Source organism: Cryptomeria japonica, chromosome 5 (assembly GCF_030272615.1).
Source record: "Cryptomeria japonica chromosome 5, Sugi_1.0, whole genome shotgun sequence".
Classification (NCBI taxonomy): domain Eukaryota; kingdom Viridiplantae; phylum Streptophyta; class Pinopsida; order Cupressales; family Cupressaceae; genus Cryptomeria; species Cryptomeria japonica.
This window is the reverse complement of record NC_081409.1, coordinates 87398412-87470500: the sequence shown is the minus strand read 5'-3', so window position 1 is coordinate 87470500 and position 72089 is coordinate 87398412. Positions and strand designations below refer to the sequence as shown.

At 36.0% G+C, this 72089-nt stretch overlaps 2 protein-coding genes across 6 annotated transcripts in view; both read right to left on the bottom strand.

The window, feature by feature from the left end:
- Positions 1 to 7784, bottom strand: part of LOC131054714 (chaperone protein dnaJ 6) — a 10549-nt gene extending 2765 nt beyond the window's left edge. The window contains exons 1-6 of one of the 2 annotated variants that reach the window (XM_057989283.2): positions 7346 to 7784; positions 5464 to 5562; positions 5228 to 5329; positions 5074 to 5133; positions 4541 to 4647; positions 4325 to 4407 (exon numbers count right to left, since the gene is read on the bottom strand). In XM_057989283.2, coding sequence (XP_057845266.2) covers positions 4325 to 4407; positions 4541 to 4647; positions 5074 to 5133; positions 5228 to 5329; positions 5464 to 5562; positions 7346 to 7564 — 670 coding nt within the window. In that variant the 5' untranslated portion in view covers positions 7565 to 7784. The remainder of the gene's footprint in view (positions 1 to 4324; positions 4408 to 4540; positions 4648 to 5073; positions 5134 to 5227; positions 5330 to 5463; positions 5563 to 7345) is intronic. The other variant, XM_057989284.2, reaches the window with a different exon arrangement.
- Positions 7785 to 31112: 23328 nt separating this feature from the next.
- LOC131054725 (uncharacterized) lies at positions 31113 to 65044 on the bottom strand. 4 transcript variants are annotated; one of them, XM_057989311.2, is made up of 7 exons: positions 64905 to 65044; positions 36681 to 36977; positions 35858 to 36190; positions 35653 to 35699; positions 35405 to 35470; positions 31624 to 31756; positions 31113 to 31450 (listed from the first exon to the last, which is right to left on the bottom strand). In XM_057989311.2, the coding sequence occupies exons 2-7, from the start codon at positions 36940 to 36942 to the stop codon at positions 31431 to 31433; spliced, it is 861 nt and encodes a 286-aa protein (XP_057845294.2). In that variant the 5' UTR covers positions 36943 to 36977; positions 64905 to 65044; the 3' UTR covers positions 31113 to 31430. The 4 variants fall into 4 exon arrangements, with proteins under 4 accessions (XP_057845294.2, XP_057845295.2, XP_057845291.2 ...); XM_057989312.2 differs by having other exon boundaries at positions 36681 to 36968; positions 64905 to 65037; XM_057989308.2 differs by lacking the exon at positions 64905 to 65044 and adding an exon at positions 64710 to 64782.
- Positions 65045 to 72089: the final 7045 nt, after the last annotated feature.

Sequence of the window (72089 nt, the reverse complement as noted above, 5' to 3'; positions counted from 1 at the left end):
TTTCATTTCAACATTTTCAATATTACACTCTTTTTACACCATCATAGTTGTTGTGGAGGTGAAAACACCAACACGAGGTTTGACTTAGGCAAGCCCCTGTATAACACAACCATTTTTCCCTGTTTTCATGTGTGCCGGTTCAAATTCGACAACAAAGGAGGCTACAAGAGTGTATAGAAAACTGAGACAAACAGATTTAGATTTCAGACAAGCAAAAACACCAAGACTAGGATATCTAGCACACTTGTCTAACACTTTTTAGCCAAGATTATGGGAAATAGGCTAACAAGACCTCCTGACTACATCTATCAACTCACCTACTTCTTTAATAGGCTTACACTTTTTGGTTGAGTGATAGTTGCATCTTGTGCACTTCACAAAATTGTGTTGGTTCCAATATAATGACTTTATCACTCATGGTAGCAGTATGTGGTACCTATTAGTCCTCCAAGCCAAATATATGTGAATGTAGGAAATCAAATGAACTAGTTTGCCCACTCCACAACTATTGCAATAACGTCTAAGAAGATATGTTTATTGAGATCACCATCCATTCATCTAATGAGAAAGAAATTGACTCTTTTGAAATGCTTTGACTTCTTTGAGTTCTAATTGGGATTATAACTCAACGATATTTTTGTATTCTTCTCCAACACCAATGTCCAGATTCTATTCAATCTGAGGAAAACCAAGAAGCTTGTCACTAAAAATGGTGACCCAATGAATCCTTTCCTTCTCTCTAAAATGGCCTTAATGAATCTAAATGTTCACAATTGAAATTCTTCAACATCAAAAGAGCCTCACCATTGATCTCCAATTGAGAAGTACTTCTCAAAATTGTCTTACGCAATTTTGAGGCAGCAATCCTTGTTTTGATTAACCAAATCTAATTCAAGAAATTCAAAACAAATTTCAATCAAGGTTGTAATACTCAAACCCATCAACAGCATTCAACATTATCATCTCCTCATGAGGCCCACAATCCCACAAGCAACACTATGCAAAAACTTAAAGGAGATCGCAAATTAGGAAGGTAAATATCCTCCATGGTTCCACAAACCCATAAGCCTAAGCTTGTAAAAGTGTAGAAAGAAACATTGAGTTGGGACATTTTCTTATTGTCGTGAGAAGTTCACAAACCTACAAAGGATGTGTCCACGTGATACACAATGGAGATATGCAATACTCACAAAGGAGTTGGAACATCCTCGACAATTACACATTTACACAAAATGTAAAGAGTTTGTCAAGATGTAGGGATACAAGGGATGCAAGAAAACACCATATGTTAGGAAACGTTGCTTAAAGGGTCAACCATCACACACCATTTATATGAAAAGGCTTTGCAAAACTTCAAGCACAAAAGAAAGATGCTTTGATGCAAAGGTCCAAGGTCATTTAGGAAGTCACCAAATCAACAAATAAGGGCAGGTTACAAGACACGAGACATGTCACTTGACTCAACTCATTTGTCCACCCACTAGGCATCTCTCAACCCTTAGTCGGTTAACCCCAAATTTGACACAACCTCCCAAAATTCTTGAGGAACTTAGAGGCAGGAATATAGAATGGTTATACATGTCAAGAACAAGTCCCAAATGCAAAGGTGTGACCCCAAGATACTTCCCTATGAGGGTTGCCTTGTATTGGCTCATACACCCTAATAGCCCTACTCAGAGAGTTTTTTGGCAATAACTCACAAACCACTGATCACATACACAAAAAGTAAACCTTTTCAAATATCCTTTTCAGAGTTACACATCATATGTCAAAATCCCTATAGGTTTCTTTGGAACATAAGGCTCAATTATTGACTGGTAATTCTGTCCTAAGGCCTAATTAGAGCAGCAACACATGTATTTTGGCCATAACTTTCAAATAAGAATTGATCCCACAAAAAGGAAACTTGATTTAGATACCCATTTGGGCTTTATGCAACAGATGTCAAAAGGGGATAGGGTTTATTTGGAAGGTATGCCTAAAAAATGGACTGGTCCTAGTCCCAAATAGGCCTAATTAAGTCACTTTTACAAAGGAGATACCTCAAAAACTTACACAAAAACCAAGACAATAGTTCAAACACTTTTATTCTACCTCCAAACCACCAATTCTACCAACTTTTGGTGCCCAAGCATTCAAATTTGCTTCAGACCTACTCCAACCCTCATTCACATGCTTACTTGGCCTAACACATGATGATATTAGGCAATCATTGCTCCAAAGATGCATCCAACCTTGGTCCTAGCAAAAATGAATAAAAACCCATCTATACAAGACCTATCCCTACCATTCCACCAAGTTTTATGAATATCCCTCAATGGAATGGAGAGATTTTTACATTTCTTTGATCAAACCCTTATAAGTGTAGGGTTTCAGGACAGTTTCCTGAAAAATGCCCACCAAATGCACAAAACTCAACCAAATCTCACAAAATCAATCTTGAATGAAAGGTAGTTCATAGATCTTTCCAAAAAGTCCAGTCTTACATTCTGATCTGTCCAGAACGAGAAGTTATGACCAAAATAGCAGCAAATTTTCAGGAAATTACAAAGAAAAAGCTTCAAAATCTTATTGGATTCACCTTGTTTCCTTACAAAAAGCACCAACCAACTGCCTCATACCAAAATGAGGCTATTTAACATCCTGCCAACCTCTCCAAATGGCCTCCAACTGATTTGGGTCATTGACTATTACATAAAAAAATTGTTAAAAGTTGACAAACTTTCAGCAACTTTTGCCATACTTGACCAAATGACTCAAAACTTGATGCCTACCCCTAAAACATAATAAAATAGACATTATAAGACCAATTACATCATTTTCGCTCCATTTGGGTACATTTGAGGGAGTTGACCAACTTTGACCCAACTAGAGCCTTATAGGCTTACATGACTCAAATGGCACCAAGGTCCTACAATTTGAAATGAGATGATTACAAATGACTTGAGATGACATCAAATGGTCCATAGGACCTTATTACAACTTGAATCAACACAAAAACAAAGCAACATAACAAATGCCTTTGTGAGGCAACATTGTAACCCAGGTGCTCCTGCACCATACTTGCACCATGCTTCCCTAAGACTCAAAATTCCACACAAAACAACATGAATGCCATCTACAAGAACACAAAGGTGACAAGGACTTACACCAAAAACACCTTGTCGTCACAAGAACTACACATTCATACCTAAGTTCCAAAACTTGGGCCTTGTGACTCAATTTTTTTTCAAATAACTCCAAATGACTTTTGCAATGATTTGAAACTTATCTCACCATAAAGAAAACATTTTAAGCATATAAATGGGTTAATCCAAAGACTATTAAGAAAATTACAAGATCTAACACTAAACTTAGGCCAAAGATAAGATCATCACATGAGAAAAAGATTTCAAAAAAGGTAAAAGTTGGACAACAAGGCAACCTTAAGCAAGGTTTCCTTATCTCTTCCTAGACCTCTTACTTAAGAATGGCACCATTGTTGTATTCAAAGCAAAGTACTTTGGGCCCTTAAATTTTAAGGAATGCCAAAACACACTCAATCCCCTTCAAAGATGCAAACATTCTTGTAGGACAAGAATATTGATTAGATGCCCTTATATCATAAATGCACAAGTGGACAAAGATTTGGCTGGATACAACACTAGAATCATTGACAATCACAACAAATGGTGCTTCCATCCCCATTAATCTTGTCTCTTCACATCTTGACAAACATCTTATCTCTATATCTTTAGTGTCAGACCTATATTATTAGCTAAAGGTATCTTGTTTTCAAATGCTCAAGTAAGTGACCCTCTTGAAGAATTTGTGACCTAGACAAAATCCACTTAGACAATTTGGCAAACCCTTCTATGATAATTTATGAGGGTTTCTATTGGGGTCCACGTCCATGCTTGAATTGCAAGAAAACAGTACATACAACAAGAATAAATAGAGGGAGAAAGTCTTCAACCAAAAGTAACCATTTATGAACTACTTGGATTTGCCAAAGCAAATAAACCAAAATATGAGAACTAAAGTGACCTAGACAAAATCTACTTAGACAATTTGGCAAACCCTTTCTCCCTTTAATGATAATTTGGCAAAGCAAATAAACCAAAATATGAACTACTGAAACAATTTTAATGATCATAAACATCAATTGTCTAAAACAAATTTCATTTCAAGGGATAAAAAGCCAATCTTGCACCAACATATATGTGTATATTTTAATGTGTATATTTAATACAAATTAAAATACTAAGAAATGTAATAAAGCATTATAATATGCAGCCAATTCTTCTTGAACAGCAACATTTAAATAGTGAAAAGGAAAACGTACCTGCTTCTATTGCTGCGTCAATTATATCCTTAAAGCGATGGTTATCCAACTTCGGTTCACAGCACATCAGCCAATCAAAGACTCTACAAAGTTCATCTCTCGATTAATCACTTTCCAAATCATGTACATCTTTCATAATAGACAATCATGTACAATGGAAGTACAATATATTTACAAATTCATTGACAAAGAAAAGTAGGGGCTTAAAACTAATACCTATCCATTTTGCCTTTGAACTTTGTATAGAGATCTAGAAGATCTTTTTTTTCCTCCTCCGACCCTCTATATTTTGCTTCGAAGTCTAAAATGTCTTGCTCAGTGACCTAAAACAGATCACAGAGACTCGTGTTTGTCATAACAGAGCAAAATACCAAAAAGACACCTTATAACATCACATCCTAAGAAATTTAAACCGGAGAAACTGCCAGTACAGTTTTAAAGACAATATTTAGCTACAAGCCTACAACCATTGTCACTAAATCTAGATGATTATGTTCATATCCAGATGGATCAGAAATATTTGTCTGATTTGGTCTAGACTTTATAAGTCTTATAGAAACTTTACAATTTTTTATTTTTTATTTTTCATTTTTAAACGTGGATATTTACATATTTTTTACCTCCAAAACAAATACAATTTTTCAAATCTGTTAACCATGGCTACAACCATAACCATTCTCTATAATTCAAATGTGGCCGCCATCTAAATTCTAAACCCCATAAATCAGCATACAACTAGCATTAGTCACCTCTTTATACAACGTCCTGAGAAAATCACATAGATTCTGAACTGCATCCCCAGCAAGGTCCTGAAAAGATGAATAGCAATCAAAAGACAACCCTCATAGAACATTGACATGAAATTAAAGACATAAAAATAGACCACATCAAACAGCAGTTTACCTGGTCATCAACACAACCAGTCTCATCATAAAGTTTTCTCTTCTCTGGATCTCCAAGTATTGACATTACTTTTTGCAATTTCTGGAACTTTTCATTGGCATTCTACAATTCCAAATTTAAGAGCAACAAAAATCAAGCAAACATATATCAGTAATGCCAAAGCATCTCCTATAACTGCAAATTCAATACTTCCACAAAGTCTCCTTCCATGTATAAAAGGAAAAACCAGCACATACCTCGTCATTTTGATTTTTGTCAGGATGCAGCTGTAATGCCAACCTGTGGTAGGCCTTTTTAATTTCCTGTTGAGATGCAATCCGCTCCACTCCAAGCACCTGCCATCCCCAGTGAATGCAATCATTCAAAAATGGCAAATCACATACCACTTTTTCACATGGAATGAGCGGTGCATAATAAAGTTTATGCAAGGATGGCATGATTCTAAAACAAACATCAACTTTGGCAAGAAAGATATCCTAAAACCAAATATTTCACACAAATAAAAACATTCTACCAGAACTTAAGTAATGCTTGACCAAACTATATAGTGATACAAAAGGTCCGTGTCAGTCACCAACTATCAATTACAGAAAACACAAAAGGTTGCAACTTAAGTCTTATTTGAATAGGCTAGCACACCAATCAAAGGGGTGTAATAGTATTTGAACTGGATGGAACAAAAGAAGACACGATATCTAATTAAAGTTCAATTGCTCCAGTATATGAATATGTTAGATTCTTCTGGCATCAACTGCATAATGAGAACTTGTATAATACCTCTATTTTAAAAGGTCTAAAGTGCTATCCTTACAAGGGGCGACAAATACATTATGCTGGTTTATATTAAGTTAATGTAGCAAAAAATCTTTCTTGACCTTATCTTCTACAAAGTTCATGGAGGTCTTTATAAGGAGGCTCAATGGGAGAAGTAAAGCATGCTTGATTTGATAAAAGATTTATGATTTCTGGAGACAGAAACCTTCAAGAGTTCAAAGAAGGGTCGGACAGAAACCTAGCTCTTCCTAATGGGTGGATTCATGACAGAGTCTACAATATTGCCAAATTTGTGAAGTCTTATTTTGAAGACAAATTTGCAGAAATAAAAGATATTGCAGATCATAGGTCTGGCAAAATAATACAAAGCAGTGACTTGTAGTATCGCAGATCTAGAATCTGTTACCCCCATTTGGAGATTTAGTTGGATATAGCAGAAAAAAATTGCAATAATAAAACAGACCTAAACCTGGTTACCCAAAGAAGGGATGTGTTCATTCGATATGCCACAAAAGCACAAAGAGTCATTAAGTGTCACAAATTAAAGAATACAGAGTCATTAAGTGTCCCAAGAAGTGTGTTTTTAAGTAATCCAAATAATATTTTTTAAAGAAAAATATAGAAACTGGTGCTGGAATAAAATCCAACCCAGACCCAGCAATCCAGAGAACGCATGCCTTTATTATCTCAAAAAATAAAAAGTTATACTTTAATAAAAGAAATGAATAGGTGTATGGAATAAATCTAAACTGAACTGAACTACAGACACATTTTAACTAAGTATCTTCAAAGATTCGAAATAAAAATAGGTCCAAAGAGTTGTAGTCGAATGGCTTAAAATGCCTAATCATAAGAAGAGCAACTCAAGTTCAAATCACAATTCCACAATAAACAGACGAATAACTGCATGTAGCAAGCCTGACTATTATGTATTGGACTCTCAAATCAGATCAATTGACGTAAAAAAAGGTCCAGACAACTACTCTGAGAGGAGAGACAGGTAATCATTGTATGTATTAGAAATATAAAAGCTGAGACAAAATTATTGATGAGCTTGGTAATGATTCACCTACCCTAAACCCGGATATTTAAAAATAAAATAAAATATAATAAGATATATGGGTGTTGCCAGTTACTCAATGAATGCCTCAAAAACATTGTTTGAAAAAAAAAAAAAAACTCAAACGAAACTAGTAATGGGTTTGGGAATGAATGATCAAAATTTAAACAAACTAATGGTTGTAGAAATTCAATACAACTAACCAGAGAAGGCAGGCATACTTATAAAGTGTACAAGCAAAAAATTAAAAATTAACAGCTATTCGATATAAATATGAATCTAACCTGATAAAGGCTGCCTTGTGTAGTATCAGGGGTGACGTTTTCAGGGTGTGAGCCACTTCCTTCCTCCTCTGAGGCCGCATTTTGCTGTCTATTACTCTTCTTCGGCTTTGCCATTCTGTGAATGCAGCAATCAAATGCAAAACGCGCTGCAAAATGTGGAAATACCAAAGGCAATTTGAGAGAATTCCTTGAATGGCTCCTTCTAAATACTAAATGCATAGTAGCTCTTCCCGCGCTTTGGAGAGATGTTGGACTTCATTCTTTCTCATTTCAGATTTTGAAAAAAAGGTTATTTGCCTCCAACGTAGTGGAGAAGGATTTTGGAATGTAAAGGAGGGCAGGCGGTTTTGTATTGCATTTAAAACTAGGGTTTATTACTTTTCCTGCGGTTGACAAAATATTTTCCCAAATCGTGAATTACATCCCAAATGAATTACATTCATATAAAATAGGTTTGGAGCATGATAATTGTACAAGATATCTTTAAATAAAAAAATCTATTTAGGAATATCTGTTCGAAGTTGCTTAAGACGTGAAGCATAAAAAATATTTAAACAAAATAATACTGTAAAACTTTTTTTAATCTATGTTTATGAATATTTTAATGTCTTTAATCTTTTACATATATTGTATATTCTTTTATATTTTATAGTTTTTAATTTAATTACACTTTAATTTATTTATTTAGTTTTGTATTTAATAAGTTCAAGATTTTTATGAAATTAATTATTTTTTAAGTTTCAGATTTTAACATAATAAAAATTGAATCGTATAATTAAAGAAAAGAATGTTATTATTTTAAAATATCTAGATTTTTATATAATTAATATTAGTTATAATTATACAATAAATATCTAATATATTAATCTAATGCAAATTAAAATCATAAAAATGAAAATAGTAGTACTTGTTAAAATTAAACTTCTTTACATGTTTGTCAAAGGTAGAAGTTATGTGGACACCCATAAATTGTTTGATCATGTGAACAAAAAGAGAATGTGATGACCTCTCATGGAGTAAAATTATTGCAATGTACATTATTGCATACCCATGAGGAGAAATTAGGGTAAAAAGAGTAAATGCTTATCAGAAGTCATCAAATAAAATTAGTTGTTCTAGATCAAAGCCAAGTAAATTAGACTATATCAACTAAGATATTTTCACATTTATATTTAATGATTTGAGCCTAACATTAAAAACTTTCTGAATTTTCTCTCCACTCAAGCTATGTGACCATAACTAAGATAATTTAATATTACTCAAAAAACACACACTAAATAATATATTTATACCTTATAGAATGAATATAGGATTAGAACATTGATGAATTCTTCTCTCACACTAAATGGATGGCATATGACACCTCTTCAAATGAACAAGTTGGATCTACTTTAATAACCATTGCTTACTTAAGATTTTGTTTGATATCAAAACAAAATTATCAATGCAAATCATGCATATTTGAAATAGATGAAATCAAAACTGATATTTGGAAGCTCTTCAATGGTTGAATAGGCATGCCAATCCTACAACATGACACCAATATACTATGTAGAACAAAAAATCAATGAAAGACGTGAGAAAGTCAAGTTACGAAGCACGCCACACAAGGTAGGGTAAGTTTATCGTGTAACCAATTTCAAAAGAAACCATCTAAAAGAAAATCTTAAATAAACTATGTCTTCCAATTGTTTTTTTTTTAATAATTTCTTCATTGAGTGGCTAGAAATTATATGAATTGGGTATATATGTTTAACCAAAGTAGTTTATTTTTTTCCAACAATGAAGATTGTGCAACACATACTTTACCTTGCACGCTACAGTGTTTTGCATCCAAATATATGATGTACAATAATAAGTACAAATGCAAGTATACTTTTAGTTTTTAATAATATATTCTTCAAGTTCAAAGTACTTACTTCTTAAAAATCCACCTCCATATTCACATCAAGAAGGGCACGACAATTACCAGAAGAACAAGCCAAATGCATTTAAACATAAACCTCACATGGAGTATATTTTTTCCCTATGTTAATTATTTCATGACACAATAGATACCATGATGGCCATCAACAACCCTAACAATGCATGAACTAAAACTCCATTGATCATCTCATGGACAAAAAATAGGTAATTGCCAACGGGTGTGCCCCATCTATTGAGATCATCAGTTGTTAGGGAAATTTTAATTCATTATAACATCAACAATTTGAGATCGTTCTATTTCTCAAGAATAGGGGTATGAAAAAGAAAAAGAAAATCTCTATTAGGTATAAGTGATTTTGTTGTCCAAGTATTTAGCTTTTGTTTAATGTTTTTACTATAAAAATTATTATTTATTCAATAATTAATAGGCATTTTAATGATGCTAGATAGTTGAAGTTTTCTTAATCGAATATGTCTATAAAGTGTATTCAATTGTCATTGGTCTATGTTCTTGTGTGATTATAATAATCATGTTCCATGAGACACTCGCACTCACTAGGATTGATAAAAGATGGGTAGGGGCTCAAAACTTCTCTAGATCATTTAAAGTTTGTGTAAAATATCACGTGTAATCCATAATAATTCAACTTAGATAATACCACATGTAATTCCCAACTAATAATTTGATGCAAACTATTGTCACCTATTCCTCCATCACAAACATGGTAGGAGAAAAATTTCTCCTTGTGAGGATTCATATCATAAATAGAAACAAATACACCATATCATCTAAGAGATGCATTATCACCTAGTCCATCAAATAGTAAACGCTAGTATCTCCAAGTAACACTAAATATAAAACCATCGTCATAAATATCATAATGTATCCACTTATACGAAGAAGTATATCAAACATGAAAACATGAAGTATCAAGTCATGAAAAGAGTCCACCAGAATCTATCATAACCATCGTAGAGTACGAAACATGGAGGCTCTCTCTCTCTCTCTCTCTCTCTCTCTCTCTCTCTCTCTCTCTCTCTCTCTCTCTCTCTCTCTCTCTCTCTCTCTCTCTCTCTCTCTCTCTCTCTCTCTCTCTCTCTCTCTCTCTCTCTCTCTCTCTCTCTATATATATATATATATATATATATATATATATATCCCTCCTCTACCTCTCTTTCTTTCTCTTCCCATATATCTCTTATATCTCTATCTCTCTCTTTCTCTTTGCATATATCTCTACCTCTCCCTCTTTCTCTCTCCCTCTCTTTGCTTATCCCTTTCTCCATCTCTATTTGTCTATCTCTACTCTCTGTATTTTTATCTTTCTATCACTCTCCCTCTTCAGTTTTCCATATATCTCTTTATCACTCTATCTCATCAACTATACCTCTCAATATTTTTCTTCCTCTTTGTCTCTCTATCTACTTATCTTCATATTCCTCACTTCCTTATCCCACTATTTTCCTCTCTCTCCCTCTCCATCTTCTCAAAGCTTTATATCTATATCTATTTCCCTCTTTCTATCTCTCTATATCACTTCCTCACTCTATCTTTGTCTTTCTACGTCTCTCCTCTCCTATTCTCTCCCTATCTCTTTATCTCTCCCTATACATTCCCTATCCCTACCCTTCTCCCTCTCCCTCACTACCTCCTTCTCCAACTCCATATTCATGTTCCTCTATATCTCTATCCCCTATCTACCTTCTCACTCCTATCTATCTCTCTCACTCTTACACTCTCTATCTATCCCTCTCTCTCACTCTCTCCCTATTGTAGATATAACACGAGTTTGTTGGTAAAGGAGGTTGATTATCTTTCTAATTTAAAGGCTTTGTTTCAGTCATGTTTAGCTCTAGTTCCTTACCTTTGTTGCACAAACAACATCATTTTCTAAATGGACTACTAATTAACCTCATGCACTACAAAAATGTACGCAAAAAGTAGACCATGCATTTTTTTCCAATTGACCTTCCACAACCTCTTCGATGTACCCATTGCACACCAAGGTACAATTGCTAGCATTATACATTCAAAATGTCCACCTATACTAAAGTATGCAATGTTTGATTTAGTGGGTAAGTAGTTTGGTTTATGAAAGGATAAAATTGGATTCAAAGTTGTGGAATAAATACTTTAAAGTTAAGTATATTGATATGTTTGGTTAGAATGTTATTCATAGTGAGGGATTTGGTATTTAATTGTTGTTGTTGAAAACTTTCACAATAGTGTCTACTCCAAGATAAAAATCCGTACATAGAAGCTTTTAGATTTTATTTATGAAATTAAAAATTGGATGTGAATGGAAATCCACTACAATTTCATCAAATCATGTATCTCTTTTTTTTTATTGTATAAAATAGGAACATATCTATCCTACAATTTATTAAACATCATAAATTATTTTAAATAAATAATTGTTTACATGTAACAAATATAACAAAGTAATATAATTAAACATAAAAAAAGATTTCATGTCTAGAGTCAAGGTTGATAATGATAAATAAAAGTGTGAATTTATATGAAGAAAATAAATGTATTTAGCTTCAAATTTGATGTTGATGTGACTATAATAGATGGTGCAGATGATTTGTCACTGTGCCACACCTTGAGATGTGTATAATAACCACTATTGAACCAAAAAGTCGATTATTCAAAGCTTTGAATTGATTTCATGTTTGTGGAATTGACCCATAATCATAGGATAACCATCTTGCCCACAAAATTTATTTAGAAGATTATGCAATCTAAAATGGATTTACCTTTATGTATTAACCTAAGATAAAGAGATCGATAGTGTTTACAAATGCCTTTTAGGAGCTAACTAGGCAAGGTGTATTCTCATTTGTTCAAACCCCTAAGTTAACCAATTTAATGACTTTTTAATAACAAGAGATTACATGACAAGCTATCATAAAATATGCTTAGTCATGTGTTTTGAAATGTTTGATGCTAAGTGATGATGCGATGCTCTTTTAAATATGTATATTGATAGGTGCAAATTATGAGTTATATTCTAGATAAGTCCTGGAACCTAAATATGAATTAAGGCGTATACTTTTATACAATACCCTAGAATGTGAATTGAAATATTACATGATCAATTCAATAGGCAATAGATAATTGGAAGGGAGTAACACGGGCCCAAAATCAAATTTGAATTTAAAAATGTAAGGGTTGATAAATTGTATCGTACAATCTAGCGAAGTTAAAAATAGTAAAGCATGGATTGAGTTCAAACCTTTGGGATGTTGGGGTTCAAAAAATAGCCAAAGCTCAGGCAATTTGTCAACTTTATACATAGAAGTATACCATATATATTCTAGCTATTACACAAGGGATGATCAAGTTAAACTAGACCCAAAATAAATGGCAAAATCACGGGGTGTTCAAAATTAGCCATTACATTTTATTCAGATTAGGGTGTCTCGACCTTTTGCGAGTCCTAGTATTTTATTTAACACTTAATTATTTGTTTTATCCTAATTTGTATGCCTACTATATTGTATCACTTTGTGGGACCTATCGAGTGAGGTGGCATCCTACATGAAGGTGATAATTTTGGAAGTGGGTGACCCAATTGGTGGACCCCATCCCATAGCTAATTTGGTGGCAATTTCCATGTCTTTTAAGAGTGTTGCGATAGATTTGTTGACAGATTGATATATAACTGATTTATTACAAAAGCAAGAGTCAAGATGACAAATCATGAGTTAACTATGATAGGTGGACTCCATGCAATGGTGACACCTATGCATGCAAGGTATTTGTTTTATGCAAGTGTATTACATGCGTAAGGAATCTTCTATGTGAGGATATAAGTGTTAAAAATGGAAGATACCAATTAGGTAGGTCTCATTTATGACATTGCACTTCATGCAAGGTTGATGCATGCTTGCAACTGTTGCGCATGTCAAGGAGACTCAAGACAAGCATGCAGACATTGCATTTGTATCATGTGGAAATCTTAGTCATCCATCTTCTCACATGAAGTTATATTTATTTGGTACTTATCATTCTACATTAAAGTACATGTTTAAAGTATTTACGAGTACCATTATGTTGTCATAATCACTCTAAAAATCTTGTTTAAGTTAAAGAATCATGTATGGGCTTAGCTAAAAGAATGTATTGTAATCTTGATTGTTTACTGATAAACAATTGGGTTGTGCTTTTGGAGTGTGGAGATCTTCTCTTGAAAGGGTTTTTCCCACATAAATATTATGTTGTGGTTATCACTATTTTACATATTTTGTTTGAGTTAAATGACTATGCATATGAAATTTTAACTGATAAGAGTATCAAGAAAAATTATATTATCTCCATCACTTAGATTGGTGTAGGAATTTAATTCTAAATTCACCCTACTTCCTTTTCAATTAGTACTAGATCCTGGTCAATTTTGGTCTCGTTGGGTAAAGGGTTTTTTGTACTAATCTCCATTTCGTGGGAGCTTTTGTGGAAGAATTTATTGTCTCTTTTGTAGTAGAAAGATGGAAAGAACATCCAAAATGATTGAGATGGAAAATTTTAATAACAACAATTTGAGTTGTGTAAGCTTGAAATAGAAGACATGCTTGTAGATAGAGATCCATGGATTGCAATATCCAATGTAAAAATTGTATGCTAGTGTGACTCAAGAGAATTGGGAGTAGTTGGATCAAAAAGATAAGGGTTTGATAAGACTATTTGACAAGCTCTATGTTGTTGAATATCTATGAAGAGAAGTTTACAAAAAAACCTATGGAAAAAATTGTGTGAAATTTATCAAGCTAAATCCTTGGTAAATAAGTTGTTGGACTGAAGAAGTAGTTGTATTCTTTGAGGGTGGAGGAAAGAGGATTTGTGTTTGATCACATAAAAGCATTTAAAATTCTCATTTCCCAATCAGGCTTTATTGGTGCAAAGATGGAGGATGGAGATCATTTCATGACATTGTTATGTTCTCTGTGAGACTTGTGAGATCAAATTTTGATGGTCATTACTGGTACCACTACCACATTCAAGATGGATAATGTAGTTGCATCATTGATTTTAGAAGAGATATAGAGAAATATTCTGAGAAAACTAAGATGGACCTTGTTCATGGTAGAATGAAAGAAAAAGGAAAGAAGGACAAGAAGTCAAAATCCAAATTCTCAAGGATATCTAAGTCTCTTGAAAAGTCCAAGGTGAAGTGTTGGAACTATGAAAAAATTGTCATTTTCTATAAAGAATGCAAGGAGGAGAAAAATAAGAAAAACAGAAAGACACATCTAATCATGATTTAGACAAATCTTCACAAGATGGTGAAGCACTTTTGGTAGCTTAAGAAATGCATCCATCTAAAGATGTGTGGTTAATAGACTTGAATAGGTATTTTCAGATAACCTCACATAGGGTTTGGTTCTCAAAGTACGAATAAGTTCATAATGAGAAGGTTTATTTAGTTGATGACCCTCATTTGAGCATTGTTGGATATGGAAGAGTCAAGATTTGATTCCTTAATGGTATAGTGAAGGGTATTAATGGTGTGTTGTATATCCCAATTTTTTCACGAAACCTCCTTTCAGTATCCAAGTTGATCGATGCATGTGTGTAGGTTGTTTTCTCAAGTGGAGGATGCAAGATGACAATAGGATCTACGGTGTTGGTTAAGCATGATCAAACTGGGACCTTGTTCAAATTGGACACATGAGCTTTTTAGTAAAATATTTATTTTGATAAGCCAAAAAAAAGCCTTAGTTTCTTCATCCTCGCCTTCAAATAGAGAAGTGAATAAATATGTTGCATCTATAAGTTTCAATGTTTGTGTATTTTGAGTACCTAAGGGTGCTCACTCCTTAGAGATGATGCTTCCAATTGATAAGCCAGTGTTATATCACCATATAGTTGGTCACATTGATGTTAAGAGTCTTATATCCTTCAAAATAAATGTCTAATAAAGGGGCTTGATGATAGTAATCTTAAGCTTGAATTTCATGAATATTGTGTATAGAAAATAAAATTATGCTCAGTTTTACCATGGAACTCTCATATATCTTCTAGAGTTTCGGACTATATTCATTTTGATGTGTTTGGTCCTATTAGTGTTTCTTTGATTTAAAACTTGTATATTTCATTTTATTTCTTGATGGCTATAGTAGAAGCATATTTGTATATTTTCTCAACAATAAATCAGTAGTCTTTAGATAGTTGAAGGAATATAAGGCTTCAGTTAAAAAACTGACAAGTAGAAAGATTGAGTGTTTGTGATTGACAATGGTGGTGAGTTTTATTTAACATAATTTGACAAGTTCTACAGAGATCATGGATTGAGAGCCATTAGATGAATCCATATATCACTCGGTAGAGTGGAGTTGAAAATAGGATGAACGGGATGATGATGGAGATGGCTAGGAGTATGTTGAGAGGTGCTAGCCTTCAACAAAAGTTTTGTGTTAGAGTTATAGCCACTACCTTTTATTTGATATAGATGATAAACTTATAAGGCACTGGGAGGGAGGGGGTTAATCAATGCAAGCAAAAACTTAATAAATCTGATAGCAACTTTCACCAACTTGAAAATCAATAAGCATGCAAGAAATATAACCACATAAGAAAACATCCAACAAAGCATGCAAACCATAACACAATGATTTTTCACGTGGAAACCCAAATGGGAAAAACCACGGTGGGAATTAATACCCACAAGGATCTTCTAACTGCAGTATAGAGATCTAGTCGGTTAAGGTCATACAACCACCCTGTTAGGGGCACACTCGATTAAGAGCTATACAATAAGGCTTGTTAGGACCCAGCCCTGTTAGGAGCTACCCACATTACTGGGATTTACAAACACAAGCTAATGTGTCACTTGGTTAGAGGATTTCACCTTCGGACCTTCTAGGATCCTACCGCACCCTATTAGGAGTGACCTTGTTAGAGGATTTTCTTGCTGCAACTGTTAGGAAGACAACAAGTTCAACTGATCTGAAGTTAGCACCTGTGTGCCTGATTAGATCTGCTTTTGCTCAGCTTCTATCACTGACTATACATTAAAACCTAACTTCTCCTTCAACCGTACAATCAAATTCTCACTCTTGATACATAAAATCATACAACTTACATCTCCTTATAAAGAACTCTGTTAGGTCGGTTAAGAACCTTGGAACAATTCCCTAGGTTCATTGAATCTAGTCACCTTTTACATTCCTGCTCATTACACTTTCCTCTTGTCGGCAAAATAATTCATTACTTAAAAACATAACAATAAGTCTACCGGTTACCGATCAAACTAACTCTGCTATTCCGGTTCTCTGTTCTTCCTAACTGTGACTGGCAAATCCATCATAACTCACTCAATACACCGAATTTGTTGATGTGGTTTGGAACATAGGTGCATGTTCCTGTCTCCAACACTCCTATAAAACCGCAACATCTAACTCTTCTCCAATCATCCATACTAGTCGCTTGATCATCGCTCTATTCCTGTTTACCAATTGACAACAACTTAGCAGTTTTGTTGTCTAACTGATTCCACTATCGGTTAGGCTATAATACCAGTTGGTCTAGATGACCTAGATGACTAAACAAACATGGTTGCCATCAATGAAAACACAAATAAAGTCATCAAACAACCTATTACAACTATATCATCATCATCAAGCCAACAATAGGTCTCTTGCATCAACTCTTGTTGCAAATACTCTCATGGAAGTGTGGTCAGGAAAGAATCAATTGTTGATACATCTCAGAGTATTTGGATATGAGGTATATACACATGTACCGAATGAGAAAAGGTATAAGTTGGAGAACAAGGAAGTTAAATGTATCTTCATTGACCATGGTGTCAGTGTGAAAAGGGTGCAAGTTTTAGGATCCAATGGTCAAGAAGGTTCTCTACAATAGAAGTGTGATTGATAATTGTGGAATTTATACCAGTCGAGTCCTAGTGTTTTATCCAGCGGATGTTGCATGTACAGTGGTGTCGTGTAGTATCAGTCTCCAAGTGGGAGATTGTTCGGTGTGGAGCCTGATCAATCTCCGAGTGGGAGATTGTTGAAATGTGGCGACTGATTAGCAAAGTACTGTACACTCAGTACGTATCCTTGCTATTTTTTATAAATTTTGTATCATAGTTATCGTTGTTTTACATATTTTGAAGTTGAATAAATGTACATTTGAATCTATAACTAATAAGGGTTTTCAGAAAAAATTGTAATATCTCCCCCGCTTATATAGGTCTAGGAATCTCTTTCCTCTCACCTAGTTTCCTTTCACATTTTACCCCCACTTTGACTCACATGCAGACTATCTCCCTCTCGCTCATTGTTTCCCTCTTTTCGATCTATTTCTTCCCCTCCCTCTTTCTCTCTCCTTTCATCTCTCCCCGAGATATTTCACAAGTTAGATCTACTTTGTTCAATATGGTGCCAGATTCCCCTTAAACTTTGACACCTCCATCCTCACCATCCCAACAACTGATGAATTCTTAATACCACCCAACCTATCCCCAATTCCATCTAACAAAACCCTAATTTTCACTAATATTCTCTCAAAATGACTATCCAACAATACCCTAATGACTCTAATACCATGCATGATGTGACTATGAAGGTAGCCACCCAAGATCTAGAGGCCTAATGGAAAGCACGAGAACAAGAGAGAGAGAATGTGACAAGAATAAATTGTATTTCTGTCAATGATGCAATCGAATCAATCAACTGGAATGACTTGGACAATTAGTACATAGGATTCCCCTTGGTTAAATAGTTCAGGGTGAGAAATTAGGTGTGCATAAGATAATGACAAGTGTCGCAATCTTATGATATGAGACAAAAAGTAATAACTTATCATCCCACCTAAACTGGAAAAGTGATAGTGTGATAACACAACTAAAGGTGGATCACCCACCTAAGGTGGAAAAGTGAAACCACAAAAGGTGGATGTGATAACGTGATAAAACAACTAAAGGTGGAGACACCACATAAAGTGGAAATGATAACATGATAATACCACCTAAAGTGGAGATGCTCCTAAAATCTCCTATGTGGTCCCTAAGTACGCTTAAGTGACATGTAATTAGGACCTAGGTGAAGAATAAACAAGGCACAACACCTTAATTACACCAATAGGTTGCATAGGGGCTTGTCTGAGTCAAACCTCAAGTATGTGTCAACTCCACCATGCATTTGTGTTTATTTCCTTGAAATTGTATGATTAGCTTATTCTTTGCACAAATATCCCCTCATATATTAGTGTTGGAAGCATATTTTTCACCTTTGCTTCCTTTCAATAAGGAGAATTTATTAAAGAGATCTCCATTATTTGTATCCTTTTATTAGTATCTAAATATTTGGTTTAGTATGTTAATTGCTTGTTTTAACCATACACACATATTCATAGTAGTCTGCATGTGAGTCAAAGTGGGGGTAAAATGTGAAAGGAAACTAGGTGAGAGGAAAGAGAATCCTAGACCTATATAAGCGAGGGAGATATTACAATTTTTTCTTAAAACCCTTATTAGTTATAGATTCAAATGTACATTTATTCAACTTCAAAATATGTAAAACAACGATAACTAGGGAAATTTTTTGCTGTTTTTTTTGTTGATGAAAACCGACATTGTAATAAAACCCTAAAAAGGCTGATTTTGTTTGTTGCCCTAAAAACGCATGTTATAAGCGGCTGGGATGCTTAAGGCATTGTAATGTTGATGTACTATTTTTGCTGGATAATAAGAAAGATTGGACCGCTGTGTATGGTGGATGTAACCCATTCTGGGTGAACCACATTAAATCTCTGTGTTATTTGTGTCCTATTTTATTCCTTTATCTTTTGTATTTAAATCTGCATATAATTGTTAGTTCATATTTGCTTCGAATCTGCTTGAAACCCTAACATATTCCACATACTCCAATCAAAAATGAAATGCATACACATGTTGGCCCTAATGATAGGGAGAGCTCTAGTAGATCTGAAAGTTTCAAAGAAGAAAAACCTCAACCTCAACCATTTGGGAGGTCTACAAGAGTTAAGCAAAAACCATAAAGGTTTGGAAATTTATTATTGGATTCTAATTATATTTTCTCTTTGATTGCTAACATTGATGGCCTACGACTATTAAAGAGGTTACGGGTGTGAGAGATGCATATTCCTAAATGAAATCCATGGACAAAGAGATAATTGCATTGAAGAAAATAACACATGGGATCTCTAGTATGTTTGTCTGAAGGACATAAACCTATTGGCTATAAATGGGTATTCAAGAAAAAATTTGGTCTCAATGGCAATGTTGAGAAGTATAAGGCACGATTGGTCACAATGGGAATTCACACATGGAGAAAATTGATTATGGTGAAATATTCTGTATTATGGTAAAGTTGGCATCCATTCAATTCTTATTATTACTTATTGTAGCTTATGATTTAGAAATTGAACATACGGATACAAATACAACATTCCTTCATGGTGATTTGTAGGAGAAAACTATATCACAACTAGAGAATTTAATGGTAAAAGGTAGAGAAAATATGGCTTGCAAGTTGAAGAAAAATTTGTATGGTTTGAAACAGTCTCCTAGGATAATGTACCAAAAGTTTGATATCTATATGTTGATTTGGGGATTTTAGAGGTCTAAATATGATCATTGGGTATACTCTATAATCAATAATGGTTGCATTCTCATTATTACATTGTATGTGGATGATATGTTTTTTTATAGAATAGTAATGGTTTCATTTTCTTACTTGAAGTCTCAATTGTCAACATAGTTTGAGATGAAATATGTAGGTACAACTAGGTACATTCCAAGAATGGAGATCAAAAGAGAGGGTTAGAATAAATATTTGGTTAAGCCAAGGAAATAATGTCAACTTAGTGTTAGAAATATTTAGCATGACAACTTGTAGATCCTCGGTTGTTCTTGTTTGGCAACAAATGAAGCTATATATAAAGGATTGTCCAAAATCTACAAAATGAGATGGATAACATGATCAAAGTATTGTATGTGAGTATTTTTGGCAGTTTGATGTATGTCATGGTTTGTATGAGGCCAAAAATTATGAATTTGTGGGAGTTTTGAGTCGATATATGGCTAGTCCAAGACAAGTACATTAGCATGTGGTTAAGAGAGTATTTAGATATTTACAAGGTACTCTAAATTATTCCTCATTTTTCATGGTTATCCTAATAAAATTCATTTAGTTTATATTTATGGATATGTGGATTTAAATTGGTCAAGTGACATTGATAGTGGAAGATCTACTAGTGGACATGTGTTCACAATGTTTGGTGGTGCTATTAATTTAATGAGTAACTATCAAGCTATAGTCACTTTGTCTATGATAGATGAAAAATATATGGCAATACGCCATTTGAATTAGATGATTTTTTTTATATGTTGAGATTGATGAAGGGGTGATTACCATCTATCATGACAAATAGAGTGTGATTTTCTTGGCAAAGAATCTTGCTTTCCATGCTAGATTGTAGTGCATATCCATTTTGTTTGTTACATGGTTGAAGATGGGAAGGTGAAATTGAAGAAGTTTGACACTTGGAATAATTTTGCAAATGCATTGATAAAGCATGTGAGCACAAATAAGTCCACACAATGTTCCAATTCCATGGGCCTTGTGACCCTTAGTAGTTGATTATTTTTTAATCTTGAAAGGTCTCCAACAAGTGGGAGAATGTTGGTATTAGGGTTTCTTAACCTTTTCAAGTACTAGAATTTTATTTTTGATTAATTACTTATTTTATTGTAATGTTTTATGTTTGACACATTGTATCACTTTATGAGATCTAGCAGGTGAGGTGGCATCCTTCATGAAGGTGTTGTGTATAACATGGAAGCACATATTTTAGAAGTAAGCGTTCCACTTGGTGGAGCCCATCATGTAGCTAACATGGTAGAATTTTTAATGTCTTGCATGAGTGCTATGACATATTTGTTGACAAATTGATATATGACTGGTTTATGATGGATAGAAGAGTCAGTTGTGAGTTAACTATGATAGGTGGGCCCCATGCAATGGTGGAGCCTGTGTATGTGGGTATTTGAATATATGTGGGAATGTTGCAAGTGTGAGGGGTCCAATGCACGAGGAGTTAAGAATTAGAAATGTAAGATTCCAATCATGTAGGTCTCACTTATAACATTACACTTTATGCAAGGTTTATTGCATGCGTGCAAGTGGTGTGCATGTCAAGGAGACTCAAGATAGGAATGTATGCATTGGATTTGTGCCATGTGGAAATCATAGGTTTCTGTATCCTCACATGGAGTTATATACGTTTGGTGCTTATCATTTTGCATTAGAGTACAAGTTTGAAGTTTTCACCGGTATCATCATGCTACTAGAATCACTCCAAAAGTCCTATTACAGTCAAGGAATCTTGTATGATATTAAATCAATGGAAAAATTATAACCTTTATTATTAATTGGTAATAAAACCAGGTCGTGCTTTTGGAATGTGGGGTTTTTCTCTTGAAAGGGTTTTCCCTACATAAATTTTGTATCATAGTTATCGTTGTTTTACATATTTTGAAGTTGAATAAATGTACATTTGAATCTATAACTAATAAGGATTTTAAGAAAAAATTGTAATATCTCCCTCGCTTATATAGGTCTAGGAATCTCTTTCCTCTCACCTAGTTTCCTTTCACATTTTACCCCCACTTTGACTCACATGCGGACTACTATGAATATGTGTGTATGGTTAAAACAAGCAATTAACATACTAAATCAAATATTTAGATACTAATAAAAGGATACAAATAATGGAGATCTCTTTAATAAACTCTCCTTATTAAAGGAAGCAAAGGTGAAAAATATGCTTCCAACACTAATATATGAGGGGATATTTGTGCAAAGAATAAGCTAATCATACAATTTCAAGGAAATAAACACAAATGCATAGTGGAGTTTGACACATACTTGAGGTTTGACTCAGACAAGCCCCTATGCAACCTATTGGTGTAATTAAGGTGTTGTGCCTTTTTTATTCTTCACTTAGGTCCTAATTACATGTCACTTAAGCGTACTTAGGGACCACATAGGAGATTTTAGGAGCATCTCCACTTTAGGTGGTATTATCATGTTATCATTTCCACTTTATGTGGTGTCTCCACCTTTAGTTGTTTTATCACGTTATCACATCCACCTTTTGTGGTTTCACTTTTCCACCTTAGGTGGGTGATCCACCTTTAGTTGTGTTATCACACTATCACTTTTCCACTTTAGGTGGGATGATAAGTTATTACTTTTTGTCTCATATCATAAGATTGCGACACTTGTCATTATCTTATGCACACCTAAGTTCTCACCCTGAACTATTTAACCAAGGGGAATCCTATGTACTAATTGTCCAAGTCATTCCAGTTGATTCATTCGATTGCATCATTGATAGGTATACAATTTATTCTTGTCACATTCTCTCTCTCTTGTTCTCGTGCTTTCCATTAGGCCTCTAGATCTTGGGTGGCTACCTTCATAGTCACATCATGCATGGTATTAGAGCCATTAGGGTATTGCTGGATAGTCATTTTGAGAGAATATTAGTGAAAATCATGGTTTTGTTAGATGGAATTGGGGATAGGTTGGGTGGTATTAAGAATTCATCGGTTGTTGGGATGGCAAGGATGGAGGTGTCAAAGTTTAAGGGGAATCTGGCACCATATTGAACAAAGTAGATCTAACTTGTGAAATATAGAGGGGGTGTGAGAGAGGGAGAGATGAAAGGAGAGAGAAAGAGGGAGGGGAAGAAATAGATCGAAAAGAGGGAAACAATGAGCGAGAGGGAGATAGAGAGATAAAGATAAAGATATAGGAAGTGATATATAGAGAGAGAGGGGCATAGATGAAGGGAGAAGAGTTTACAAGAGAGGTAGAGATAAAGATAGGGAGGGAGAAATAAGGAGCTTGTATTTATGTGAGTGAGAGATATAGAGGTAGGGATAAGGAGGAAGAAACAAGGAATGTGTTTGTGAGTGAGAAAGATATGAAGATAGATATACAAAGGGAGATAGATATATTTAAATAGATAGAAAGGGGGACATATGCACACATATAAAGAGATCTTAGAGGACAAGTAGAGAGCCATAAAAGGAGGGATCCATAAGACAAAGGGACATAAAGATACCAGGATAGAAAGAGGGAGATCTAGAAATAGATACCATGTGAAGGATAGAGGGGGAAGAGAGAGATACAAGGAGAGGTAAGCATATATAAATAGGGTAGAGATAGAGATATAGATAATGTTCTACTCCAAGCATAACTCCCCAAGGACACGAGATATCCTTAAATTATTGGCATAAAATGAGTACTCAAAAGTTAGTTTCTTTCTCTTGATCTATCACTCTAAACTTTTAATTAGGTTTTAAGTCAATTTTTTTTATTAAATAAACAAAAACAAAAATTTAAAGATAATTATTCGACAATAAATTTAAATTTAATAAGGCAAAAAAATTAAATTAAAATTCTATTATCATGTAGTTATTAAGACAAAAATATTTTAAATAAAATTTTCATTTAATGAAAATTAAATCTTAAATAAAAAAGAATTTACATGATTAGAATAATTTAATAGAAAACAAAATAGAATACCCTAATAAAAGAAGGTAAAATTAAAATAAATTCTTATCAAAAGAATATAGTAATAAAAGATAGAATTTTAACTCAAAATATAATTATTCTATAATAACTAAAATTTTAATAGAACAAATAATTATAAATTAAATTAATTCTAATAAATCCTAATTATTATTAATAATTTCATTAAAAAACAAAAATAATTAAAATAAAATTTAAAATTAATAAAAAATTAGTCATAAAAGAAGAAAGTAACTAATTCTTTTTTTTTTTTAATAATTTTATCTTTTTTATTTTTTAAACTTTAAAAAAGTGGAATATCCTAATAAAAGAAGATAATATTAAAATATGTTCTTTTCAAGAGAATAAAATAGTAAAATATAGATCTTTCTTTTTATGCACATTTTTTCTAATTAATAATATTTAAATATGTTGTTTTTAATTTTTAATTATCAAATAATTTTTTAATATAAATGTTAACATATGAATGAGATTAATTCAATCGTCTTGCATTTCTAAATAATATTTATTTTTTTCAACCAAAATGAATAAATAAATAAGTAAACTTTTTTTTTTATGAGAGCTAACTGTTGCATTGTAAACTTATTTATTTAATTAAAAAGTAATTTTAAAATTTTAAATAATTAGTTTAATTATTTAATTTTTAGGAGAAAAGAAGGTGCATAAATAATTAAATAATTTTTTTAGAGCATATTTAGCTATTAGTTGCTTTTTTACAACTAGTTATGCTTTTTCTCTTTTATTCTCATTTAGGAGTGCTACTTGTGCACCTAATTGTGGTTTTTTATAAACACCGAACACTAATTTTTATAGTTTGTAATTAATTTCATATTTAATAATTTAAAAAAAAGTCATTTATTCCTTTTTCCATTGGTTACAATACATTTAAAATTCATTTTCTTTTAGGAATTTTTTTTTTATGCATATTAATAATGACACAACTCTTGTACTATGTAATTATGGCTTGTGTACGCTACATTGCCAAAACTTTTAAAAGTTGAGTTTTGCATCAAATAAAATTGAACGCATATAATAAAATTAAATTATTACTAATTACTAAATAGAATGACACGAGTGACCTTGTGGGCAGTTTCTGACAACCGGTGCGCAAAGGGGTGGGCAGTGAGGGGCTTTTGCAGGGAGGGACGGATTTGGATTAAGTGGCCGATGATCGGTGGTTGTGTGTAACAACATTGATGGTTATGTTTGAGCGAGGCCAGCAGGGAGCCTAGGGTTAGCGGCAACGACGGGTGGAGCTAGCAAGGTGAGGTGGATTTGGGCCTGTATTTTCTCTTTGGCGGTGGTTGGGAGGAGCGTGTGACGAGTGGGGATTTGGGGAGTGGGGTCTTTGTGCCCACCATTGTTTGGGGTGTGGTTTTCGCAGTAGGGCGAGATGTCAATTGCCCAGGGAGAGACCATGGGGGTATCTCTTGTCATGAATTTCGGTGCAACATTGGGATCAAAATCTCCGAACCAAGGTATTACGTCTTTTGATAATGATCTGTTTGCTCCGGATTTTGGGCTTGCTGGTGCAAGTATGCCCAATGGGTTACGGATTGTGAAGACTAACGGTTGCCTTGAGTGATGCAAGGAGAGGCCCAAATTGGTTATTCGATTGGAGATGATTGCCAAGGATGTTGAATACTTTTCAAAGCATTCATTGTATTGCAAATTTTTGGGGATGAGAGTTTCGCATAGGACTTGGGCGCCAGAGGGAGAAATGGAGAGTATGTTGCTGGCGAACAATTACTTCATTGTCACTTTTAACTGCATGGTTGATTGCAATAAGGTCCTTGAGGGAGACTCGTATTTTCATAGCTAGGTGGGGTTGTTTGTTAAACCGTGGCATGCGGGATTTAACCCTTCGGAGGAGCTTTCGAATCAGGTCCCAATGAGGGTTCGGTTGCCTCAGCTTTCGATGGAATGTTATCAGGAGGAGGTTCTGTGCATGTTAACTTCGGTGTTGGGGAAGCCTGTTGGATCTTCAATGCAAACCCTAAGGAGAAAGGTAATGACTTTTGCTCGTATCTATGTTGAAATTGATCTAAGCCAGCCCTTGCTAGATGCTGTAGATATGTGTGCGGGTTCTTACTCTTGGGTGCAACAATTAGACTATGAAACTCTTCCTTTCTGCTATCGGCTTTTTTACAATTATGGTCACCTGCAGCATAGATGTCCAAGAGCTAAGCCTACGAAGTCTCAGTCGTCACAGCCTCCTCGAAACCCTCTTGGGGTTGACAAGGGGAAAAATATTGCACAAGGTGAGGTTGTGGATGGGGACAACTTTGTTCCTGGCAAAGCCCGCACCAAGAATCGGGGTCAAAAGAGGGCATTTAGGGAAAGGCAAGAGGAGGATACGTACAATAGGTTTGAAATTTTGGATGATCTCAGCCAACAGGAAGTGAACCCAGGCTTGATGAAATTGGACCAAGGGGGATGGTGGGCTCAATTCAGGAGGGCCTCATTTATGATGATTCTTTAGATCCGAAAGGAGATGGGACTTTGCACATGGATATTGATCAGCAAGTGGGGGCTCCAGATGTGCCAACTCCTCTTGTTAGGGCTCCAAAAGGAGGTGGGGATTCTTCACATCCTAGGCGTACCGTAGGTTTGGAAGTGGCAAAATTAGCAAGCCTTCTTCTCAATTGGGCCTTATGCAAAAGGACCTCGAGAAAGGCGGGGCAGAGAAAGCAGTTAAAACTGGTAGGGAGAAGGATTTGGAGAAAATTAAGTTAATGGGTGAAACTTTAGTGTTGTCACAATCAGTAAAGACTCTAGATTTACACTTTTCAAATCCCTCAAAATGATAATTTTATCATGGAATGTAAGGGGCCTAAACAACGGTCCTAGACAAAAAGTTGTTCATGATTTGATCAGAGGTCAAGGTCCTGATGTTCTTTTGCTTCAGGAGATGAAGCTTCCATTGAAGTCTATGTTTGGTTTAGTGCCCAAGTTGTGGAGGAATGGGGAATGTCAATGCATCGATGCACTTGGATCTTCTGGGGGTATGGCTTGCCTATGGAACCCAAGGAAGATTCGTCCTATGGTCTGGATGACATCTAAATCTTCTGTCCATGATTGCCTCTAGTTTTGAGACGGGGGAGGCTATCCTCTTTTCTAATATCTATGCGCCTATTGAATTTCGAGGTAAGCAACTGTTACGGTCCCATATCAAGTTTGCTCGCAACATGACACCCTTTCACCAATGGATTTTGGCTAGGGATTTCAACGCTATATTTGAGCTGACCGAGAAGCGAGGGGTGATGCGAGGTTGGAGCCCTCGATGATGCTTCTTCGGGATATTATTGATACTTTGAATTTAGTTGATGTCAAGCCCACTAATGGTCAGTTCACCTGGAATAACTACAGGATTAGGGAGTATTGTATTGCTGAGAGATTGGACCTGTTTATGGTTTCGTGTTACAGGGCGAGTGGTAATTGGTCTTGTTTGGAAATTTTGGATTGGAGAGGATTAGATCATTGGCCTATCAAACTTGTTATTGATTCTACTCGAGTGCCTCGCAGACCCTCATTTAGGTTCCAACTTATGTGGCTTCGTGATTCCTCTTTGTATGACTGTGTGGCTGATTGGTGGAGGAGGGGAAGACCGACTTTTGTTACAGTTATGTACATCTTTGCTAAGCTTCTTCAATTTGTGAAATCTCAGCTTAAGAGATGGAATAGACAATGTTTTTGAAATGTTTTCCATGCGAAGGCAGCGACTCAAGCACAGTTGGATAGTATTATAAGGTTGACAAGGGAGAATGGGGTGACTAAGGAGCTGTTTCAGGTGGAGGCACAAGCGATGAAAGCTTTGGAGGAGTGTGAGATGAGGGAGGAAGTGTATTGGAAGCAAAAGACACAGATTGAATGGCTTCACGAAGGGGATAAAAATACAACGTTCTTTTTCAATTCAGTGAAAGCTAGATGACATGGGAATTCCATCCCAACTCTGGTGAACGATAGAGGTGAGCAACTTTCCTCTTTTCCTGAGATCTCAGGTGTGGCAGTGAAGTACTTTACCTCTCTTTTTAGTAAGGGACTCGCAGTGGGGGTCGCTCGAGGAAGCACAGGTTCTCTCTTGTATTCCCTCTCTAGTTTCTAAAGAAATGAATGATTATCTTATGAGGGACATCACACATGAGGAACTTGAAGTGACTGTTTTTCAAATGAAGACAGGGAGATCCCTTGGTCCTGATGGCTTCCCGATTGAATTTTTTCAGGAATTTTGGGATATTATCAAGTTGGATCTTTTGACAGTTGTGCAGGAGTCTCAGAAGAATAAACAGATGCTAAGGGCCTTAAAATCTACTTTTATTGATCTTATTCCTAAGCAGGAGGGCGCTGATAGATTAAGTCAATTTTGCCCCATATATATGTGTAATGTGATCTATAAAATAATCTCTAAGCTTATAGCAGACAAATTGAAGAAGGGGCTTAAAGAGCTGATTTTTGAGGAACAAAGTGGTTTTGTGGCAGGAAGGCAAATTCTAGATGGGATTGTTATCGCAATGAAGACTATTCATTCTATGGCCTATTCCAAAGAGAAGACAATGCTCATTAAATTGGATATGGCTAAGGTTTATGACAGAGTCAGATGGTCCTTCCTGAGAAAAGTGCTTAGTGCATATGGTTTTGGGGAAGAATGGATTCAGTGTGTTATGAGTTGTGTTACTTCATTTTCCTTTTCGATGATAATTAATGGGGAACATTCTAAGCTTTTCGATGTGTCTCGAGGACTCCGACAAGGGGACCCCCTCTTTACTTACTTGTTCATTCTCCTTGCTAAAGGATTGGGGACGCTGATTCGAATGAATGTTGAGTCAAGTTCCATCCAAAGATGGCAGTGGGTGACTTGCCACCGCATACGCATAATGAAGCCAAAGCTCAAGCTGCACTATGGGGAGTGAGGATGGCCAAATAGTTAGCAATTTCTAATATGCACCTTGAAGGGGATTCACTAATAATTGTTAATGCCTTAATTAAGGGGGAGGCTCTTTCATGGAGGCTAGACAAATTTATAAAAAATAATATTAAAGGAGATTAATGAATTTGAAAACCTTTGAATATACCCTATAGGAGGGCAATACAATCATGGACACACCATCCATGGTAGGGATATCATCAAATGTTATGCAGGCAAAAGAGATGGGAGGATTTTCGAGGGATTGAGTTGGCAGACGAAGATGATCATACGCCAACATTTGGGAAGGAATGATGAAGTGTAACGGCCAAGGTGTGTGGTGGGAGATCTAAAGGAAACTTTGGAGTGGTGTTCATTTCAAAGCAAGGTGGAGAATGAACGAGCAAAAGCATTTAGGAGCTTGTAAACTAGTGCTAAGCAGAGAGGATGGCAGGCCAATTTCTCACTCATGCTACCTAAACTACAAATGGCCTTTTATGGTAAAATCTCTAAGAAGAGGCTATGTGGTATCTTCAAGCACGAGGATCTTATTTTTCTTCAAATTTTGGACATATTGCTTGGAAAGGATTTTATGAAATCGAAATTTAGGTTTCGCACCAATGTAGACAAAGTTTCAATGGTTTTTGCTTAGGGTTTGGAACTAGGTACTCAAGAGGAGGTGGTGTGTGCTCTAGGCTTGCATTCTAAAGGCATATCTCTTTGGGCTAAAATCATTGCTATCAAGAGAAATACCGAGGAAAGGTTTGAGCAAGAGTGTGCGTGAAGGTATTTGTATTGGTGAGGACAATGCAAAATTTAGGCCATTCATTTTGTGGAGGGGCAATGAGAACAAGGAAGAAAGGTGAGAGGATGCCCTAATTGGTTGAGAGGCATTGAAAGAGTTTGTGTGGTAGGAGATTGAACGATAGATTGCTCAAAAGGAAAGAAATAAACAAGGTCATCATGACCCAAAATTCAACCTTAAAGATTATTGGTATAATGACCCAAGTGAGCCAAAGATACAAGGTTTGCAATAACTAATGTCAAAATGGGGTTTTGGGTTGGTATTTTGTTGTTCGTTTTTTGCATCATGGTATCCATTTTGTACTATATGTAGGGATTTTGCGAATATATGAAATGTAACTAGTAAAGGGGTCCAAGGGGTGGTATGCAAGAAAGTTAGTTTGTATGTGAAGACCATTTTGTGTCAAGGTTAGGTGATAATGGCGAAACTGGAGTATAACTTTTGGCTTTTGTTCAATGTAATTTATAGTAAAGTATACTTGGTCTAGGGTGTCTTGGGTGGTGGTGGCTTTATTGGGCAATTTTTGTTACAGCCATGGTGGCTCAAGCCTAGTGAAAGATATCGTACATAATATGTAATCTTTAATTATTATAAATAAAAATCATATATTACCAATAAAAAACATAATTATTATAACTATAAATCTAATTTGATAATTAGTATATACTAAATGTTAATAATGTATATTATATAAAATAAAATAAATATTAAAAATAAAACAAAATATAAAAGGAAAGGTGGAAAACGCTGAAGCCCTACTACTGCGATGCCCTATGGGAGCTTGGCTCTCATGGGGGTCACAATCCCCCGTGGACAAGAGCCCACAAAGGGGTCCGCAGCCCCATGGGAGGCCAATGGCTTCCATGTGGGCTGACGCCCCCACAGATTATTTGAGCGCTATGGTGGAAATTTTTACTTGTTAAGTGATAGAATTTTAGAAAATGTCTATAGTGGTTATTTGGGTATCAATTTAACTCATGGATAGTTTTTATATACCACATATACAACTAATTAACACCTCAGCATAATACCTCTTATAACAGCAAAATGGCAGTGGGTTTAAAATAGTCTTAGCAAGAATGTTAAAACAAAATAACCATCAAAGATACTATAGGCATTGCACTAATACAATATAAAAAATGATTCTTCTATTCAAGGTATCCACGGGTCCACGTTTGCACCAGCAACACTTCTCCATTGGCTCGACACTACGAAATCTGTAGGGGTAGTCTTCGTTCATCATTTCCTGTCATGAAACAGGTTAACAACAGACAGTTTTTCACCTTTACAAACTAATTGGATGTTCTATATCTCCATTTAACTATATGCTGCAGAAAGTGGAGAAAAGGGGATGGCAAACTAGAAACAAGGTACAAAGACAAACCGTATGTTATAGAAAAGAGACCAAACATAAGAAGATATACACATAATAGCTTCCCATCAAACGTCACTACTGGTTACAGCATTCCAAATATGTTTTCCTCCAAGGTAATGAGTGCAAATGAGCAATTAGCATCACAGCCAACCAGATACAAGAAAAAAGAATTGAGGGCAAGAGAGAGTTTAACCATTTGAACATAACCATAAAAATTATTTGACATGTTAACCTCTATTGTATGACATAACTGTCCATCTTGAAACATAGATACATCTCTGTTAAGGAACTGGCCAAATGTAAAAAGGTAAGCCATACTATACAACACAGAAAGTATGTAAATGTCATCTTTCTCTGTTCGTAAACATGATGACAGTGTCAACTTGACATGTCCTGAGCATATTTATCTCATTGTGAGTTAAACCTTAGATATCAAGCTCCCTTGTTATGCATCATAAATATCCGTATAAAATAAAATATTTCAAGTGACATAAGATTGATGCTAAGGCTCCTTGTCAGCTTCTGAAATGTACACAAAATCAAAGATATTTCAAATGAGCTAAATCTTTTAAAATTTCATGCAAAAACATATTGGATTGTTATGACGCAACCCAAACAAAGTATCAATTGCCATTTAGATACATATTCCTGTCAAATATACTTGGGATTTTAAAACACTAAGGGTTAGGGATTACCACTAATTGTGTCCATCTTATCTTCGCAATATACCACAAGAGGAGAGCCATGGACTGAAAGCAGCATTTCACCTCGTTTAGGAAGCCTTTGGGTTTTAGGTGTGATGCCAATGCTTGACCTAGTTTTGCAATCCTTCAAAAACGTAACACTTCATAATTTACTAGGCCAATGTTTGCATATAACTTTGAAAAAGTTCTTAAGGGTCTTCCCACATTGATATTTAAATGTAGAAAAGTATGTAACAGAGCAACAAAATCAACAGTAATTATAACACAGAAATTGTCTTCATAAAAAGTAGAAAACCAACGTCAGAACCTGCATACTAGATCTCTTAATTGCAGCTTTTTTCATAAATGAACTCAATAATAATTGGAAAACTAGATGTAAAATGTTGTTATAAACATGTCAATCATTATACTCTCGCCAATGAAATTTTGTATTGCAAACATTTGTCATGTATAAAACAATTACAAGTATTTTGAAAACCCTTTCAATTCAAAATTACACTTTTCACCTTTTTTTTCCACATTTAGTTAGAAATCATGTATTTTAAACCCCCTCTACACGTTTACACTTTTTGAACATTTAGACCAAAATCACATTTTGACACCTTGAATGCCCTTATTGCCAATTTGGGAATTCTAATTAGAAAATGAATCCCACGTTTGCACCCACTTAACCACTTTTTCACTTTCCACAATGGAATCTCTTTCAATTACAAATCACATTTTATAAGCTATTTTTGCCACTTTTTAACTAGAAAAAAATCACATTTTTGTGATTGCAAAGCCACTTGTCAGTTTTTTGCAACTAGTCATTTCAATCATAGATGGCACACTCGCCGAAAACTCGGCGAGTGACAAAAACTCGCCAGTTTTTGTCACTCGGCGAGTAGTAATGACTTCTACTCGCCAGGAAAACTCGCTGAGTTTTTGGCGAGTTTTTGTTAAAAACTCGGCGAGTTTTAAAGAAAAACTCGCCTGGGTTAGCATAATAGCAGAAAACAGCCAAAAATACATGCATTTTTTGTTTTTCTATATGGTTTTGGGCTGAGAAGGGGGAAACTCACTTGGAAGGGCCACCCTTAGAGCCCACTATGCCCTCAAGTAATCGTTGAGTTTTTTGGCCTGTCCGTCAGGATTCATATATGGAATATAACATTTAAGTATTCTTATACTTTAAGTTATATTCCATATATACTGTCAGGATGTTTGAGAGTGGTTTCGGACCTCCAAGAGTTATAATGCAAAATCTAGTTTTTGGAGGATTCTTCAATTTTCCAGACTTAGTCAAATTTTAGGATCCTTCGGCGATGCCCCTTGACCCCAACTTGGGGGCGCTGCCCCCAAACCCCCATCAAAAAATATAGGGGGAAACTACGCTGATGGAAGTAGGGAAAATTTAACCTCCGAGTTTGATTAGGCTCCATATAACAACATAATTAGCATTGAAGAAATCCTGGTATTATACATTTTAGAGTTGAAAGTTTGAAACTATGAGTATGAATGATGAAATTTCAAATATGATGAAAGTTTGAAAGTAGTTTTAGCTAGAGCTGGGAAGAGGAAGTTGTATTTACTTTTGGTTTTACAAAAACTATTTACTATTTTGCTTCCAGCCATCAGCATTTCTCATGAGGATGCGATTTTGTAGACACTTTGCATTTAAATATATCTGGAATCAACTTGTTTCTTTTGTGTTATCATTTATTGACTCATTGGATGCATCTTCTCATTAAATTTTGCAGAAAAAAAAGCATTTTTTATTAAAATTAAGCGTGTTTTTATGTTGCCGAGTTTTGTCGAGTTTTTTTCTCAAGGGCTTGGCGAGTCGAGCCGAGTCGCGAGTAGTTCAACTATGATTTCAATTATAAATCGTGATTTTGCAACCTTGAATCTACTTTATCATTTTAAGTAAATTAAACCATTTAATGACAAATCACATTTTAATGCTTTCTAAACCATTTTGCCAACTTTCACTCAATACAAAATCATGGTTTTGTTTATTTAATGTCATTTCAACCACTTGCTTAGAAATTGCAGTTTTTCCAGCCTCTGTCATTTTTCCCTTTTTAATCCCTAGTCAGAAATAACATTTTCCCAGCCTAAATGTCAATTTTCCCTTTTTCACTTCTAGATTGCACCTTTGGACCCTTTCTGCCCATTTTCTTCTTTTTGCATAACTTTCTTGTTGGAATTCAGATTTTTGTTCCTTTTGAAGTGTTGGAAAGCTCGTCACTGGCTATAAGATGAAATTGGTTTGATTTAACTATGTGAAAACAATCTAAGGGCATGAGTATTTCAAAAAGAAGGATTACATAAAGGAAAGATCAATATTTACATAAAAAATGACTTACGGATAAAAATTTCACAAGACTACAACCCAACTCCAATGCAAGACAAACACAAAAAGAAGCACAAAGAGAAGTGGTGCAAGAACCACAAGGCTCAAACTAATACTGATTCTGAATGTTGTGCGTGGAAATATCTAATTGTGCAATCTACTCGTAATCATTTGCAAACAGCAACCAACTCTAACACCACTATTCTAAGTGTCAATGCCCACCATAAAGCCTCTCTATTTGACATAACAAAGGAGAGGAACTCCATATTTCATAATGAATGTCATGTGAAGGGGCAACCCCTCCATGTTTATCATCACAATGGAAGCCAGAAGACTATCATAAGCCTTAAGAAAAAATCTCATCCTCAAACATACTCATTACTTTACTCTACTTAGGAGGTGTAAATCACCAATCTATTTTCAAGTAAAGCATCAAGCCCACAGAAAGTCATGTGTCTTTGACCAAGATGAGACTAAAAAGCTGGGCCAAAACATTGGCCCATTAAAGTCAATAACTGCAGCTATCCTTTCTGAAGATTCAAGACAATATTGTATCTGCCAATGTGTCTCGTGCAGTTCATGTTGCTCGTGATCTTCTCAAGGCACTTGTTTGTAGTTGTACTAAGAAGTGGAACCTTGCAACAAGCCCAGTGCACCACAGACAGGTTTTGATCAACAGCTACAGCAGTAAAGAGATGTCTTCCAAGATCTTCACTTCTAAACAAATACCTCCATTACAAATTGATTTGGAAGAACAATAAGATTTGGCACCAAAGTCAAGATAATTGATTTCAGAGAACAATAAGATTTGGCATCAAGTTCAAGATCTCATCAACCATAAAAAGATTAGCCAACATCTTCATCTTTTGCCAGTATAAACAATATCCTACTGTTCTTAGAAACCACCATTTTCCATGGTCATATTGACCTCTCTGCTCTTCATCAGAAACTTTGATTGTTTTGTTTTACATTAAACTCCATGGGTAAATTTGGAAAATGCAAACCCAACATGTCAGCCATGGCAGTGTAGTTATAGAGGCTTGGAGAGAGTTTTAATGATATTGATTTTTAATCTTTTGTAACCATTATAATTCCTTGGATTGATAAGAGATATTGTCTGATACAAATACATACAAACCCATGGCAGTCATAGGAAAGGATTATCATAAAAAAGTGCACACATCCACATAAGGCAACATACCCCTTTTAAGAATATTATTTTATCCGGATGGGAATAAATTATTCAGTTGAGCAATGGATAATATAGTGACGTATTTTAATGCCATCTTTAGCAAACAAGAAAGTTCATATTTTGTATGATAAGAATAAGTACGTAGTCTTTAAAAAAAGCTTGTGAAAGCAATTGTTACTACAACATACATTCCTCTTCATCAGAATCAGACTAAATAACTTGAAACAATCAGAACAGAGTTGTACCGTGTTAGGAGTCTCAAATGAATTTTCTCCATCAATTATTTTGATTTCAGAATTCTCTTCAAAAGCCTAACAATACAGGAAACATACTCAACAAGTCAAAACAAAATTACAAAAAGGGAATATATTATGAGAGCATGCATCAATATGCCATGTCAGAGAGAAGTGACATCCTGGAAAACTATGAAACGTGCAAGTATGATAATCAAAAGTAAGCATAAAGTAGAACTTTCTATTTGAAGATACTTTACCAGGTTGGAAACATGAATACCAATGCTACGAAGAAATTTTTCTTTCACTGCCAAGCAGAAAGACTCATATGAACAAGGCATGACTTCAATATTACCAAAGGATTGTGATATCTGATTCTTATGAATAAAGAATCAAAATCTGGCAAAGACCTTGTAAAAACAAATCTTTAACATAGCAATCATATTACAAGTGCTTGTGTCCAACCTGCAGAACTGGTGAAGTGAAAACCAACAGGTGTCGGCATCACAGTTTGGTCATCAACAGAAATTGATCCCTGACACCCAACTGACTTCCGCCATTCTTTCTCACCAACATGACTTCCATCCACATCATAGTTTTGAGTATTTTTTTCAAACTCAATAATCCCCTCTGAGTTCTTGATTGCAATAGTGTTTGGGCAGTATTCTTTCAAGAACTGTAGAAGTGGCATACTAAGTTGTTCCTTTGAAAACATTGAGCGTGCCACTCTCAATTGGGTAAGCACATGTTCAATTTGTGCATCACAAATTGCTTGGATGGCAACAATTCGACGTTCAACTGAAGCATTGCAAATCATATCACATGAAATTACAAATTTGCCCATATTCCAATCAACAAAACATTCAAAAAACTGAATCTAATCATTTTTAAAAACTTAATCAGTAAGAAATTCAAACATACAAGATAATAGATTATAATATGGAAAACCTTGATAATTATGAGGAAGCATTAAATATCTACAAAGTAAATGTTGTGATACATTCTTCTCATAAGGATTGCAAATAAAAGTAAGCCATAACTGATTTATCAGACAAAATTAAACAGAATACAGAATGCTGAAACATTCCAACACAATGACAAAGGTATCTCACACATATAATGAAATCATCTTTATAGTTTATACTATACACTAACCCATAGTAAATCTTTCAAATTAGCCACGCAGAAACAAAGTCACAAGAACTCAAGGGCACACAAATTAGTCACTCACATAAACTGTAAATAATCTAGCTTAAGAGATTCAAGAAAATAGGTGTAATAAGCAAACCTTCACGGTTATTTAACTCTAAAAGTTGTTTTTGATCCACCAATTCACCAGAGTTACCAGCGTTCTCGCCTTTTTTTCCATTTTCCTTAACAGGATATGCTTCCCTTTTCAACCTCTTTGATCTACCCCTTTTCATCTGATTTTGATCTTCTGAGTACTTATTGTGTATGTCATTACTTGGATTTTCATCGGTTTTCAGAGAAGGTGATGGTTCCTTCCTTCCTGAAGTTTGCCTCCCTCTTTTGACCCCTTTCTTTCCCATTGCTTTTAATGGCACGCCTTGTGATTCTGCAGTCACTATCAGTTTGAGCAAGAAGAACAAGTAAACAAAGAGAACTTGCGATCTTTCCTTCCTTGATTCATTTCATTACCTTACTTGCTACTCTCAAATTTGACTAGAACATTATTCAGAATGCAGCATGACCATGCAACTATGCCTCAGACAGTATAGCGATCTGCTTCAGAAGGTATGGTGATTATTTCAGAGCAATTGTAGGCCAGTTTAAAAAAAAAAAAAGGGAGACTCTATCTAATAAGCATAAGATGGAGCTTAATAATTTGGATGAATCACTAGTAGCCAAACTAAGTAGCCCAAAGGAAGACTTTCCAACAACCCATGAAAATGTTCTTTAATGCCATCAAAAAGGTAAAGTGTCAGTAAGTCAAAAAAGTTCAATAATTTTGGAGTTTTATGCATTAAAGGAATTTGGGGAAAAAAAAGCTCAACAAAGTACATTTTAAATTTTTTGTTGTTTAGTACCATTCAGAAAACAGAAACACTTAATAGTATGAAAGAAAATGCTGGATTAACTATTACGCTGATGAGGTACAAGTCTAGTATTAAGCAAAAACTATCACACTTGAATCATTAGACTAACATATAGAGTATAAAACTGTTTATATAGATAAAAAAAATTAACTTGGTCATGCCTAGAAAAGGAAAAGGCAATTATCCCATTAATATAACGATGATAGAATTCTTAGCATCATGCATTCTGGAAAAGAGAACAAGTATTAAAATCTACTCTTCAACTGAAGCATATCCCTAACATTTCCACCACAATACATGTTAAACAAAAACACATGCATTACTTCCTTGTCAAACTTTGCAACAATCAATGTTATAATGGATGAAGTTCTCTTAAGTAAATTATGTCATACAACATAATCAATGTACCCAGGGATGCATTCTCATGTTCCCCTGTTGCGGGATGTTTGGGGACGTGGATAAAGTGTCCCCTCCCAATCATCTCAAATAAAAAAACTAAAGAACTAATCCTTTATGGGGACAGGGGGTGAGGGAGCACAAGGCCACCCAACATAAAAATTTGTGATTTCCAATACTCCCCGGGGACACGTTCCCTGCCCTGGTAACCCTTCCCCATCCCGAAACATTTTGGGGACTCGTGGATTTGGGGTTTCATTGTCAAAGATGACCCCTTATGCTAGCAGTGACTCAAATTTGAGCCCCAATTTTGATAGACCTACCAGTTGCATCTGCTGATTAGGGACAACCATATATTCTATGTTTTCGTCATTTTATAGTTGAAACCTTGACCCTTTGGCATTTTGTTATAATTCTTATATAATATGATGTACATTGACAATGAAAGCATTTGAATTTTGCTAATCTGTTTGTCAAATCTGATGTGAAATCTCAATTCACGTCTACTGTTATGTATTAAGCTTCTAGAATGTCTATGATGAATGCTTTATCAATGTTATGATGTGAATATTTGAAATTTCTCTTTATTTTTAAAAATTTCACTATTTTTTAATAGCTGTCCCCTAAAAAATATCCCAATAGTACCCTGTACTATAAACATGTCCCTTCATCCCCTGTCATCTCCGTCCCTGAAACTTGGGGGAGCATAGGTTATTTCACTCCTGTTGTGACCAATTCACACATCGCTCCATTAGAATGGGGACCCCCTCTTTTTGCTTTTGGGTTTTGCTTTCGGTTGCTTGTTTTTCTCTCTGCTTTCTAGGTTTTTTGAGTGAGTGAGTGGTTTGCCTAGGCTGGATGGATTAGGGCTAGTCTCTGGAGCTCATTCTAGGGTTTCTTTCAAGCTAAGTCTAGCCTTGTTTTTGGGAGTTGTCAGTCGTCTGCCTGAAACCTCAAGTGTGTCAGAATGAAGCATGCCTTTCAGGAGAGTCAAGTCGGTTTGAGCAGGGGTCAAGGTGAATAGGTCTTAGGTCAAGTTAGGACTAGATTTAAAGGTTTTTTGATAGAGTCCTGTTTGTTTCCCTGTCTAAGTCAGTTGAGCAGAGTCAGTGAAGAAAAGGAGTTGGTTTGGCCAAGTTTGATGGAGAATGAGATGAATCAAGGTAGGATTTAGCCTGGAATGTAGATTTCGCTCCTGGCCCTTCCAGAGGGTCCAGGGCGAAAATCATTATAAACCTTTTTTTTCCTCCTCATTTTTTTGACTAAGTGATACTTTCTAGGGTATGTTTAGAGGTGAATCGATATATTTTGCCTGGAAATGGAGTTGATGGATTTTTGAAGAACAAGATGATGCCTAAAAAAGGATTTTCGCTCCTGACCCTTCCAAAGGGTCCAGAGCAAAATACATCCTAAACACTATTTCTTGCCTTAGATGAAATTGCAAACCTGTTCTTAGCCTGGAAAATGACCTGACTTTGCCTTGTGAGGTAGTTTGAAACTTAAAGATTGAGCAATTTGGCTTAGAAAAGGGAATTCGCTCTTGACCCTTCCAGAGGGTCCAGGGCGAAAATTTTATTTGAGCTTATTTTTCACTGACTTTGGCTAAATTGTGATGTGCAGGGCATCTTGGAGGAAAGATTGGACGACATTTGAAGATTTGGAAACATGCAAAATGATGAGTTTTGGACAAGGAAGGCAAATTCGCTCCTAACCCTTCTAGAGGGTCCTGAGCGAAATTTTGAATAACCCTCATCTTGCAATGAAAAAGGCCAAGTCTGTGGCATGAATGAAACAAGAATAAATTGCTTTTGCCTATTGAGGTTGTTTTGACTTGGAAAAATGAAGGATTTTGCCTAAATCCAAATTTTCGCTCCTAACCCTTCCAAAGGGTCCAGGGCGAAATTTCTTCAATCACCTGTTTTCCTTGCAAAATCAAGTCAAGCTTGGGTTTGGATGAGAGAGGAATAGTGTCTTCTTTCTTGGAGAGGTGAAATCAACTTGAAATGATGATGGAATAAAAGCCTGAATTGAGAAATTCGCTCCTAACCCTTCCAAAGGGTCCAGGGCGAAAATCTCTATAGGAGACATTTCTTGCTTGGTTTGGTCGAATTGAAGGGTCAAAGGCATGATGAAAGGAAGAATGAACATGTTGAAAACCTTGGGCATGTTTAGAAATGAAGAAAATGAAGGATTCTAGCCAGGAAAGGCAATTTCGCTCCTGACCCTTCCAAAGGGTCCAGAGCGAAATTCCTTATAAACACATTTTTAGCCTTTCTTGGATATGAAACCTTTATTCCTAGCATGATGAAAGATGAAACCCTACCTTGCAAAGAAGTTTCAAGTTGAAAAAATGATGATTTTTGGTCAAGAATGAAAATTGCGCTCCTGACCCTTCCAAAGGGTCCAGAGCGAATTTTCTCAAAACCTCTTTTGCTATCAAGTTTTTTGCTAGGTTAAGTGTGGGATGAGGCAAAATCAAGAAGAGCATGCCCTTAAGAATGACTTTAAGTTGTTAAAGACCATGAAAGATGAAGCAATTGAGCCTAGAAGAGATTTTCACTCCTGACCCTTCCAGAGGGTCCAGAGCGAAAATCCTCAAAGTCATCCTTTCTTCCAAATTTTGGACTAAACCAAGCTTAGACATGGGTGTGAGAGGACTTTTTGAATTGCCTTAGAGTGAAATTGAGTTGCCAAAAGTGCAAGTTTTGATGCCAAGAGGGAAATTCGCTCCTGACCCTTCCAAAGGGTCCAGAGCGAAATTTCCAAATCCTCCTATTTTCCTTGCAGTTCAAGACAAGATTTTGCTTTTTAGGACTTGGATGGGAGTGAGGCAAGTTGTTCTATGCCTTGGAAATGATTTGAAGTTGAAAAAGTGAAGGAATCGCCCTAAAACCTAAAAATCGCTCCTGACCCTTCCAGAGGGTCTAGGGTAAAAATCCTTCAAACACCTATTTTGCCTTGCAATAACAAACCAAGCATGCATGAAGTGAACGAAGAGGATCATTGCCTAACCTTGTGAGGTGGATTGGAGTTAAAATGATGGAGTAAGCCTAGACAAGAAAAATCGCTCCTGACCCTTCCAGAGGGTCTAGGGCGAAAATTCTAAAACCTATCTTTTCCTCCAAAGTTTGAGCAAAGCTAAGCCTAGGCATGAGTTTAAAACGATGTTTGGATTGCCTTAAAGTGAAGTGGGATTATTAAGAGTGAAGATTTTGAGGCCAAGAAGGAAATTCGCTCCTGACCCTTCCAAAGGGTCCAGAGCGAAATTTTCAAGTTCTCCCCTTTTCTTGCAAAATTAAGACAAAATCTTGCTATTCATAACTTGGATGGGAGAAAGACATGATGTTTTATGCCTTAGAAGTGATTTGAAGTTAAAAGCATGAAGGAATATGCCTAAAACTCAAAATTCGCTCCTGACCCTCCCAGAGGGCCCAGGGCGAAAATCATGAAATCAACATATTCCTTTTGAGTTTTTGCTAAGGCAAGGATGCACTAAGGTAGAAATAACCTTTAAGACCATTGATGAGTAATCGTTTGCTTCAAAACTTGATGATTCTAGGCCAGAGAAGGAAAATCGCCCCTGACCCTTCCAGAGGGTCCAGGGCGAAAATTTGAAAAACCCCTATTTTACCTTGCAAGAACGAGCCAAACTTGGGTGGAATGAATAAAGAAGAACATTGCCTAGCGATGAATGGAGGATTCAACAAAAGTTGATGAAGGAGTTAGCCTAAGGAGGAAAAATCACTCCTAACCCTTCCAGAGGGTCCAGGGCGAAAAATCCTAAAATCACCTTTTCCTCCTAATTTGAATGAAACTAAGCTTGGAGTTCAGTGAAAGAGCCTATTTGAAATACCTTGAAGAGGTTTTGGAACTTTAAAAAATGAAAATTTTGTGCCCAATGATGAATTTTGCTCCTGACCCTTCCAAAGGGTCCAGAGCGAAATTCCCCTAAAAGCACTATTTCCTTCAAAATTTTGATGAGATAACTCAGTGATGCAAGGAAATGGACCCTGGAGATTGCATTAAAAGAGTTCAACGATCAAGCTAAGGTGGATTATGGCCTAGAATGAAAAAAATCGCTCCTGACCCTTCCAGAGGGCCCAAGGCGAAATGCACATTTTCACCTAATTTCCTCATGCGAAATACCAAAATTTGAAATGCAAGACTTTAATTGGATGTGAATTCACCCTCCAGGAGATTTTGGAGTCAAGGAATGAGATATTCGGGACTAAATTGAGAAAATCGCTCCTGGCCCTTCCAGAGGGTCCAGGGCGAAATCATTAGGAAGTTTCATTAAGCATTGATCAAACCTTGATATTCCCTAATTTGCACTAAATTACCTAAATTCAAGACATTTGGGAGGTTGAATTAAATTCGCATTAATTAAGGCATGGGCAATTTAATAAATTAATTTTTAGGCCTTGAAATAATTAACAAAAATTAACCTTGGAGGCATTAAAATTAATTTTAAAAATTAAAAAATACAAATTGAGCGCTCAAAATAACTATTATGCCTTTGTAGGCAAGTCGGCCACCTTTTCAAGGAATATTTATTTATTTTTACCCCTTATTTGCCAAGTCGGCCTTGAAGGGATTAGGGTGAGCGCCCTATGTAAGAGAGGAGTATTGTGTCAAAATGCAAATCATTCATTCATTCCTTCTTATGCGAATTTAGAGGAGCAGATTGGAGGCGAATTTCTTAGCAAGTTGGGAGATAATTTCCAGATTTTGAAGTTGTTTGAAGGATAATTTCCAGTTTTTGAGAAGCTAGTGGAAGGCGAACTTCTTTTGAAGGTTAATCAAGACAATTCATCCAAGAAGGCCAGCAATTCAATCCTTATCCAGCAAGATCTGATCTTGTTTCTTCCATTCACCAAGGTTCATAGTTAGGCTTTCAAAGGAGAAGGTATGAGGAATCAAATTATTTGAAGTTCTTATTCAAGGCTTGTTTTAATTTCATAGCATTTTTTTTAGAAAAAGGTCTAAGTCTTGAAAGTTTGATTCCATTCATAATTAATTGAGGAATGAGGAATTCTAGATTTATCATTAATATCTTAAATCTTCCCTTTGAAGAGTCTTAATTTCTACGCTTTAAGGTATGATGCTTAAAGACTAATTTTGAAATTTTTGTGTAGGCGTCAAATGGCGACCCCCAAGGCCGGAGGATCTACTAGTCGGTAGGCTCTCATCAAGGAAGATCAGAGGAGCAACGAATTGGAGACCAGGATCGTGTCCAAGTGGAGTAATATCGGAGACACCAACTTAGGAAACTTCAATGTGAAGAAGTTTCGAGAGGCCCCCTACATTGGCAAGCCATCACCTATTGCAAGGAAGATAATCGAGAGTGGCATCATCAAGGCTGCAGGTTTCCCTCCCGCCGTCAAATGTCATGAGCTGATGATCGAGTGTGCCCGCCACTATGACTCACAATCAAGGACGATCGTATCCAAAGACGGGAACATCTTAGCTTACCTTTCAGAGGAAGCTATAAGCAAAGCTCTTCATCTTCCAGACCATAAAGATATGATTTACAAAAGCCTAGAAGGAGCGAGGTCGATCTATGAAGATGATCCTGAGACTTGTCTGAATCTCATCAATAAGAATTGGTTGCTCAAAAGTCGGCCTCGCCTGAACAAGATTCCCAATACACCGCATAGGATCGACTTCTAGGAGGAATACAGAGATTTGATAACTTTGCTCAATCGAGCTATAGGGGCTCCTCAAGCCTTCTTCAAAAAGTGGATGTTCTTCTTCATTCAAATGATAGTCCAAGGAAAAGGAAAGCTTCATTGGGCCAAAATTATTAGCAATTGTCTGGACGTGCAGTTGAGAAGGCTAAGACCCACCAAATCATTCCACATGAGCTCATATGTTATATATGCCTTAATCAGGAGTTTCGAGTATGCAGGGCTACCTCATAGAGGAGTGATCGGAAGAGGACCCAGAGAAATGAGAGTTTGTGATTCTTATGTTCATCTGCATCATCCGCCTAAAAGTGACTACAAGTTAGTCAATGACACCTTCACGATGAACATTACCGGGATATTGCAAGGTGGGATTCACAATCGACTATCTCTGGATGCACAGGAGCTTGTGAAGAAGTATGGTGCATGGTTCATCCAGTTTCAAAAATTCACATACATCAGGGTTCATGGGTGTCCTTCACCTCCCTATGTCTTGCCAAGATATCCAACAAACAGGATAGTGCTACTTGAGGTGACTAGACAGTTGGCAGCTTATGCGAAGGCATCCAGACACAAGCATGGGAATGGGATTCCTGTGCCCATCATACTAGGGAACTTAGTTGAGGTATGTCCTAATACTCAAGCCACGGAGGATGCAGAGAAGGAATTATCTTTATACTCATTCACATCCTTTGCTTCGCGTGAGAATTTTGATCCTCATGGTTATATGGAGGAGACGATCGATAAGAAGTACAAGCATGAGTTTCAGGTAGAGGACTTTTGGATGAATCTCCCAGGTGATTTAGAGGTTAAAAGAAAGATGCATTCCAGGCTACCCTTAGATCTTATCAAGAAATGCAAAGTTTATAGAGTAGCCGATCAAGCCCAGGATAATGGTAGATACCTCCAGTCGTCCTATGAGAAAGAGGACAAAGAAGTGACGATAGATTGGAATGAGCTCGAGGTTTTAGACTTGAGAGCTTTGATGGCTCCCGTTTTATCATGCACTCGCAGATGGGTGGATGTACAGCATCAGAAGTTGAGGGAGCAGAATGTATCAATGACATTTACTTTAGAGGCAAGACCAGAGGAAGGAGAAGCAAGCGTGAGTGAGAATACTTCTCATTCCAAAGGCTCAAAGAGAAAAGAAAGACTTGAAAAAGGGGAACCTTCCAAGAAGAAACAGAAAACAAACCCTGATCACCCACCAAGCACATCTTCTCGACATGAAAAGAAGGCAAATCAAGGAGAAGATCAGGGGAAGATGGTATATGAAATTGATGAATCTATGGAATCCATGGTACAAAATGACAAGCAAGAAAAGGGACAGACGCCTCAACATTCATCAAGTCAATCTCCCCAAGTTGATGCTAATGAGCTACATGAAGAGAAGAATGATGATGAAGCGACATCTCCTTTCCGAGAGGATAGACCACTGCTTAAAGAAATACAAGTAAGGGAAACAAGATCCGCCATTCCGGATTGGTTAAAAGAGAGACTGACAAGGGTAGTTGTGGTTGAAGAGGAAGAAGATGTATTTGATTTAGAAAGCCTTATAGGAAATTCTCAAGAGGTAATGGAAAAGAAAAAACTAATTAATATCATAGTGTTAGCAAACATAAAATAGCTATATGGTTATTTTTGATTGATCTACATCTAAAATGCAATTAGTTCGTTATATTAATAACTAGGGACTTATATAATCTGAGCTCTCTAATGTGCATATTTTAATCATGCACGCTATGGAGATGATTTGTCTTAACCACATAATTTATAATTTATGATCACTAAGTAAAGGATAGCACATTAGTGAGCTCAAATTATATAAGTCCCTAGTTATTAATATAACGAACTAATTGCATTATAGATGTAGATCAATCAAGAATAACCATATAGCTATTTTATGTTTGCTAACACTATGATATTAATTAGTACTTATCCTTTCATACACCTTGTATGTTTATAATAAAGAGTATATTATAAGCTAGTACTTATAATATTAGTTGTGTATATTACCATGCTATAGTTTTGCTAATAAAGTACATCTATAGTGTACCAAAGAAGGCCACAAAGATGTCCAAGGTAATTAGAGATGAGACAGGATCCAGGAAATTGCAAGTAGCTACACCAATAGTGGACAAATATGAGGGTGAGATTCTTGCAGATGAGTATGACTTAGAAACATTTGAGCTTGGTCCACTTACCTCCGAACAAGCAATGGAAGAAGCAACCGATTCATTTGAAGCACTTAAAGACAAACTTAAAGAAGAAATGGAAAAGAATAAGAAGCTTGAGAGGGAGGTCAGTGCTTGGAGAAGCTATTTTAGTCATCTCAATCAGCCCTTGAGACGTCAGGATCCAGCAGTATCTCCTTTACAAGCACTCCCTCTTGAATCAGTTGGCGAGGCAGAAAGGGTCAAGAGCTTGGTTCAGCTTATGAGTTCTTGGATTGATAAATTCCACACGGTAGCCGTTGAATTTGCAACGAGAATGATGAAGACAGTTCATCGAGCTATTCAGGTCCTTGAGATTATCCATAATCTAATGATAACTGTAGCTGCATTCACTCACACTAGAGATGTTATCATTCCTGTCTTACAAGTGATAAGACAAAAACCAAGACGGATTCTGGCACAAGAAAAGATAATGGATGGAGGAACCCATAACCTCTTACAGTGGTCAGCTCTGCTCCAGATGAAAGAGGTCCTTTTTGAAGACATCAACACCAGATGCAAACAAGTTGAAGGTATCATTCATACAATTCAAGATAAGGCGTTTGAGGTGTTGTGTACCATTCTTGACAGGCGGATCGAGATTGAGACAGATGTGGACATCCAAGAGTTAGAGGAGAGAGTCAAGGTCATATTTTGCAAAGAGGAGAACATCATCACAGATAAGCAACGAGATCAGATGTTCACTACTATGTTCCTGATTGAGAAGACCAAAGAGCTTGAACCTGGATGGGAGACAGCTCTTCTCATTGCTTTTGATCAAGTCCTTCACTTGGAAAAATGAATGAAAAATCTTCCCGAGATTCCCATTGCTGAGATTGAGGGAATTGTGTCCAGATTCATTGAATATGCTAGGAAAGAGCATAGGAAAGGGAACGACATTCTAGATGAAAAGTTGTTATAGGATGATGTGGCAGCTTAATTCCTATTGGTCTATGTCTCCTTGATATTTGTGCCAATTAACTATTGGCTATGCATTTAATAATGTTTATCTAAATGGGGACCTTTTTGTAACAAACCCTAATTAGGGTTTAGGTGTCAAAATCTCAGCCGTTGATCTTCTTTCGATCTGGGCCATTCATTGTATTTGAGGATGCTATATATACCCTCACTCAGCTTGAGTAGTGAAGAAAGAATTTTGAACAATTGTTGTCCATTTGGCTTTTAGATCAATAAAATATTGAAGTTATGGTGTTTTATTGCAATACTTGTGGCTATCTTCATGATTGTTTATTTTCTTGAATCACTCTCAGTTGGAGTAGTATTTAAGTTTAAGTTTGAAGGAATAAGTGTTGTGCTTGATCTTTGGTGAACTTCACGTTCCAAACCACTAGCTTCTTACTGATTATAAGGACGCCTTGTGTGGTCAAATAGAAATATTGAGATTGCTTAAGAATTCAATCATTTTTGGAAGTATTGATATGTATCTCTATGATAGTATCTATATCCTTGATGATTTGAAAGTTACTGAATCACCTTAGAAGATCGCATCAATTCCAGTAGAGTTGTAATTTCTTGGCGATACTGAAATTGGTAGAATCTTACCATGTCTAGTCTTCATTGAGTCATTCTTAGGATTAGATTAGCATTCATCCCTTGAAACCCTTATCTTTTGATGTTTTTTGAAAATCTGTTAGTGTTAGGAAGATCATGTCCCTGCAATCAAAAGGAGAGTAATATGAACAAGCTTTCTCTGAAAGTACGTAAGGCCCCTTGAAGAAACAGCATACACAACGACCACTGGTGCTTATCCACACGTAGAGATCCTACATACAAAGAACCTTGAAGTCATCTTGATTGATCCTTTTTGCGATATCTTCAGCATTCAGAGGCTTTATTTCAAGAGAGGATAAGGTACCATTTGGGTATTTTATTCTATGTTTGGTCGTGTACAAAATACACATCAACAACTCCCAAAGACCCTAGCCCAGATTCAATTTTACGTTTTAATCATTTGCCATTTGCATTGTTACATTTACTCTTGCAAGCAAGAAGGATAAACATCATGTGCCATGGAGATCCTTATGGACTTGAAGGCTTTATTTTGGGATTGGTAGCAAAGATTCTGCCCCTCAACTCTGCCCTATATTGTGAGAGGAACGCATAAAAGGATGCTGCCCCCAAAACCCTGCTCTAGTTTCAAAAAACAAAAAAAATAAGCTAGTTTTGCACTGCACCAAATGGAAAACACTGTTTTTTTCCTGAGTTTTTCCTAATTAAATCCCAGCTCATTGAATTGATTTTGTACTTCTGGTTTGCTGAGTCAATCCCAACTCCGAGTGATACTACTATGATACAAACTATTTTGATTTATCATTAACATTTATTATTTGACACTTGACATTAAATTATAAATTATCAATTGTGTTCTAAATTTTGGGCTCAATTTTGCACATTTCAATATATGCACAAACACACACAGAGGAGAATGCCTTTACTAACAGTCTTGGTTGCATACATAGTTTCGCTTTATCTGCTTAAAGGAGATTTTTAGTCTTGTTGTCAGTGAACCAATATAGTAAGGGTTTATTAACAAATCCTTGGGGCAATCTATTGATGGGTTTTTATGCACATGTGAACATAGAATAAAATACCAAAGCACTTTACCCTCTCTTGAACAAAATCACCTCAGATGCTAAAGGATTGATCAACTAAAATGATTCCAAGGTTTCTACGGTCAGGTCTTGACATGTGGGTAACTCAATGGTTGATGTGAGTTGCCGTTTTCACTTGGGGACTTACACAATTGTTTGGAAATATCAATCTTCTCAATGACTGAAATAGGTTTTGCCAATAACTTCGAATGATTTCACAATATAGCCCTAGATTCTAATCTAACAAAGATGTTAAAAAAAGGACAAAAGGAAGAGGGGTTTAGAAGTTCTATTCTAACCTAGAATGCAAGAGGGAGTGAACGATTTAACAAAATCCTACTGAGCACAATTTCACCATCAACGAACAACTCAACACATGCATAGTGCAATCATCTAAGGTATATGTAAAGATGTTCAAATTCATGCATGGAACACATAGACAGCATCAATTGGATGCATATCAAGGAGCAAGTATAAATTGAAGTTAAGCGCAATTCAAATTTCCAGTTGACCACACAAGGCGATCCTACAATCAACAAGAAAGCTAGTGGTATGGATTATACAAATTGCAATCAAATACATTCACAACTTACTTCATTCAATCTAAGAAACTTGAAACAAATTTTCTAAATTCTAATCTAATTTTGGAGGCAATGAGAACCACAAATGCATACAACACTTAAACAAAATCACCAAGCTTCAATGATTATATTCAAATTTGCAGTATATAGACGACAATTCTCAAAAATCTCTCTCTCACAAATGAGAGGCAATGGGGTTTATATAGAGTCTCTAATGAAATAGATGGCCAAGATCATGCCAACACAACCCTAAAGTTGCCCTAATTAGGGTTTACATAAAAATGAACCACCAACATGTGATTCAATAGGATGACACCTAGTCATCAAGTAGGGAATCTTCTATAAGATTTTGGCTTGCATCCTTCTCTTTAGCAACATATTCCAAGAATCCGCCCAAGATTGAGCTAAGCTCCTCCATGGTAACACAAGGCAAAGAATCCTGTTGCACATCAATCATATCCAAAGTATCGGCACAAGCATCAAGAACGTTCTCCCAATCTGGCATAAGCCTATGCAAACCTCGAATGTGAACCATGAGAGAAATCAAATCATTGATCTAACTCTTCTTCAAAGAATCCAACTGTGTGAAGTAAACAAACTTCATCTTATCTCTAAACTCCTCTAAGTATAAACCAATGGATGCCTGGATCTCCATCCCTAACAATTCATCAATAGAGGTAAGGATCTTTGACTGAGTTTCTTGAATTGATCCCTCCATCTCAGCACAATTTTGTCGTGCATGATCATAAGCCATATTCCTTATGCCCAATGAGCAATACCATCCCTGGAAATCATATATATCACCTACATACACATCTCCCTCCCGAATCAATGTAGGCATAGGGATTTTCTTCAATATCCTGAGATGTGGGGTTGTCTTCTCCCGTACAAGTTGGAACTCGTCTCAAACTCCTTCCAAATACTGTATCCTGAATATAAGAATTGACGCTTTGTCAAATTCTTGGACAAATTGAGTAAGGAACTCATCTACAGTTTTTCAGCATCTATAATCCACTTCCCAAATTCCTGAAGTGTATTCCTCACAATTTCATAATCGGAGGGAAATCCACGATCAATGGCAATAGGTGAGACAAAAGTGGGATTCTCACGCCTTAGATTCATTTCTTCAATGTAATCCCTAAGTCTTTTTTTCTCAGCCTCCAATATATCCTTCTTCTCAAGTACCTTATCTAATAGTGCCCTGATTGCCTGGATTGTATCAACGAGTTCCTGGAACTCTTGTTTCTTCGTGTTGGGTCCAAGGTCAATCGTAGTAATCTGATAATCCATAGGAGTAGCCACATCTCTGGTCATATCTCCCATCAAGACAGCCACTTGTGCAATATGCACACTTGCATCATTCCTAGCAATCCTGGGATATATCTTAGCCACCTTCTAATCTTTCTCCTTATCTGGCATGGCCAAGAAACTATCATTATCATCAACGGGCAGTGCCTCTATGATTCTCTTCATCTTTTACATGCTCTCCAACAACCAAGTAGGAATGGTGAAAATTTCCATCCCATCATAAAGACACATGTCTCGATCAAGTCCTCTCAAAGATGAGATGACGTCATCATCCATATCCTTGTCTTTGGTCAAATCATACACATTATTGCCCAAGTTAATCTCCAACTGAACAATGTGAGATCTAGGTTGCTCTTCATCTTCATGTTGTGGTGCTGATGTTGTTGTAGCATGTAACTCCTGAATATTATCTAGTAAAATCACTATATTGGAGCATTGTTCAAACTCCTCACTCTACTTTGGCATGTTGATCTACTTGATTGACGAGGAACTTGTGGTGGATAAAGGAGTGCTAGGCTTTTGCTTCTTCTCCTTTGATGGTCATTTATCAATCTCTTTGCCCTTTGATTTGGATTCTCCAGGCATACCCTTCCTTCTTTTGGGAGATTGACTCTCCTCGTCATCATGTATTATTGCATCACTAATCATTCTCTTTTCATCATCGAGAGAAGGCTCCACTTGTTTCATCTTTTCGTAGGTGAAGGTGACACCCATTTCTATCAACTTGTTCATATATATGTCCACCCACTCCCTAGAGAATTCATTCACTTCTTGCATGAGCTCATTCAAGTCCACCACCTCAAGCTGTGTCCAATTCAACAATAGGATGGGCTTGCTCATTTCATTTTCATACTGCGGAAGGGTATGATCACTATCATCAACTATTTGATTTGGAATGGAATGGAATGGAAAAGAGTTCACATTTCCTCATGAAATCAACTGGCATTCAAGATCACATTCTCTTCCTTACTATGTGCTCATCCATGAGATTAGCCCAATAATCCTCAATGTCAACCTTATGTATGAATCTTTCCCCTTTGATCTTTACAACATTCTTATGCGGATCAAATTTGTCTTTGCTCTTGTATGTTCCAAGGCAATGGAACTCAAGTGTTGGCAAGAGACATTGCACAAGTAGTTAGACGTTGTCATTGATGGCAACTCATGTCAGTAATCCCATCTGCAATTCATGATTTGTTCATACCGGAAGATAGATTGAGTTGTCGATAGGTCCGGTGAGATAGAACATGACATCCGACAGTATACAGTAGTTTGGTTGGTGTTTCACTTCTATTGAATATTTTGTGTTGCGGATCTCAAGGAAACATTATGGATGTGTTATCTACCATATTCCAGGTTTGTGGCCTCTGGTGTTGACTCTGGAGTGAGTTAGAAGGTCCGGTATACAGGTTTTTAGGTAGAACAATGTTCATCAACAATCTTATGTAAATAATCATTGTGCGTATCGATTTTGGTGGCTGTTTTTGTGTTCGAGGATGGTCAATCGACATTTGGGAAGCGCGTGGACAATTCTTTTTGGTCCGCATATGCATTTGAGTTCGGATTGAACCGACTTGGTATACATGTTTCATCATTTGTATATTGTTCTTGAAGCCGACATGTAGAAGACCTAATTTGATATTACGGATATAAAAGACCGATGGATATGATCATTTTGGTTATCGGTAGATGTGTGGAAAGTGTTTGTGATTGATTGTGCGTAGTTTCACATGCGTAAGTAATGGATTTGTGCTTCGAAATATAGCATAATAGATCAATGTAAGATTGAGTGTTTTGTGCTTAACCAGAACTGTATTTTGGCATTTGTAGATGTTGTTTATCAGTTTAGACATTCCAATTATCTTTTGTAATCATTTTGTAAGGCAATGAGCCTTCCAGGGTTGTAGCTCTTATTGTGATTTGAGCAGTGAAATCTAGGCAGTGTGTCTGAATGCATGTGCATTCCCCTATGTAATATTTCTATACTTGTAACAGAGTATATTAATATTGTGGGTCTCAATCCCACCGTGGTTTTTTCCTTAACCAAGTTTCCACGTACAAAATCTTGGTGTTATGGTGTTGTGGATATTTGCTTTATGTGTTTGCATCCTTCTTTTGTTGATTTGCATTAGATGGTTGAAGAATCAGATTAATAATGTTAAAGATAGCAGAACAATAATTCACTCCCCCCCCCCTCTCAATGTTCCTTGATTCCAACAATTGGTATCAAAGCCTAGTTCCTCGAAAGAAGTTTAACAGCTTGAGAAAGATTCGGGAAAGTGTTTTAATGGATTTCGGTATTTTTAGGCAACAGCTACTTGTTGCACTTGATGATCTTGATCAATCCAAAGCCAAAGTCCGGGAACTGAAAAACGAATCTTAAGGATGCTGAAAATTTCATTCAGTCATTAAAGGAGCAATTGAATAGGTCCAATGAGAAGAGAAAGGAGCTTGTTGATCAGCTTAAGGAGAAAGAAAGCCTAAGCATTGATGACCAAGCCTTGAAGGAAAAGACAAAAGAGTGTGAGAAACTTGCTATAGATAATGCAGTCTAGAAGAATGAGATGGAATCTATAGTGATGAGATTGACAAAGAAGATTGAGGAAAGGAAAAAGAATGAGGAGAATCTTGTTCAGTCACTAAAAGATAAATCTGAAGAATGTTGCAGACTTGATTGTGAGAATGGTCAATTGAAGCTTCACTTGGAAGAATTCAGAGAACACATGGAAGAGCTTACAAAGAAGATCCTTCTTCTTAAATATGATCTTGAAGCTGCAAATGAGTACAAGGAGAAGTTAGAGATCAGTTCAGCCAGACTTGATGAGATGCTTGAAAGCCAAAAGGATGCTCATGACACAAGAGGTCTTGGATTTCAGAAAGGTGAAAGCTCCGGATCTGGTCAAGGTAATCCTAAATCAGCACGTCAAGAAAACAATTCTAGAAGGTCTCCGGCAACGCAACCTAATGCTTACAAGTTCAATGGTAACTGTTTTGTTTGCAATAAATTTGGTCACATGGCTAGTCAATGCAAAAATAGGATGAATAATAATGGTCCATCTTTCTCCGGTCAATGTTTAAAATGCAACAAGTATGGACATAAGTCAAATGAATGTAGAAGTGCGATGAATAACTTTCAAAATAGAAGGAATGTTAGATGCTATGCATGTGGTAGATTTGGACATGTTGCTAATCAATGTAGATCAAGAGGAAATCAAGGGAACTTCAATCCTAGTCAGAGAAATGTTGTTTGCTACAATTGCAACAAATTCGGTCACATTGCAAGATTCTGCAGAAGCAAGAAAAGGGTCCGGTAGACAAGAACAAGAATGTGAAGGCAGATGAGAAAGGCAAAGCAAAAGTTGAAGAGATCAGAGATCAAATGAAGAAGGCATGGGTTAAGAAGAGTGATTCAAAAGCAGGAAGTGGGTCTGCACCTAATTTTGGTGCTGGAACTACATCCGGTAACTGAGCTAAGGCATCCGGCCTTGGGGGAGTTTTCATGAGAATCTTATAAACCCCTTGTTTGAGATCTGTGCCTGATTTTGGTAGGTTGCAGAAGTTGTATTTGATGATTATTGATCTTTTGGAAGGATTTCCAAAAGAGTATGAGCAGATTTGAAGATCCGCATAAGATTTTTGTGGAAGCAAGTCTACGATACAGAGTATCCGAAAGTATGCATTTATTATACCTAAAAGTTAGGTATGCGGAAGATAAAAGGTGACTTTATCACTTCATTTCTCACTTTGCATTTGAAGAGAAGAAGTCTAAAGCGCTCTGCAAGAAGATTGTCAAGCAAGATCAAGCGTCAAAGCAATTTGTTTGCCCTCTTGGGGGAATAACTTAAAACATAAAGCACGTAATGCAGAATAGTAACACCATAGATATCAAACAAAGTATAAGAGATCTTCTTCCCTTCATAATAAGTGTGTTGCAAGTTACATTCCGAAGTATATAAAGATACCGAGGGGGTGCGAGGGCCAACCGTCGCACCGCAACTGCCACCCCTCGGTTACCAACTAACCAAGACAATTACACATAATTAACTAGTCTTACTTTCGTGTACAATAATGCCGCCAACACAATTTACCAAGCGAAAACCTAATCCGGTGGTCAAGGTATTTTTCGGTGAAACTTTTCATGTTTGAAGTTTAAAATTTCTGAAATGGCTGCCTCTGGAACTACAACCCCACTAGTCGTAGATATTACTAAGAGAGCTCAAATAGATTTCAAGAAACACCCGTTTATTTCCATGGAAGATGATCCAAAGAGTGCATTTTCATCGGTTCCACATGGTGTTTTGCACATCAAGGACATTAGGGTTTACACACACTGCAACATTGAGGAGTTGGGAAGCTCTCACTTGTTGAATCTCTACAATAAACAATTGACTGATGGGAATTCCATGCTGAAACCAAAATTTGAAGTATTGAAGGAAAAGGGTTTTGCACAGTTTGCCAGATTTTCGATGTTTGATGAACCCAAATGGGTCCGGTACGTACTGAGCAATGCATGATGAGTTCATGTGGTTAAAGAAGCCCTTCAAGATCACAAAGAATGCCATTAGGGCTGTGACAGGGTTGTGTTCATTCTGTGAACTGCCCTCATTGAAGGTTGTGAAGAACCAAATCGTCATAGATGCAACCAAGTCAAAATTTGACCAAAGAGCCATGACAATCAATGATATCCTTGAATATGATGTTAAGTTTGCTTCAATGGTGATTGGGTATAAGGTATATTGTTCCAACAGGGAGAAATCTGTATCCAAAACAACAATCTATGCTACTTATGAAATGGTTAGGGAGAATAAGAAATATGACCCGTGTGAACTGCTCTAGAGTGAGTTGATAAAGAACCTGAAGAAGATCAAGGAAAACAAGAAACACCCATTCAAATACGGAACCTTGATCTTGTGTTTGTTTTTCTACTTCATGAATGAAGTCACGGGAGTTGGACAAGTCCAAAGGGCTTTTGACAGACTCGTGGGAGTGCAAATCAGAGAGTATTTGTATAACATTGGTGATTCTAAGATCCTTAATGCTACCCTTTGGGGATACTTCAAAAACTTTCAAAGTGAAATGCATGATAGTGAGAGGATCCCTAAGACAGTAGTTGAGAAATATCAAGATACCATCTGCTTCATGGTGGATACTAACCAATGTCTGATGGAAGCAGTTGAACCCAGGACTATATAGATCATGCCCATGGAGTATGAGGTAGATGAGCAAATATTGAAACTATATGCTCAACATTTATTAAGCAAGCCGGTCGATCCCTCGTAACAAAGACTTGGTACTTATGCTGAGAAGAGCTTGAAGTTGCACCAAAAATTTAAGAAGTTAGAAATTCAAAGGAAGGTGACGAAGGAAGTAGAAGCTTATGCAGAGAGCATAGGGATTAATATGGAGGCAGTCTGAGAAGCAAGAAAAAGAAACATACCATCTGAGGAGCCTGTCAAGGTGAAAAAGGCTAAACCAGAAGTATCTACTCTGAAGCCTAAACAGTCCAAAAGCACTACTCCCTCCTCCAGTCCTGCCAAATCATCCAAACCATTAGTCAAGTCATCTAGTGGTGGAGAGAAGAAGAAGAAAGTAAGATATGTCACTATGGAGGACGATGAAGAAACAAAGTCCAATGATGCAGTTAAGGAGGTAAAGGCCAAAGCAACTAAGGCCTCTAAAGTTGCCAAGGAGAAACCATCTGGTAGAAGCAAGAAACCAAAATCCTTTGGAATTGACAATGTGATTAAGCAAGTAAGATTCACTGTTAAACCTCCTATGTCATTAGATGGAATTGTGAGTGAAGTTGTTAAGAATGGAAACTTGAAGTTGATGACTGAATGGTATGACAATTTTGATGAAAATGGGAAAAAGACTTTAGAGGAAGCTACTATTAAGTATTTGCATGACTACACTAGAGCTCTAGTAGAAATAATGTCTAACATACCTAAGAGCTTATATGATATTTTGGAGATGAGGAGGAACATTGCAAATAAAGAAGATGGGGGATTAAGAGAATATGTGCTAGTCAACATATGCTCTGTGATATCTAAGGAAGAAATTGACAAAATTGTTAAGCAAGCCAAGAATGAGTTCCGAAGCAAAACAAGAGTAATAAGATAATGATTAGCAAAAGAGATGAAGTTATTAAAGATACCGAATTTTTTTTTGAGGAAAGTACTGCTTCAGAATCAATATGAGGTTGTACCTAAGAAAACTCAAGATGATCCAACAACTCAGAGCATGCCATCTCAAGATGATCAATCTAAGGTTGATACTTCTTCTATTCCGAAAGTACAAACAGATGATCAGGTAGAGGTAAATGTTCTAGATGAGGATGTGGCAGATAAGGGTGAAGAAGCAATAGAAAAAGGAAATAAGGTTGAGGATACTCAAAATCCTCCAATTGAAGTTGATACAAAGAAGATGGCTAAGAAGGAGAAGATTGAGGCCAAGGCAGAACCCATTTCGGAAGCAAGAGACACTGTAGGGGCAATGAAGGGCAAGAAAATTATTGATGATCCAGAATTTATACAAGTTCCAATCAACCTTGCCTCTCTGTCTCCCATTTAGAAGATTCAATTAGCTTCATTTGCTCAAGCCAAGGCAAGTGAAGATCTCCTGAAATCTCACACTGAAGATAGTGAACTAATTACCTTGGTATCCGGTGTTCTGGAAAAATTAATGCCCACATTTCAAAAGAACACATTGGATACTCCATTTGGACAACTGAAGAGTTTTATCAATTCGATGGATACTAATTTTGAGTCATTGGAGAAATCAGCTGAAGTAAATGTCCACAATGAATTTAATGCAAAGAGGCACCGGACATTGAAAAGAATGATTGTTGATGATAAAGTTACACTGGATAATTGTGTTAAGAGCATGCAAGATGCATTATCCGAAGGAGGAAGCATTTATAAATCATGTCTATCACTATCAAAGTTCACTGAGGATATTGAGAAGAAGGCGAAGGAACTTGAAAATCAATTAGCCTGGATATCTCAGTCAATTGATCCATTATTAGTTTTTGTGAATAGTCATTAAGATCAAGTAATATCTCTACTTAAAAAAATCAAGAGTTTGAGCTATGACAGGGAAAATATTGTAGGCAAAGTTTGTGAGCTTAAGAGTCACATCACTCCCAAGTTGGACACTATGCTTAGTGCCTTGAAAGATGCTCAAGATGCTCAAGCTGCCAATGAACCTGTAGATCTAAAATCTGTAAAGATGCAAGCATATATATTCAGCGGTCTCATATCCATCTTGGAGAGTCTTAAGAAGGGCTAGGATAGCCATTTGAATTCATTGAAGAACACTTATGCAGATATCTTCAAGTTTTTGTGAGAAAGGTCTGTGTGTATATATGCCTCTGTATAGAATTTTGTGAAATTTTTTGGTTTCCAGAACCCCATCTTTGCCATTGATGTCAAAGGGGGAGTGTAGAAGAGTGAAAAATGTTGTAATTAGCTTAGGGGGAGTCTTTTGGAGTTTTGCAATTTTGAATTTTTGGTTGCAGTGAATATTGTTTTGGTTTTGGTTCCGACACTTAGTCATTTTTCACTAAGTGTTGCCATCAATGCCAAAGGGGGAGATTGTTGGCAAGAGACACTGCACATGTATTTAGATGTTGTCATTGATGGCAACTCATGTCAGTAATCCCATTTGTAGTTCATGGTTTGTTCATACCGAAAGACAAATTGAGTTGTGGATAGGTTCGATGAGATAGAATAGAACATCGGGCAGCATACAATAATTTGGTTGGCATTTCATTTTTATTGAATATTTTGTGTTGCAGATCTCAAAGAAGCATTATGGATGTGTTATCTACCATATTCCAGGTTTGTGGCCTCTAGTGTTCATTTTGGAGTGATTTAGATGGTCCGGTATACAGGTTTTTAGGTGGAACAGTGTTCATCAGCAGTCCTGTGTAAATAATCAGTGTGGATTATATGGATCGGTTTTGGTGGTTGTTTTTGTGTTCGAGGATGGTCAATCGAAATTTGGGATGCATGTGTACAATTCTTTTTGGTCCACATATGCATTTGAGTTCAGATCGAGCTAACTTGGTATACACGTTTCATCATTTGTAGATTGTTCTTGAAGTTGACATGTAGAAAACCTAATTTGATGTTGCGGATATAAAAGACCAATGGATATGATCATTTTGGATATCAGTGGATGTGTGGAGAGTGTTTTTGATAGATTGTGCATAGTTTCATGTGTGCAAGTAATGGATTTGTGCTCCGGAATATAGCAGAACAATAGAACAAAGCAGTGTAGCAAAGCAATGTAAGATTGAGTGTTTTGTGCTTAACCGGAACTATATTTTGGTATTTGTAGATGCTATTTACCAATTCAAATATTCCAATTATCTTTCGTAATCATTTTGTAAGGCAGCGAGCCTTCCGAGGTTGTAGCCCTTATTGCAATTTGAGCGGTGAGCTCTAGGCAGTGTGCCTAAATGCATGTGCATTCCCCTATGTAATATTTCTATACTTCTAACATAGTATATTAATATTTTGGGTCTCAATCCCATCGTGGTTTTTCCCTCAACCGGGTTTCCATGTACAAAATCTGTGTTATGGTGTTGTGGATATTTGCTTTATGTGTTTGCATCCTTCTTTTGTTGATTTGCATTAGATGGTTGAAGAATCAGATTAATAACGTTAAAAATTGCAGAACACCTGATTCACCCCCCCCCCCCCTCTCAATGTTCCTTGATTCCAACATCAAGTTCCCCAATGACTGAACTTGCAACAACTACAGTGTGGCACACCTCCATCATCTTGCCTAAGACAATAAGGAGAGTTTCCTTGTTCTGTACTTTTCCTTTTGGATGAAATCAAATTCCAGAAGTTGTCTCACCACCTTAGGTAAGATCATCTTATCTGTCAGATACCTCGGAAGCTTATAGGGTTTGGATCCGAATCCTTGAATCCGTAGGTATGTGAAGGTGGGAAACTATATGTACCATGATCCATATTTTTCAATCAACTGCATTGCCTCCTTGGACAACCACTTGTGGATCCCACCTTGCAACAACCTCATTATGTACATGGTGAATGCATCATTCACCCTCATATAGAGTTCAATATGGTGCATATCAAGTTGTGGATAGCACTTGTAAACTCTGTATTGTCCTGGTCCATTTCCGACCTCGCCTTTGCATATCAATCCCTTGTATGTAACAAATCTTGCAAGTCGGTATACAAGGTAGGAAGTCATTCCAAATGACTTGGTCTTCTCCACATTTCTCAACTGGAAGTCAAGATTATCACTAATAATCTTGGCCCAATTGACCACAGTTCCTTTCATTATATCCTGGACAAAATAGAACATCTAGGCTTCAAATAAAGCACCCCGAGGCATCCCCATCACTCAATTGAGCAAGAATATCAGGTCACTATATTCATCATTAAAATTTGTGCACATGAGCCTCTTAGGCGCCTTGGAATGGTGAGGCCTTAGTTCAATCATCCATTCCTTGTTCACAACTGTCATACATGCATCCACTCTCTTCTTATATTTGGCTTCATATTCATCCTTGGTTTTCTCTCGCATATCCACAATCTTGGTAATTCCGAATACTTTTGTGATTGCATCGTCAACAAGGTATGCAAACACAACCCCTTAAGGTGATTTGATCATCCGGGTTATCGAGTCATAATTCCTTGCACACTCCACAATTAGTTCACTACACTGTATGGATGATGGAAATCCACCTGCCTGGTATATGCCACTCCTCATGATATTGGAATAAAGGGGAGAAGGAAGTTGATTCTTCACTCCGAACATCCTTTTCCACATCCGCTCCATGTCTAAGAATTCCATGTTTGCATTTGTAATTTTCTTCCATCGGGATGACAACTAGGAATCCGGATAGAAACCCTTTTGCATGATCTTCAATTGATCCTTCCTCGCAGTCCTCGCAGAGATCCCGACTTTAGACATGGTACTTGTACAAAACTTGGAGTCAAATATCATGGAAAAATTACCTAAATAACTAATTTCCAGAATTATATAAGTTCTGATTTTTCAAGATTTTGACAAATTTAGGGACTAAAATCAGGAATTTTATCCATATTATCATGAATTCTGGAAATTAAATGCAAATTTGACAACAATGAGGTCTAAAACCCTCATAAAATCCTCAATTTCTGACTTGTAAAAGGTCTGATCATAAAAACAAAGTCTGAAGACAAGCTGGTATACTCATAAAAATGTCAAAAATGGTGTCCGGAAGCATACCACAAATCTGGAAATGCTTGGAAAATGAGGTGCAAAGGTCTGATTTTCACTTTTCAATGTTTGAATACACCTCCCAAGCTCAACAATGGCTGCCCAAAAGTTTGAAGACAACCTGCAACTAACATGAATCAGTGTTTTGAAGTGGTTGTAGCCATGGGAAACATTTGTATTTGATATATTTCACCTCTCCAAGGTCAAAATGGTCAATACTGGGCACAAGTAGAGAGCTGGTAATAAATAAATAAGTTTGAAGACACCCTGCAACTATGGAGTTTCAGACTGTAACGACAATGGAGCCCTCAGAAAATGCCCCCAAACCTTCCCAAAATGATGCACAAATGAAATCACCCAACTATGGAGGTGGCTGGAAATAAAAAATTAGTCTGAAGACAACCTGCAAATGGAGTTTTAGACCTATACCAGCAATGGTGTACTTAGAAAATGCTTAAAAAACTCTCCAAAAGAGACTCCCAAACAAAATCGCCTAAGTGTGGGATGGCTGGGAATTAAGATTTAAGTCTGAAAATGAAGGTTCCAGCCAACAATGGAGTCCAAATAACTTCCAGCCAAGGCAATGAATTCTGATCTGAGTGTGTTCGCAGACCCTAGTATCAATGGCGCATAGCAATATCAAGGAAAATTGCCCTAAATGTGGGGCAATCAACCTCCCAAACAAAATCGCAGCTCCCCCAACAATGGCACCACCCCCAAAAATTGTTAAATGTGGCTTAATAAGCCACTAAGCTCGTTGTAACCTCCTCTTTAATGGCAGTGCCCAGGTCTGATTGGGCAAATAAACTCTTTAAATCTGCACTTCAACTCTCAACAATGCTGTCAACTTGACATTTGGGCAAAAATCGACCAGCTGGGAACACCAATCAGCCTCCAAATAATGTCTTCAATCAGTCACATCAGCAAATATAGTAATATTATATTGCTGGCTGGTCATATTTAAAATAGTTTTCACCTTGTTAATTCACCACACAAGCAATGTGGGATAAAAACTTCCCTATTTATACTTGCCAAGGGAAAATCGATTTGCCTTGGGATAAAAACTTGTCATTAAATAATTATTTCTAGGCATTAAATAATTGTTGTTGATAATCAAATAATTACCAGCAAGGCAAAAATAATTAAATTTCACCACTTGCATTAAATTCGTTCAAATTCATTAAATTTTGGCCAATTGGGGAAAAACGCCCCATGTCTAGATAAAAACCCGCGTTAAAATTTTCAATAACTCATCACAAAATGCCTTTGGGGAAAATCAACCTCCATCTGGAAAAAAAATCCACATTAAAATTTCCAATAACTCATCACAAAATGCCTTTGGGGAAAATCGACCTTCATCTAGATGCATAAAAATCCTTTCATTTTGCGCACTTAAGTCAAAAATCCACTCTTTGGGAAAATCGACCCCCATCTAGATAAAAATCCACATCAAATTCAATCATAAAACACATTTTGGGGAAATTTGACCCCCATCAGTATAATCATCCCCACTTAATTCCATAAAATTCGGTCACAAAATGACTTGGGGAAAAACATCCCCCATCGGGATAGTCAATTTCATTTGCATTAAAGTTCATATTTCATTCTTAGGAAATTCGACCTCCATCAGGAAAATTTCGAACACTTCAAAAAAATTTGGGCCTCTTGGGGAAAAACGACCTCCATCAAGATAAATATCAAGATAGTTGGGGAAAAACGCCCCTCATCAAGAATTTGAATGGGGAAAATCAAGGTCCATTGGAAATGTGCCCAAAAACTTGGGGGAAAAACGTCCTCCATCAGGAATTTGATGATTTAGACCTTAAAAACTTGTTTCCCATTGAAAATACAATGATTTTCACACTCAAAAATACCTAGACATATCAAATTTCATAATTACGCATCGAGATTTTCACCATTTTAATTAAATTTGAGCAAGAAAAATAGGGTTCCATCTGGATAAAGTGCAATTTTGACTTGATTGATTTCTTAGGAGTAGAAAGACAACCCCTAAAGGACATCTTGACGTTCACACACTAAAATATCACTGACTTAGACACATTTAAGCTCATTTACGCTCAAAATCCAAACTTAGACAAAATTTAGGATCACTTAGACATTTAACATTTTATACGCTTGATCTTATTCAAAACTGTAAAACCCTAATAACACCTAGGTATGATCATTCCAAAATTGAGACTCGGGCATTAAAAGCTTAAAATTGCCACCTTGCTGCCAAAACCCTAAACTAACACGACGCAAAAAGCAAAAGGGAGGGGGATCCCCATTTGCGATGGGGCAATGTGTGAAATGGTCAAAACACAATCCTATAGACAAGGTGTGGCATATTTAACACCCAAATGTGTTGTTATTTTTCTTGTAATTGTCTTGTTGGTGACCTCCAAAATCACCCTCCTTGGCTTTGGAGAGCCAAAAGTGCAAAACACTCACCCACTCTTGTCAATTGGCCTTTAATTGCTTGCAAGTTTGACCATAAGTTTCATCCCATTAATCTTGACTGACAAACATCCCCAAGTCTAAGTGTTGATTCATCCTCTTGAATTATGTCATACATTTGGGATCACCAACACTAGGTTAAAGAAGCAAAATTCATGTGCTCAAATCTCAAATTTCAAATTTTGACAAATAAACATGCATCTAAATCTAAATCTAAGGGCCGGTCATGGCATAATGTGATGGTCAATTCATGGTGTTGTGGTTCTTATTGTTACCCTCTAGTCTGTAAAAGAGGTTCAACGCTGACCTCAAGATTCGTGACATGTGCTTAAACGCCTCCCGTGGATCCTTGTCTTTGGTCGTCGTGGCGTTCATTGACAGCTGGAGCTTTTGGCATAACGACAACGGTGTCCAACAAGTGGTATTAGAGCGCTGAGTTACAAGTTCAAATCCTGCGGGTCTTGCTGAGGAGGGGATTGTTACCCTCTAGTCTATTAAAGACGTTCAGTGTTGACCTCGGGATTCGTGACATGTGCTTAACCACCTCTCGTGGACCCTTGTCTTTGGCCGTTGTGGCGTTCGTTGACAACTCAAGCTTTTGGCATAACAACAACAGTGTCCAACACTTACTACCAAATTTCAAACCCCTATTGGATTGGTATCGATGAGTCAGAGTGTACATGTTGGGGATGAGGTCCCCCATTTTTGGCCTCACCAGTTCATAGCTCCAATCAAAGACTCAAAAGCATTTCCCCTATAAAAAAAATCTATATCTTAAGAAAACTATCTTCCAGCTTGATATTGAATTTTGTCTTAGAAATTCTCTCAAGCACATTATAAATACTCTAGTGTACAGTAAAAACAGACCTATGCTTACATAAGGAAGAAATTCTATCTTGATCCTTCTAATTTAACCTGCCCCAAGTGAAAAAAAAAAATTGAAATATTTTTTGTCTTGGAAATTTTCTCAAAACAAAGTCATATAATTCATTTTAAATGCTTGCAACGCTGCAATATTGCATATCTTAGAGACTGAACTAAACATTTAAGAATTTGCCAGTAGGATTAAGTTCTAGAGCTTAGAGAACAGGTTTGTGCATGTATAACCATGACATTTCTCTTTACTCCTTGTTTATGTGAAAAAGCAGCATAAGAAGCAAAAATTTATACTTATCTGGCAGATTTGAGAATTGGTCAATTAATTAATCGTCAAACTTCTGGGCCAGTAAAATTTTTGAAGCTTACTAGTAAATTTGTCCAGGAAATTCTCTCAAACCCCCAGTCATAAAAATGCATTTTAAATATTCAAACACTAACATGTTGAAGATCTTTGAGTCTCAACTACAAACTTATAAATTCCAACCCACGCTTAGTTTAAGAATGCAGATGCATAACCATGGCATTATCTCTTTCTTCCTTGTTTAGGCAAAAGAGTGGCATAACAAACAAAAATTTAAACTCGGCTGGCATATTCAACAATTTAAACATCTAATTAACATCGAAAGCTGGCTGTAAATACCTTCAAACTTCATAGATAGTTTAGTCTCTGAAATTCCCTCAAATTGCAACCATAAATGCATTTTGAATACTCAAATGCTACTATATCACATATCTTGGAGCCTAAACAACATATTCAAGAACAAGCCTGTAATATAAATAATCAAGTAACTCTCTCTTTATTTCTTGTTCATTCCCCCCCCCCGCCCCCCTCCTAGGTTAATGAAGTAACACTTGTACAGTCAACCGACAAATTTCACAATCATTACTCACCTACTTTGCAGCAAAAGAGCACAACCATTTAACCAGAAATGTTATCCAAATGATGTTTGAGCAGCAAAGAATGCTAACACAAAAACATAAAACTTTATTTTAAAAAACATCATAACAACAACAAAGCAAGGACACTTACAAAAACATTAGAAAAACCGTCATATGGCTATAAGGTTGTGTAATCATATCTCATACCTTACAAAACCTCGCATTTTGCTGTCTATTACTCTTCTTTGGCTTTGCCATTCTGTGAATACACCAATCAAATGCAAAGCGCGCTGCAAAATGTGGAAATCCTGAAGGCAATTTGGCAGAATTCCTTGTATAGTTCCCTCTAAATACTAAATGCATGGTAACTCTTCCCACGCTTTGGAGTGATGTTGGACATCATTCTTTCTCATTTGAAATTTTGAAAAAAGGTTATTTGCCTCCAACGAAATGAAGAAAGGGGTTTGGATTGTCAGGAAGGGCGGGCGAAATTGTATTCCTTTTAAAGCTAGGGTTTATTAAATGCATTCAAAATGTACATCTGAACTAAAGTATGCAGTGTTTAACTTAGTGGGATAGTAGTTTGGTTTATGAAAGAATAAAATTGGATTCAAAGTTTGGATAAATTTGGTGGAATAAATATTAATTTATTATGTTTAGAATGTAATTTATATCAAGGGATTTGGTATCTAGTTGAAATTTTTGCAATCTATTAGTAGGTTATTGTCTACTTTGAGATAAAAATTTATATATAGAAAGCTTTTAGCTTTTATTTATGAAATTATAAATTGGATTTGAATGAAAATCTATTACAATTTCATAAAATTATGTATCTATTCTTTTTTATTGTATATAAAATAGGAACATATTTATCCTACAAATTTATTAAACATTATAAATTATTTTAAAGAAGTAATTATTTATCTAACAAATATAAGAAGGTTGATAATGATAAATAAAGGTGTGAATTTAAATGAATAAAATAAATGTATTTAACTTCGAATTTGATATTGATGTGACTATAATAGACTGTGCAAAATGATTTGTCACTATGTCACACCTTGAGATGTGTATAATGACCACTCTTGAACCAAAAAGTTGATTATTCAAATCTTTGAATTGATTTCATGTTGAATTGACCCGCAATCATAGAATAACCCTCTTGCCCACAAGATTGATTTAGAAGATTATGCAATCTAAAATGGATTTACCTTTATGTATTTTAACCTAAGATAAAGAGATTGGTAGTGTTTACAAATGCCTTTGAGGAGCTAACTAGGCACGATGTATTCTCATTTGTTCAAACCCCTAAGTTAATCAATTTAATGACTTTTTAATAACAAGAGATTACATGACAAGCTATCATAAGATATGCTTAGTCGTGTGTTTTGAAAATGTTTGATGCTAAGCGATGATGTGATGCTCTTTTAAATATGTATCTTGATAGGTACAAATTATGAGTTATATTCTAGATAAGTTCTAGAACCTAAATATGAATTAAGGCATCTACTTTTATAAAACACCCTAGAATGTGAATTGAAATATTACATGATCAATTCAATAGGCAAGAGATAATTGGAAGGGAGTGACATGGGCCCAAAATCAAATTTGAATTAAAAAATGTAAGGGTTGATAAATTATATCGTACAATCTAGCGAAGTTAAAAATAGTAAAGCATGGGTTGAGTTCAAACCTTTGCGATGTTTGGGTTCAAAAAATCAGCCAAAGCTTAGGCAATTTGCCAACATTTTACATAGAAGTATACCCTATGTATTCTAGCTATTACACAAGGGATGGTCAAGTTAAAGTAGACCCAAAATAAATGGCAAATTCATAGGGTGTTAAAAATTAGCCATTACATTTTTGTTCAAATTAGGGTGTCTCGACCTTTTGCAAGTCTTAGTATTTTATTTAATGCTTAATTGTTTGTTTTATCCTAATTTGTATGCCTACTATGTTGTATCACTTTGTGGGACCTACCAAGTGAGGTGGCATCCTACATGAAAGTGATATGTATAACATGGAAGCACAAATTTTGGAAGTGGGTGACCCACTTGGTGGACCCCATCATGTAGCTAATTTGGTGGCAATTTCCATTTCTATATATAGGGAGTTTAAAATATTGAAATAGAAGGAAAATCTATTCTAGTGAACATAGTAAGCTAATAGAGCATATTGCTAGTGAGTACCAAACTTTCCATGAATAACTGTCTTTGCATATAAAATCAAACTAGATGAAGAATTTTTGTAACCAAAAATATTCAATCTAAAAATAAAAGAGAATAAATTCAAAATAAATATATATATTTGAGAATATATATATATATATATACAAATGAGTGAAAAAACATCCACACACACACACACACACACACACACGTCAATATGTGAAAAAATAAGATTCAAAAATGAGTAAAGGGCAGAAACACATAACATGATATATACCAGATTGATAGATTAACATATCTACAGGATTATAATTCTGATAATGCTCATAAAACTTTCTCAGAGCTTAGTCTATAGCCCCATTTTCAGATAGCCAGTAATTTTATATTGTTTATCAGATCAAAATAGTTGTCTACTTTAATACCCTATAATATTTTTAAGGAACAATATATGCCTGTAATATGAAAGAACGTTTATATGTCTGAAACTAAACTAAGATATCATTTTATACTACTACTAATATAGAATACATGTCTATAGTAAGCAAAAAATTGGCTTCCTCCTCCAAGAGACTGCAGTTGACGAAGTCACAATTCATATCTTATAGCACGAAAGCTACAAAATCAAAACTTAATCTATATATTTTATTTTTTGGTAGCGGCCTAAAAAAAAATAAAACTAAATTTCCTAAGAGGCCTAGATAAATAGATTATACCTATGAAGATGCTAGAAGATAGGCACAAATGTCATTCTGCAAATAGAGACGTCGAACCAGAGGCTCGCAAAAACATAGTGAGATCAAAAAAACTTGTAAACAAATAATGAAAATTAATAGAGGGAAGACGAAATTTTAGTGCTAGAGATGTTGAAAGGCACAAATGCTAAAACATGAGTAGAGACAGTGAACCGCAGCCTGCAACCTATAACCTTTCACAAAAACTCAAACTCAAAAGTTAAATTCAAGGGATGTGGGTGCCAACAGGCATGCCACAATGAGAGCAATGAAAAGTATGATAAGTAAATGTTTAAACATAAAACCAAGAGCTCAAACAAATATTATACCTTTCATTTACTCTATGGATTGAACTAGAAGCGGTGCACCCTTAGCCACTTGATTTGTTTGTGATGATTGGATATGTGAATTGCTCTCCAAATTGCACGACAAAGCAAGGATCTTAGAGTGAAATTGGCAGCTTAAGTTTAGCATAAAATGTGTTATGGATATGAGAGAGGAGGCTCCAATTTATAGATTTTTGAGATGAAAATGGACAATTGGGATCCAAAGTTGATGAAGGGATAGGATTGAAGGAGAGGAGATGAGTTGGATTGAAGGCTTAGCCCTGTGATAAGTGTTACGAGGGATAGGAGTATTAGGAAGAACACTTGGCATGGGAAAGAGGGCAAGGTGTTCTCACATGTGTGAGCACATCTTGGGAAGAACAAGAGAATGACAAGTGGACACAAAAATGGTAAAGTAGAAGAGGTGTAGGAAGAGGGGAGTGATAAATGGATGAAAGGGGAAATTTTTAAATGGCTCTATTGGAAAGAGAATCTTCACACATGTGTGAGCACCTGTTGGTTGTTCCAAGTGATGTCTTAGAATTACCTCAAAATTAGCCTTCTTCCTTCAACATAATTTTGAGCTCATTAGCCAATTGACAAGGGTTTTCAATAAACTAAGCAACCCTTTTGCACTTCAGGCTATGGAAAACCTAGGCAGGTAGACCTCTAGCAATATTTATAAATCTAACATAAATTAAGACAAATACTACATATAACAGATAGCTCTTAGTTTGTATACCCAGGATACATAAAACTTCAAATTTGGAATTGGCCATATTTCGGTTATATTTTATTTATGCATATATGAGAGTAAAACCCTTACTCCAACTCCATTCCTACAAACATGAAAGGGAAATGGATTTTGATAATTTGAAAACATTCTGAAAATGAATTAAGCCATACATAGAACTATGATTATCATGGGGCATGTAGTCAAATAGGAGAATGCAAAGGGAATCCCATTAGTAAACATATTATAACCAATATATTTTATTATGTTAATGCATGACATTAACAAATATGCTCGTGCTATCACAAAACTCTTCTTACAGATCCATATTACTTACTCAACCTCACTACAAGTTGTTCAAAACGATTTAATCCCTCCCTTGGAAGGAAGCAAGAAATAACTAACACAAATTAGGAATTCAGAGAAGATGAATTCAAGGCATCCTTGATGCATTTCATTCAAATGAAGCTAAATTTACAATCATGGAGACAACTTTGTGATATTACCAACCTAAATGTCCAAACTGGTTATTATTTACTCACGAGACTGCACATTTACAAACAAGTCATATCCCTAACTCTAGAATTCAGCCCTATCACTATGCACAAAGCTTAAAACAAAACTCCATAACCTGTACATGGGAGAAAGAAGGAGAACATAAAGAAGAAAAAGAAGCTTTTAGAATTCTCAAATTGTTTCTACATGTCTTCTTCAAATCTGATCTATATCTGTCATCTATTCTTCCTCTCTCCTCTCTCTACAACAAAAAAAAACCCTCCGCCTCTTAAAAAATTAGATATGCACTTTTCTCCTTTGCATAATTGTGTGTCTTCTCGTGAATGCACTCTTCATTTGATGAAAATAATTGATTGTTGCACCTTTTACCTTTGTCTTTACTAAAAACACTTGCTTATTGTTGAAAGAAAATTAACTAAGTCTCTTAAATATTTCTCATGTTTCTCACTAAGTGGAAATACTGCTTCATCATTACTTTCATAAAAGAATTAATTGGGCCTGAGTGAAGATACTTTTTTGGTAAAATAATTCATTTTACTCCATTTTATACCCAACCGAAAGCTAAATGATCTCAATTAACAACATTTTCCCTTAAGATATTTCTCATAGTGAATTATACTTGTTGCACTCTATTTTATCTCTTGAGTGAAAACATTATCACCCTATCTTGCTTTTCATTTGTAGCAAGACTCCTCCCCCTTTTGAAGATGCACATTGAAAAACTATGTCAGTGAAAACTATTTCCCACCACTGGTAAAAACTATCCACACATCATTTCTTTTGTAAAACTAATCAATTGACATCCATTGGCAACCAAATATTTGTTTTATCCCTTTTTTAACACTTGGTAATTTGAGAAAACTCTAGTATCCTATTTTTCTCATGAATAATTTTTGATTGGTGGAAAACTATCTTCATTGCATTTTCATGTGGTAAAAATGTTATGCAACTGCATTATATTTCCATTGGTAATAACAGTCTTTTGTAGTTGGATGTCTCTTCATTTGGAGAAATTAGTACATATAGATTTTGGGGATACAACTCATATTACAATATATTTTCCCCACCAGTATTGTCATTCATAAAACTCACCAAGAAAGTTTTAGCAGCACACTGAGAATGACGAATCATGCAACTTTGAAAATCTCTCTGTCCAAAGTAATGCTTAATTCCACCTATGGACTTGAGTGTATTTATAAATAAAAAAAACCAACTGATGGAATCATGATTCCTCAATAATCATCCTGACTTAAATTGTTCATTATGGTAGCTAGGTATCAAGAATTTTGAGCTGTAGAATATCCTTTACAACTTTCCAAACATATTATAATCCTTTACATTGTCCCCACATAACCTTCTCTTTGAGGGATTCATTGCAACAACTCACGTACTCTGTGTGATTCCATGTTCTGCATATATTGTTACTAGAGCATTTTAAGATATATGAAACATCAAAGGCTTTTCCATCCCTTATACTTTCATGAGTATTGAAATCTCATTTTACTGCCTTGATGGAAAGCCATTAGGGGAATCTACCTGCAATCCCATGTTTCCCATACATACCTCTGAAAAATTCTAAAGTCTTTTCAACATTTCTATTATGTGAAAGTGTTGCAATCATGGCATACCTCTCAACCATTGAAATGGTTCATTCCACATATTGCATTTATGCCTACCAAAGCACTACAGCTACAACATTGACAAAATTCCTCCATCACCCATGCTTTAGATGGCTATCTACAACCTGTTCCATAGCTCTCATGTCGGAACGGGCAAGGAAAATGCTTTGAAAAAGCGTGGAATTGGGCAAAATACCTGCTAAATGTATTTTCTTAAAATGTTTCCAATGCCTAATCCACAGATCTATTTGTTTATATCTTGTAGTCATCACTCTTCTTGAGATAATGTTTCTTTGAAACTTGACGTGAAACAGTCAACATCTACGATGACTGCGATTCTATATTTTGTATGTCTCTGCCAATTGCAACTATAGAATCTGACAAAATTCTTTCTTTCTTAGACAGATGCCCACCTTGTCTAAAGCTCTCATCATGGCATAGGCACATAGGCGTGGAGAATAGCATTACAACTACCAATGCGTTTCTTTAAAACTTTCAAAGCTTTTCAATTTACACATTCAATGCCTATGCCTGCAGGCATCACATTTTGCATTCTTATATACTAAGACACTGCATCTGACAAAAAAATCTATGTTTCGCTCTGCAAGTGCTCAAAATGCTTCTTCGAGTGCAATCAAGGTAGAAGTAACTTAGTAAAACTTTCTTTTATAAACTTACCCATTGCATTAATTGCACAATTGATAGTGTAACAAACCCTAATTACCACTTAATAAACTCACCTATACCGATAGGTATATAAATGGTTGGTAATCCTTAGAAAACCGATAGGTAATAATATCAAGAATTTTCATATTACAATTCGAAATGCAAAACTCTCTTACCATACACTCTTCAAGGGGTCCAGAAGTAGATTTACCGATATGCTCCCCTTAGGCTTGTTGAAAAGCTCAGTTCACTGGTGCAGGATTCTCCACACTAGGTGAAGGGTTAGATTCTTTTATTGGCTTGTCCTCACTTTTCTTCTTCCAAATTTTGTTCATCTCCACTCTGGTTTCTTCAACATCGACCTTCTGCTTACCTTTGTGATCCTCAGAGTGGTTTACCAGTTTGTTCTTCCTGGTTCTACATAACTTTTCCATGTGTCCCGGTTTGTGACAATGATAGCAGGCCATCCCAGATGCTCTCTAAGGTCCTGCATTACCTCTTCTAGTTCTCCTTCTGCAGTTCATAGCCACATGTCCATAGTTATTGCAAATTGTGCAAATCACATTTGTTATCTTTTCCATTTCATAGGAACTGAACTGGTTGACATAGGGTTTTTGCCAGTTCATGTTTCTC

What these genes read in the sequence shown, in the direction of transcription:
- LOC131054725 (XM_057989308.2), bottom strand. Translation starts at nt 64,737, where the DNA reads ATGGTTGTGCTCTTTTGCTGCAAAGTAG. An exon ending in TCACTTCACCAGTTCTGCAG is followed by an intron (nt 35,700 to 35,857) that starts GTTGGACACAAG and finishes TCTGCTTGGCAG; the next exon opens with TGAAAGAAAAATTTCTTCGT. An exon ending in CATTTGAGACTCCTAACACG is followed by an intron (nt 31,757 to 35,404) that starts GTACAACTCTGT and finishes ACGTTTTTGAAG; the next exon opens with GATTGCAAAACTAGGTCAAG.